This window comes from Neovison vison, chromosome 10, assembly GCF_020171115.1.
Source record: "Neovison vison isolate M4711 chromosome 10, ASM_NN_V1, whole genome shotgun sequence".
Lineage (NCBI taxonomy): Eukaryota > Metazoa > Chordata > Mammalia > Carnivora > Mustelidae > Neogale > Neogale vison.
In genome coordinates, this window is record NC_058100.1 from 65,747,613 (window position 1) to 65,819,701 (window position 72,089).

The 72,089-nt window shown below is 40.3% G+C and overlaps 1 protein-coding gene across 7 annotated transcripts; it reads right to left on the reverse strand.

Moving 5' to 3' along the window:
* Positions 1-311: 311 nt before the first annotated feature.
* On the reverse strand, positions 312-28,853 carry CD55 (CD55 molecule (Cromer blood group)). 7 transcript variants are annotated; one of them, XM_044267511.1, is made up of 11 exons: positions 28,754-28,853; positions 27,789-27,971; positions 26,136-26,327; positions 25,627-25,726; positions 24,454-24,539; positions 20,900-21,088; positions 13,752-13,964; positions 12,636-12,701; positions 9,434-9,454; positions 3,698-3,764; positions 312-1,370 (listed from the first exon to the last, which is right to left on the reverse strand). In XM_044267511.1, the coding sequence occupies exons 1-11, from the start codon at positions 28,836-28,838 to the stop codon at positions 1,247-1,249; spliced, it is 1,326 nt and encodes a 441-aa protein (XP_044123446.1). In that variant the 5' UTR covers positions 28,839-28,853; the 3' UTR covers positions 312-1,246. The 7 variants fall into 7 exon arrangements, with proteins under 7 accessions (XP_044123446.1, XP_044123451.1, XP_044123448.1 ...); XM_044267512.1 differs by lacking the exon at positions 312-1,370 and adding an exon at positions 1,930-2,326; XM_044267516.1 differs by lacking the exon at positions 3,698-3,764 and having other exon boundaries at positions 312-407.
* Between the last annotated feature and the right edge of the window lie 43,236 nt (positions 28,854-72,089).

Consider the following 72,089-nt stretch of genomic DNA (forward strand, 5'->3'; position numbering starts at 1 on the left):
TGTGTATTCTAGTCTATTCCAACACTTAAATATAACTGGTAAGATGATAAGAATGTATAATAATCTAGAAATTAATATGATTATCCTTAGGTAAATCAGTAATAAGGGACACAGCTCTACTATGAGACTATGACATGCTTGACAAAGTACAATATGGTATAATTTCAAAGTAAATGAAAATGTTTCACCCCAGGAGAAGCAAAGGACAGCATTCTAAAATACTTACAGGAGGCAGGAGAAAAATCTATAATTTAGAAATAAATTATTTATATCCAAGAAAATAAATTTCAAATACTACACGAGACAAAAAATGTGATCAATTATTTATTTCTATTTAGGGAAAATAAATTTTTCTTTACAGATCTTCTTGAACTTGTCTTGCTATACATGTAAAACCAATGCATTCACTGAAATAAATAAATATAAATAAATTAATCTCAGTATTACAAAAGAATAAGATTTACAATTTGGCTATGAACATCTCACTTCAGAAATATACTCTTTTCTTATGTTAATATAATATTGCTGGATACTTTTAGAGATATTAAGTTAGTGGAGACACCTTTCACCCTTTCATAGGGTTTCTTCTCCAAGAGAAAAAAAAAATTGTCCTTAAACAAAATTATAGCCAATCCATCTTACTTACAAGTGAGAGGCTAAGTCCTGACTGGATACCTGTACTTGTGGGACAAAGAAAGAGTTATTCCTTCATTCTGTATTCCTCCTTTGCCACCAACGAACCCAAGAAAATCAACATTCTCACATCATAAGCATGTTTTCCCTTTAAAATATTTGCTAACCCATTCAAACTCATTTTAATGAAATGAGAAAAGAAGAAAATGCCTTACAATCAAGAGTTATTTTATAATACAGTTCATCTCTCTTCAGCAGTTTTACTCAGAAGAGGCTAGGTTTTTTGTTTCTTTCCAATATCTAATTACTGTTTTTAGTTTCTAATTTTCTTTGTAAACAAAAATAACACTACATATCTAGTGGGGAAAAAAATGACGCATTTCCTTTTCTTCATGCTCATGTTCTAAAACAAACCTCTACAGTTTCCTAAACTTTGAGGAAAGTAATCACTCTAAATCTTGCAAGTTCTTCTATTTTCAAGAGGTTTGGGAGTGTCCCAGGACAGATTCGCTTCTCCTTGCTTTGTTGGTTTTCCTATGCACCTTAAGGACAATGATAACATGCGAAACGAAGAGCACTATTACATTTATTTTGTCCGCTCCTCCAGAAAGGTCTAAGAAACTAGAAATACTCTGCATACTGGTGTGCATTTTCTTCTTAATTCTTCTTCGGCTAAATCAGCTAGCCAATGGTTACTAGCATCATAAACAAGACTGTCAGTATTATACATGTGTGTCCTGAAAGTTAAAAAAGAGAGTTAACATCAAAATAATTTTATTGACTGATGATACACATTAATCTTTTGGTTATGATGTGATAGACAATGAAAATTAATCCATAATAGGGCATGCAAGACACATGCAAAGTTAGTAAATTATCCAACCTCAGCCAGTTTAGCTATAGCAACACCAACTAAAATAGGTCACATGAGTTTTTTAGTTTCTTGAAATTAAGTAGCCAAGTTAGAATCACTTAAGGTACTTCCAGTTAAGAGTCAATGAAAACCCCTGACACATGCATTAGAGAAAAGTTTCACCAAAAGACACTTCGAGGAAGACACCTAGAACGTTTCATAGATTCGTTTACATTAAGTTACTGTTGTGTCATAGTTTTGTATAACATAAAGGAGATAAAAGATCTATAAGCATGACTTACAAAAGATACCATAAAACAAATCTTAATTCCTACACACTGGAAACTCTTAAAACTCACCAAGCAAAAAGGAGAAACAGTACAAGTCAATCATCTCATGATGCAAACACTCATAAAAAAGGCATTCCTATTTGTAAGCCCTAAAGTATCCACTTCTCAATTTTCCCCCCCAAATATTTGTGGCATCACTAGTATCCAATCATTTCAGTAAACTGAGTGCGAAATACAAGATGAGATGGTGAGTGGAGCATGGATGACATCATGCTAATGACAGATCTAAAATGTTAGTCAGTCGCTCAACGAAGAAAAACCAGTCTGACAAGATAATAGAGGTCTGAGCCCCTATTATCCTTGAACAGTCATGGATAAAACCTGCCCTGGCTGTACTGATGGACATTTTGCAAGACAGAGAAGTATGACTTCATAAAACCATATACCTTTTATGATTTACCAGATCTTAACTTCTGAGGCATCATCAGTTACACTTAAATTATGAAACGTAACTTTGCTTGGTTTGCTGTTTTTCATGAATGTGTAAGAGCTGAACAGTAGAGAAGGAAAACACTAGTTGAATTATATAATTTCCATTTCAGCTGAAAAGCAGTATCAGCATTTCCTTACAATCACATCCCTTTTAATTAAACGTATGGGAACCCTCTATTTCTAAAAGAGGTAAGGAAATCCTTGTTCCTTTCCACAGTAGTTTTGCTCAAGCATCTGTACCAACTTAACCCACTTTATAGGACTTCAAATTCTGTTCATTTTTGGTGGACTCTAAACTACATTCTTAAAAAGTCCCTGAAAAATCTGAAGTTCTAGTTTACTACATCTGCTATTAAGCTTCTAGAACACTCGATTGGCAGTAAACAAGTATCGACTTAAAAGCCCACAAAGCCCAGGACCCAGTGCTCACATTATTTTAGTAAAGGACTGAACCATTTAATGACTTAACGAACATTTACACATTTTTTTTACATTTACACATTTTAGCTTATAATAGGCTTCAATAATATTGTTAATTTAAGGAGAAATAAGAGTTACAGAGGGTAAAAAGTAGTTAGCTCACATTACCCCCAAAATTAAAACAGGCCATTTAGTGATAGCATTAGAGTTGCTTTTAATTAATGGGGAAAAAATAGGCATTAGGACAGTTTAGAAAAAATTCTAGTTTATATAAACTCCATGGTAAATTTTCTGAACAGTAAAATCTATAAAACAGAGGAAGGTCAATTTAAATAATCCTCTGTCTACAGCATAGGTCAGAGCCCACTATGACATTATACTTAACACATGCACATTCAATGCAGATCAGATGTTTCAAGTAATACTAATTGCTTTTCTATGTGCTGCTGTTTCTTTTCTATGTGCTGCTGTTCAACCACCTGAGGGCTTACCACGTGTAAACTTCAACCCCTGGGAGGATTCACATCAAGCAGTCAGGCTCCTGGACGCACCCTCTGAACCAAGGGGTTGTTTTTAGCTGTTTTGGCATGTTTTCATAAATATAACTCAGAAAAAAGCTTGATCACAGGCAACCTCCCGAATGTGATAGAGACTGATTTTTCCCTAGGTTTTTGCTTCTGTGTAACACACAGATACCATCAGCAATTATACTGAGTAGGGGAAAAAGGTGAGTTGGCTAATAGATTGCGAAGTGAGAATGGGGCTTTTCAAATCACTTTCCTTTGAAATGTTAATGTCCTTGAGTCTATTGAAAAATTAAAGAAAGAGAAAAAGACACAACGTCTGTTCACCCAAGGCTGTAATGACCGAGAAGAGGAATAAAGAGAGAGCATGTTAAAAAAAAAAAAACAATTAATCAAAGAGGTTACCTTCTGATATAGTGTGAAGGTTCACTGGAAAAGAAGCTAAGAACAGTTTTTTTTTTTTAATTATCAGAATTTCTGCTCACCCTGATTTTCCACGGTGCCAGAAAATTTTGACTAGAATTAGGGTACCAGTTACAGTACCAGCAAGTCCTTGAGGAGGAAAAAATGTGGTAACACAGTTAATAGAAACACGAGCAGGTACAGACATAATGCAGTGTCACAATGACAAACACACCGGTTATGCGTCAAGTTAAAGAAAAACAGGAGACACAAGTTACATTTTGTATGTGGCTTTCTTACGTCACAAGTTTGACAGCAAAAATTGCATGCTACTTATCCTGCTTTCATTCAAAGAAAAAAGAAATAAAATATTTAAAGTATCACCATGCTCAAATAGGATGTGTTTAACCTCCTGGAGAGGGTTCCAAAGTGTTTCATCCCCACCATGCTCCATTGTAAATGCTTTGATCATTGGTTGGTCAAACATGATGACTGTGTTCCGTAATTTTAGCACTAGACAGTGTCTTGGAGTTCACTCACATTGTGTAGATGAGAAAACTGAGTCTCAGAGAGGGAAGGGCTATCTATGTGGTGAATGGGAAGGCCATTTACTTTGTTCCTAGTAAAGGTAAGAGCTGTAGGCATTTCCCCATCCCAGGAAAGGTAATATCACCTGTGCATGGAGGCTAAAACACATTTATGTCGCTTACAGGATATGCTATTCAGTGTTTAGCCTGTTGTAGATACAACTTCATTTAAGAAAGCTAATACTTCCTTTTGAGATTAAATGCACTATTTTGAGTTTCATGACAGAAAAATAATAGTCAAATAAGTTGGTCAACAGTAATTTTTATAGTTTGATTTCTACACACAATCTTTCTTCTCCAAACCACCTGTGTGCCCTTTCTCCATACCATTCTTGGTCTCCCTTTGCCTCCCTACTCCACCCTGCAATGTCCTTGAGCTCTATTCTTTTGATCTGTATCGCAAAGGAAATTAGAGAGGACACTAGGAAAGCAACTGAAACTAATGTGACCAAATCAGCAAAATTGGTTCCAAATCAGCAAAACGCTCAAGTCACACAACTGCACTGTCATATGGATACGTGATTCAACAAAACACCTATTTCTACGACAGGTAAGATTTTACAGTATTTTACCCAATCAATTTCTTTAATGGATCCCCTAGCACCATGTTATTATTTTGGAAGACTTCATTCATAAAATAAATCATGGCTCCTCAAGACTTTGGGGTTTCTTTTCCCTTTAGGACTTCGATGAACTCCACCATTTTCAATGGTTGTAAAACCATCCCATTTTCAAGTTGAATGATAAATGAAGATAGAAAATTTTAAAGTGATCCAGAATATACAGATGGTAGAACCAAAATCCTATTCTTAAAACACCGACAAGCACATACATGTAATTCTAGAAGAATGTGTGCAGAGACCGACGTTTTCACAGGAAACTAGATCAAAATACAGAAATATGAAAAACTGGATTCTACATAAATGGCTCCTCAGTAAACTAATAGGAGTATTACTTCCCAAATTATAAATAAAGAAGACTTTAAAGTATAGAGGCAATAGTTATGATCTCAAAATTCTCTTGGTACCTATGGAAAATGAACCCAAGTGTATATTGGTACCAATTTAAGACTTACAACTCAGAATAAATGACACAATGAAATTATGACTATGATATCAATGTTCTTGTTAACTAATGAGCTTTCAGGTAGGAAAATTATGTGATTTTAGAAAATGGGTTTCTCTAAATAAAAGGATTATTTTAGCAATATTTCTCATTATATTTACAGTATTTAAGACACGGTAAAACAGTTTGTCACCCTGTATCTCATTACTCCAATAACTAGCACAGTGCCTGGCAAATAGTAGGATGTGTTTAGAAAATATTTATTAAATTGCATCAAATGATCTTCTTTTTGCAGATGAAAAAACTGAGATCAAAAAAAGGATACATCGAATAGTTTATCAACTGACCAAAACTGATTTCTAATCCCAGGTTCTGGTCAGAATTTTAATTCATAGTATGCTTAAGAAAAATACCTGAGGTTATTCGAATATGATTTATATTAGATGGGATTTACATTAATATATGCAGTATCATCTCCATTCCTGAAGAAACTGAGTCAGGATTCCACATATAAGATCTAGTATTAATTTAAGGATTCTATTTTTGAAAAAATGTGGGTTTGTCCAGTCAATTCAAAAGGTATCACTTACATACCTAATAAAGTGGAAATGCTGTTCATATACAAAATTAAAGACACTGTTAATAGGTTGTTCTTCCTTATAATACTATTTAACATAACAGAATAAAGGAACTGAGGTCTACGCACTGGTGAAGTCACACCGGAAAGAGACTTTTATAGAAGGAAAAAGAATGTGCTTCAGTAAGCCTTACATTGTCAGATTTACAATTCAGAATTAAACACCACTTTCTTGGCAACATCCATAGGACCCTTGAAGGGTTTTGTTATTATCACTGGATTTTCTTTGCCTCTGTATCTTATGCTTCTCTTGCCAGCCTTATGAAAAACAGGATGATTATGTTGTCTGATTTCTTAACTTTGAATAACTTGTAGATAATTGAAGTCACTTTACAGCGGGATTTAAGTTCATCCTACAGAGAGACAGGTAGTAAGAAACAGTGATGGCCTGGTATCATAGCATCTGATGCATTTCAAATTACAACTGATGATTCTAGATTCTTGAAAGTACACCTCCACTTGGGCTGGTCTGCACCATATGCCAGATGCCGGTGGATGGATGTATAAAGCCAAAGTCAATCAGCATGTGATATTTGAAGGATACAGAAAGAACATTTTAGATATGTCACTGAGCAGTCCCTAATTTTTTCTTAAATAGTCCTTCAACTGACCTATTAATCCCCATAAGAGATTTATGAATATCATGATATAGGATTTCAGCAATGGTGGGGGGGGGTGAAGAATCAGGACTACATCAATTGTCAAATTTAAGTTGTGCAGATTTCCGCATAGGACAAGAGTCTTTCTATCCTTTCAAGTACCTTGTGCTGGAGAAATGAGTCATCTACTTCTGTTGAAGCACCTAACAGATGTGTGACCTTGGGCAAGGTACAAATCTTGCAAAAATCATTCTTTCAGATAAAAAAAATGGGATATAGAGGGGCGCCTGGGTGGCTCCATCAGTTAAGTGTCAACCTTTTGCTCAGTTCATAATCCCAGGGTCCTCGGATGGAGTCCATAGTCAGGCTCTCAACCTGCTTCTCCCTCTGCTGGCTGCTCCCCCACCTTGCGTGTGCTCTCTCTGACAAATAAAATCTTTTTAAAAAAATTGAAAAATTGAAAAAACTAAAAATGGGACACAGATATATATATATATATATATATATATATATATATATATACCCACACACACACACTATAAGATGTTTTGAGAAGTAAAATAAAAATACAAAAATTTCAGTAGAGTACTTGCTACACAGCAAAAATGCAACTCTTAGCTTAATAAAGGACAATTCTTACTCTTTGGTGTGGCCAGAGGGAATGATAAAACTATCAGAAACCCATTCTAGGAAAATATCAGTGATAGCACCGCACAACTGCATTAAGCTAATATTTATTCAATGGTTAACATTGTGCTGGAGTTTTCGTATCTATTATCTCATTAAGCTTCAAAGACTTTAAATAGGGATCATAAATGAGAAAACTGGGACTCAGAAAGATTAAGTTCAATCACTTGGGTTGAAAAGTTACTAATTTAAGAAAGAAAAAAGAACCAACAGGATTCAAACCAAAGATCTGACTGACTCCAGAACACAAGCCTGTCTTCTTGACAATGTTGGCATAAAAAAACAAAAACAGAAAACAAATGCAAAAATAAAATACAACTACATAGAGCATGTATTCTCAATGGGGGTGTTATTATCCTAAAAGGGTGAAAAAAATCTTACTTTTTTATGTATAAAGTATAGATATACAGAATATAAATAGATTTACAGTATATCTGTGGTAGTAAAATTTCACGGGGGTGGGGGGGTGATTAGGGAAAATAAAAGTCCAAAAATTTCCCTGAGGGGGAGAGAGCAATAATGAAAAAAAAAGATTTTTGAGAAGCATGGATATGGAGCCAGCAGAAGAATAGCTTTAGACCTCAGAATGAAGTCTTCATTTACATGGCAAATAAGGAAGTTCTGAGATTAGTCAGTCTCTCTTTCGTAGCAGAATTAAATGGGAAAACATTCAAATACTTCCAAAGTTCTAGTGTCATCTATATTGCTCACTAACATTGCAGTGTAATCCAGAAAAGCAATTTCCTCGTCAGTAGAGGTTGCTTATCTTTAAAAATAAGAAAAGTGGCGGGAATAAAAGGCACAGTGTAAGGAACATAATAGCCTTGTACAGTGAGAGATGGCAGCTACTTTTGGGGTGGGCACATTGTTTATCCAATCACTGTGTTGTACACCTGAAACTAATGTAACATTGTGTATCAACCACAACCAAATTTTTTTAAAAATTGATGAAATAAAAACAAAATGAGAAAGCACCCAACGCACAGAATTGAAGAAATAAGGATAATTTTTAGGTTTATACTATACAAGTGAATGTTCCCAAAGAAAAAAAACTGCCATATGTCTGATTTAAGAGGGAAAGAGCTCCTCTTTTTTTGAGCACAAGTTGGAATAACAACTAACCCTAAGGAAAAGTTTCTGGGGAATCACATAGTACATACTCCAAGAATTCCAGAGAAAATAAGCACCTCGAACCTTCATTAGATGCCACTGAGCAGAGAAAAAGCCCATCCTCTAAACTCATCTCTGTTAACATTAAATGATGAAATCATGAAGTTTTCATTTAGAATGCATTTATTTCTATTGAAAATATCAAACAAACAAAGTGAATCCAACTGTTCAAATCTTTCAAGATAACTATTTTAGCTAAGGAGAGGTTCATTCAAAATATAAAAGAACTATAAAAGAACTATAAATAATAATAATAATTAAAAAACACCTTTTCAGCTTCAGTCCCTTGTTTCACTCATGCATGCATAAATAGGAGACCTCAGCTTATAAGGACATAATTTTAAAATATTCACTTTTTAATGTGCATATTTTCTACTGGGCATTCCTTTTTAATATGCCAACTTAGCTGTATTGCTTCTTAAACATTTCTTTTGCCATCTTCTTTAGGAGTTATTAATCTTCTTGGTAAAATGTATAACATCAAATAATATATTTATGAACAACAAAAAAGGACTGGAACAAAGAAGAAATTGCAACATAGATATGTCCTTAAGTCTATAGCAACAGAATAATTTTAAAGCTATCTTTGCTTTAAATCACTGACAGGGAAGGGAAAAGGAACAGGATGTAATCAAAGGTAGCATTCTGGTTTATCTGGAACAGACGTCTAGAAACAACCAAGGAGTAGTTTGTGAGTACTTGTAAAACACTTGAGGCTTAAAAACTGTATTGATAATAGCTTCCTTATTGTTGTTTTTGGCCCCTAGAATGATAATGCATTGAGACAATAGGCGTTCAGGGATACTTGATTGACTGGCCAAATGATGTGAAGTTGCCCTAAAATTACCTTGGAACAAGAACACGGTTGGGAAGACTTAGGAACGTACCGAGTACCTAACGGGGTCCACCAAACACGTCGATAAAATGCATTTACCCGTCTTCTCCCTGACCTTAAACATTTCATCTTAATAGTATTCCTAAGGCAGTAAAAAGACAATATTCTCCTCCAGGAATAAGGATTGTACATCCCACAGTGATGACAATTTTTTTTAACTGCCGAAGAACCAAACTTACCAACTGCAATGATGGCAGCATCTGAAGAAAAAAAAAATGAATTACAAAAATAAAGAAAAATACATAAAGCCACAGCAATTTAACATATGTATCCGCAGAATGTACTAGAGAGTTCAAAAGTAACACAGATTTTCATAACTAAAAGAAATAATTATAAATAAATTTAAGGAAACAGTTATACATTAACTTAATCAAGCAACATACACCCTAATAGATACAATGCCTGTATCTATTCCACAGTGAACCCCATAACCATGAAACACGATAAAGATTTAGTGAATACTACAACAAACACCATATTCAGTTATATGACTTGATGGCAAGAAATAAGTTTAAAAGCTTACATAGTAAATAACTGAGATCTAATCTTATGACCAAGAAACTATTTACCCCAAAGATACAGATGTAGTGAACAGAAGGGCCATTTGTATCTTAATGTTCGTAGCAGCAATGGCCACAGTCACCAAACTGTGGAAAGGGCCAAGATGCCCTTCAACAGACGAAAGGATAAAGAAGATGTGGTCCGTATATATGATGGAATATTAGGCCTCCATCAGAAAGAATGAATACCCAACTTTTGTATCAACATGGATGGGACTGGGGGAGATTATGCTGAGTGAAATAAGTCAAGCAGAGAGAGTCAGTTACCATATAGTTTCACTTACTTGTGGAACATAAGGAATAACATGGAGGACATTAGGAGAAGGAAAGGAAAAGTGAATTGGGGGAAATCAGAGGGGAAGTTGAAGCATGAGAGACTGTGGACTCTGAGAAACAAACTGAGGGTTTTGGAAGGGAGGGAGTGGGGGGTTGGGTGAGCCTGGTGGTGGGTATAAGAGGGCACATACTGCATGGAGCACTAGGTGTGGTGCATAAACAATGAATTTTGGAACACTGAAAAAAATTAAATTAAAAAAAAAAAAGAAACTGAAGCCTCTCTCAGCAGACTTCTGATTAATTCTGAGTAATTACTCAAATTACTATAGCACCTTAACTTTTACACCTTTCAAGGACTGCAAAAGTGGCACAGCAAAACTTTTCAATAAATATATTTATAATAATACACTGCTCTCCTAAGTGGCAAACAGATGTACTCAAAGTACTACTGAGAACAGGTGACATTACGTGTCAGAAGAAAGCACAGGATCTGGAGTCAGCAAATAGGTGTGTTGAACTCCCAACGTTCTCCCTATTAACTGCGCACTATATGAATCACACAAATTAATCTCTAAGCTTCTAATTCATCATCTACGAAATGAAGCTAAAAAGGCTTATGTTGCAAGGCTGCCGCAAGGATGCGTGTCCAGAGAGGGGAAGGGCACAGTACATACGATTATGGTGCAGACCCTGCAAGTGGCAATGACTACTTTCTTTTTCAATGTGAGTAAAAAATGGTCTATGATATTTGAAGAATAAATTAATTGCATAAAAGAGAGAAATCTGACCCAAATAGTAGTTGTATTTTCATGACAATTATTGACTCATGTTTAGTTTTTTTTTTTTTCAGGTTTGTTTAAGTTTGTTAAATTGTCTTGATTTTTTTTTCCAAGAAGGAACTATTTCAACAAAGTTGGAAATAGTTGGAAAATTTGCTCTAACAAATTTATACAAGGTGAGACATTTTTCTCATTGCCGTCTTCTATGAAAAATCAGGTGTATTCAACCTAAAATTTTTAGGCCCAGAGAGGTCATGAAAATTGAAGAAGTCAGTAACCTCCTACCAGTTTAAAAGTAATGAGGTAGGAGAGAAATGGAAGTGGACCAGCACACAAAATCTGTAATGTTTAAATTCTTTAAAAAAGTCAGGTAAGGGCAAAAAAGGCTTCAAGATAACAACTGTGAAATATATGAAATCATTATGAAAATATGGTCACAAGTGTTGAACTATTTAAAAAAATACCCATGATTATGTGATGCCATCGAAGAATGACCAAAAGGGGCAGGAATGGGTAAAGATTTTGTGTATATGCATGTATTTGGCTTTTTACCTAAGGGAATCATGAAATACACAAAGGAAAGATCAACAAGGGTATCTGTAATGTTTCAAGCTCTTAAAAAAAACTGTCTGAGTGATGATGGCAAAACATATTCCATCAAAGCAGTAACGAAATATGGACAAAATATGGAAAAGCAATCCTAACAATGATTTGAAGGCACTGGTGGGCAAACTAAGACAGGCAGAAATGGGTCAAAGGCAGAAGAGGGAGAATGATATGGAATGAGGTTTGCAGATTTGCAATGAGGGGAGCACCGAGGCCGTGTGGGGCACTGGTTAGGTAAGAGGGGTTAAGTCAGATGGAGTTCAGGATCATCGACGGAGCATCTGGAAAGTGAGGGGGCAAACGTGAGGGCTGCTAATATTTTACTTCTTAAAGTTGGTAGTGGTTCCACAAATACTTGCTTTAGAAAAGTTATTGAGCCATACATGGGTGTTTCATGCAGTGTGTGTGTGTGTGTGTGTGGGTGTGTGGGTGTGTGGGTGTGTATTTTAATGAAAAAGTTCAAACAATTTAAAAAAATTATCTCCTGGCCCACAGTCCTGTTGAGATTTTCCAAGAAACTGGGAAAAAAATAGGTATCTCTAATAGAGAATAAGAGTGTCTATAAAAATTCTGGCTATGCATTAAGGTAAGTTAATAGACAAGGGGACATCCTTGGTAGCCTGAAGCAGCAGTAACTAGTAAGAAGGGTTTCATTCATTCACTCAACACCTATTTTTGAAGTCTACAATGTATTTTACTCCACTTTGATAAAAATTGACATTTAAAGACCCTTGTGTAAATATAGACTATTTCAAAGAATTCTATCTTTTCAGTTACTTAGAAGACACTGCTAGATGCTTTACCAAATTGGCAGCTCTAGAGAATCCGGAGAAATCTTTCAGCATGCTTAAGAGATGGGTCTCTATCAATAAACCAGAACCAGAAAATGGCCATAAGGATGGTATATATTTGGTTCTCTGAAGGGTCTGGAAGATTTCAATGACCCCCTAAAACTCATATAAAAAAAATTTCTTTGCCAAGCTTAATTTAGCATTGTTTTCATGGAGCCAAAATCTTTTTCTATATTACTGCAAAATGTTTCACCCCTAGCACACTCCCCATCTGCCTCTGAAGATAGTCAAGAGCATTAGTATGAAAAACTCTTCCCACCATGGCTCCTTAGATCCCTACTCAGGAAAACCTGAGCAGGGCCAACTAACCTGAAGAGAGGGTCCCTCTTCCATGAGGTGCGCTGGTTGTCCTGGGAGTAGCTGAACTCTGTTTTGCTGTAATACGAGCAGAGGTCAATCTTTTTGTTGTATGGAGACCCTTAGTCACTGGGGCATGTATAGCAGTGGACTTTCGTGTTGCTGGAAGACTCTGTGTAAATGAAGCTTTTGCTGTGGAGGATCTATGGGTTGCTGGCATGGCCTGTGTAGCAGACGCATTTGCCGTGATGGGATTCTGGACTGCTGACGGGGTCTCTGTAGATAGAGCATTTGATATGGGGGGGTTTTTGGCTGTGGCTGAATCTTTTGCTGTGGTGGGTTTCTGAGGAGTTGAGGGGGTCTTTGTAGCTGAAACATGTACTGTGTTGGGATTCTGAGGAGTTGGTAGGGTTTCTGCAGCTGAAGAATTTATTGTGTCAGGTTTCTGAGGAGCTGATGGGGCCTTTGTAGCTGAAACATGTACTGTGTTGGGTTTCTGAGGAGTTGATGGGGCCTTTGTAGCTGATGCATTTACTGTGATGGGTTTCTGAGTTGGTAGGGCTTCTGCAGGTGAAGAAGTTATTGTGTTGGGTTTCTGAGGAGTTGGTAGGGATTCTGTAGCCGAAGAATTTATTGAGTCAGGTTTCTGAGGAGTTGATGGGGCCTTTGTAGCTGAAACATTTACTGTGTTGGGTTTCTGAGGAGTGGATGGGGCCTTTGTAGCTGAAATGTTTACTGGATTGGGTTTCTGAGGAATTGGTAGAGCTTCTGCAGCTGAAGAATTTATTGTGTCAGGTTTCTGAGGAGTTGAGGGGGCCTTTGTAGCTGAAACATTTACTGTGTTCGGTTTCTGAGAAGTTGATGGGGTCTTTGTAGCTGAAACATTTATTGTGTTGGGTTTCTGAGGAGTTGATGGGGCTTCTGTAGCTGAAACATGTACTGTGCTGTGTTTCTGAGGAGTTGGTAGGGCTTCTGTAGCTGAAGAACTTATTGTGTCAGGTTTCTGAGTTGATGGGACTTCTGTAACTGGAACATTTACTGTGTTGGATTTCTGAAGAGTTGATGGGGACTTTGTAGTTGGAGCATTTATGGTGGTGGGTTTCTGAGGAGCTGATGGGAGTTTGGTACCTGAAACATCCGCTGTAGTGGGTTTCTGAGGAGTTGATGTAGCTTCGGTACCTGGAACATTCCCTGTGGTGGGTTTCTGAGGAGCTGATGTAACTTTGGTACCTGTAACATTTGCAGTGGTGGGTTTCTGAGGAGCTGATGTGGGCTTTGTAGCTGAAGCACTTACTGTGGTGGGTGTCTCTGTTGCTGGTATGACTGTAGAAATCTGAGAACCTTATAAGGAAGAAAAATGTTAAAAAATACTAGCTAAATAATGCTGTCAAGTTAAGACAAAACAAATTGCTTCCTCTATGAATCCTCTCTTTCTCCCCTGCAAACACGTAAATAGACTTTTAGGAAATCAAGTCTAATTCTGATTTTCCCAAGGAACTGAAACACTGCATTGCCTTTGCTTTGATATAAATTGACCTTTAGTCAACTGAAGAGGGTTTATAACAAAGTAGTACTGAGGTTCTTTTTTTTTTTTTTAATTTATTTTTTATTTTATTTTATTTTTTTGACACCTAAATACTTTATTACCAAAGAATGTGGGAAAATCCACCACTGCTGGTGGTTATATAAACTGAAGCAATATCTTCTCATATGTTGCATTTATTTTATTTTTTTTTTCAATTTATTTATTTTCAGAAAAACAGTATTCATTATTTTTTCACCACACCCAGTGCTCCATGCAAGCCGTGCCCTCTATAATACCCACCACCTGGTACCCCAACCTCCCACCCCCCCGCCACTTCAAACCCCTCAGATTGTTTTTCAGAGTCCATAGTCTCTCATGATTCATCTCCCCTTCCAATTTACCCAAAAGCACATACCCTCCCCAATGTCCATAACCCTACCCCCCTTCTCCCAACCCCCCTCCCCCCAGCAACCCACAGTTTGTTTCGTGAGATTAAGAGTCACTTATGGTTTGTCTCCCTCCCTATCCCATCTTGTTTCATGGATTCTTCTCCTACCCACTTAAGCCCCCATGTTCTGTTTTCTGTGTAAATAAAAGAAACCAAAGTCAGAGTTGGTAGTGATCTCATTCTGTAACACACCCCAATTTAAGGTATTTTCTCTCAGAAAATGTTTTCCTTTCTCATGCCAAGACCAAAGAACCAGAAAGAACCACTGGACAGACAGAGGTAGTCACAACATAGTTCCTTTTCCCAATGCTTTCGGGACATGTGAGTGACCCTGGGAAACTTGTTCTGTTTTAGTCCTTTTTTTAAGTAATACATTCAGTCTGGAAAAAAAAAAAAAAACAACTTTTTTTTTTTTCTTCTCTTATGCTGGTTACCAATATTACACAAATTAGATCAGTCTCTCTCTGGATTGCAGATCAGGTCACAATTATCTGAAGTGCAACCTTGATTAAATCCTATTCTGAGGGGTGCCTGGGTGGCCTCTGCCGTCGGCTTGGGTCATGATCCCAGGGTTCTGGGATCGAGCCCTGCATGGGGCTCTCTGCTCACCGGGGAGCCTACTTCCCACCCCCCGGCCCCCATCTGCCTCTTTGCCTACTTATGATCTCTGCCTGTCAAATAAATGAGTAAAACCTTAAAAAAAAAAAAAAAAAAAAAACCCTACTAAAAAAAAAGAATGCTAAAAAAATAAAAATAATTAAAAAAAAATCCTATTCTGAGAATTGCAACGCTAACAATTTAGTACAATTTTAAGTCTTCCTTCAGTGCCTGTCGGATTTTGGGCTGCTTCCACACCCCCTCTTGCCAGCTTCCCCACACACTGGAGACCGCTGTCCATTTCCCTAATCCTGCTAAGCTGCCATTTCTTCAACTGAACAACAAGAATAAAAACAAAGCAGATTTGAAAAAACAAAAACAAAAACAAAGCAGATTTGAGAACATTATTGTAAGGAATGAGAGAAATAATTCAGGTAAGTTATTTCACACAGTGCCCATCCCTAAAGGAACACACTTGACCATTCTGGTGTGCAAGTGCCTGCACCAGCACACACATCCTGGCCTGTGCCCTCAGACACCATGTATCATGTACTTCCGCTTCCTTGTATCTACCTCGGAGGCTGGGGGGGATGGGACAACTCACAGAAAATACCCAGCCAGTACCACAGGACTGAGGCACTCAGAAAATAGTAGATGGTATTTTAGGATAAGATTTTATATGGCCCTTTCGTCTAAGGTACTCATATATAAAACTTACTCTTTGTTCCACCAAGCTAGTTCTGGTTTTTGATCCAGAAGACCTATGTGCTAATATAGGGTAAGTTTCCTGGAAATTGCTTTCCTTGTTGTCCTTTTGTTATTTTGTGTCTTGTTGACTCACATCTGCCATCAGCATGCTCCAAATTATTTCAGCCTTCTGAACTGCACTGTGATACAGAGCCCAGCCTATGGGCAATGTTCCAGCGCACTTGGAAAAAAAAACTTTCTCCACCTGTCCTTATAGGGTTCAATGCCCTTAATATGTCAATTTCTTTTTAAAAAAAAGTTTAACTGTTGCTTCTATATTCTTTTTTTTTTATTTTTTTATTTTTATTTTTATTTTTTTTAAAAAAGATTTTATTTATTCATTTGACAGAGAGAGGGACCACAAGTAGGCAGAGAGACAGGCAGAGAGAGAGAGGAGGAAGCAGGCTCCCTGCTGAGCAGAGAGCCCGATGCAGGACTCGATCCCAGGACCCTGAGATCATGACCCGAGCCGAAGGCAGCGGCCTAACCCAATGAGCCACCCAGGCGCCCCGCTTCTATATTCTTATTGATTTTTGGTTGCTTATTCTAACAGCTCTTGAAATAGGTATGTAGAATTCTCAAACTATAATAATGGATTTATCTATTTTTCTTTCTGCCTGTTTTCTGTGGATTGAAGCTTTTTTTCCACAGTGCTCATAGATCACAGATTGTGATAGATTCCTGCTGAATGGACCCCCTTTATCATTATGAACCATTGTATCTTAAAGTATTCTTTGATATTAATGGAACTGCACCTGCTTTTTCCTTTTTTGGTAATTGCAAAGTATATTTTTCCATCCTTTCTTTGGACCATTCAGTGTTCTTCTCATTAAGTTTTGTCTCTTGTAAACAGCAAATAGGTTTGTTTTTTTTTTTAAGTTCTTTTTTAAAAAATTTTATTTATTTATTTATCTGAGAGAGAGAGAGATCACAAGTAGGCAGAGAGGCAGGCAGAGGGGGGGGAGGCAGGCTCCTGCTGAGCAGAAAGCCCAATGAGGGGCTCGATCCCAGGACCCTGAGATCATGACCTGAGCTAAAGGCAGAGGCTTAACGCGCTGAGCCACCCAGGCGTCCCAGGTTTTCTTTTTTTAATTCAGTCTGACAATCTGACTTAAATTACACTCTGGGTAATTACTGATACAGTTGGGTTTATAGCAAATATCTCACTATAAGTTTGCTCTTCCACCCATCTATTTTATGTTTCTCTTCCTCTCGTTTCCTTTTGGATAAAGTGCTCATTTATCATTCCTTTGTTGGGTTATGATTAGATTGGATTAGATTTTGAGAAGATAGAATTAGTGACCTGGAAGACAAACAGATAGAGAGAAAGGATCAGGAGGAAGCCTTTGTTGGGTTATGATTCATAGTTTCTTTCACTATTATTTTCATGGCGACCCTAGAGATTACAGTATATATTAGACTATAAACCAATTATGCAAATTAACATTTTACAACTTTTGGGTATTGCCAGAACCTTGTAACTTTTAAATTCAATTTACCTTTTTTTGCCTTTGGCTCTGTTGTTATTACACACTTGCATTCAACATACCAAACCCCAGTGGATAATGCATTTATCATTATGTACAGTCCCTATTCATGTACCTGTTCTAATGTTCATTTTGTCTTGCATTTTCATGTTTTACTTGAGATTATTTTCATTCTACTTGGAGGAATGCCTTTATTTTGTTGTTCTGTGCAGGTCTGGTCTGCTGGGGTAAGTTCTCTCAGTTTTTGTGTGAGAACATTTTCATTTGCCAATTTTAAAGGATATACCCATTGGCTAAAGAATCCTAGGTGAGCACTCATTTTCTTATCCTTAACTTGAAGGCTTTCTTCTCATTGGTCTTTGGCTTCTATAATTTTTGTCGAGATGCCTGTGGTCAGTTTTTGTGTTGCTCCTTTGAAGATAATGTGTCTTTTGTCTCTTGGTGCTTTTATCATTGTTTTGAGTTGCTAAAATTTTTGCCACAAAATGCCGGGAACTGGTTTTATTCAGCTTAGAGTCCTGAGAACCTTTGGAATGTATCGATGTATTTCATCATTTTTGGAGCATTCTGTCATCTCTTTGAATATTTCTGCTCCTCTTTCTCTCTTTTTCCATCTGCTTCTCCTCTTAGCTAACCTATGTTAGAACAGTTTCACATGTCTCAAATACCTCCTAATTTTTGTCTGTACTTTACATTCCCCCCTCTCTTTGTGCTTCTGGGCATTATTTTTTTTTTAATTTTTTTTTTTAAGATTTTATTTATTTATTTGACAGAGAGAAATCACAAGTAGGCAGAGAGGCAGGCAGAGAGAGAGAGAGGGAAGCAGGCTCCCTGCTGAGCAGAGAGCCCGATGTGGGACTCGATCCCAGGACCCTGAGATCATGACCTGAGCCGAAGGCAGCGGCTTAACCCACTGAGCCACCCAGGCGCCCGCTTCTGGGCATTATTAATGAATTTTCCTTCCTGTTCCTAATACTGGGTCCAAATCACTGTTAAACCTATCGTGATCTTCATTTCAGATTTTTCATTTTTCAGTTGCAGAACGTCTCCTTGACTCTACTTTTATAGGTTCCATTTCTTTGCTGAAATTTTTTATTTCTCTCTTCCTTGAAAACCTTAAACATATTAAGTGCTCTTTTAAAGTCATCTGCTAACTCAGTTATCTGGATCTCCTTTATCTGGATTTATTTTCCCCTGATTTGGTTATAATTTCTTGCTTCTCTCCATGTCTAATAACTCTTTTACTGTATTACAGATGTTATATATAAAACATTCAGATGGTATGATCTTCCAAGAGAGGTCTTCTTTTCTGATAAGCAGACTGGTTGGAGGTGATCACATCCTCAGCCCATGAGGGACTGAGCTCAGCCTTAGTAAGACTTAGTAAGACTCAGTCTACTTCTACCCTTGCCTCTGCTCCTTGGGACTTGTCCCCCTGGGCTTTTCATCAACAGTCCAGGAATCTTTATTTCCTCAACTCTGAGAAACTGTGGGAGATCCAGGTCTGTCCTTCAGGGGTCCCCAGCCCAGCAATCTAGTCTCCTTCCCCCACCCAGCTTCAAAATGGGCACAACTGTGTTAAGGGGCACAAGAGTGTGTGTTTGATCCAAGCTTCTTCCTATTAAATTTGTTGCCCAAATACCATAAGGGTCTGAGAGATTTCATTTTGTACTTTGGAAGCTCTGGGTCAAAGTCCTCAGCCTCCCCTGCAGCCCCAGAAATCAGCAATAGCCCTTGGGGAAAAACTCGCTCTGCACTCAATTTTCAGTATGTTTTTCTAGTCCACCACAACCACTTTGCCAGTTTCTCTCTTTCCTGGCAGTGGTCTTCCTGTGGGTCACGATGGATCCTAGGCCCAGGTGCACTTCAGAGTGGCTTGCCTTCCCTGTCCACTCCCCCAGGAATTCTAGTTCCTTCAGTCCTGGTTGTGCCCACCCTTGTATCTCATGCCTTTCAAAATGGGACTTAAAAAAAAAAAATCTATCCAGATTTTGTGGTTATTTGTAAAGAAAATATTGGCCTACCATGGTCTACTGGGGCACCACCCTAGACTTGTAAACTCTGAATAACAGTTAATTTAATAAAATAGGGGGAAATAAATATGAGTGTGTCACATAGCCAGATTAAGAAGTGAACCCATATCAAACTTCTCCCATAATTAAATTAAGTCAAATAATATAATGAAATTTTCCCCTTGCAGTTGTCACATCTCCACATCATAATAAGCATTATCATTAGGGGAGCAGAGAGCCAGCACAGTGATCCACTATTGCTGGGAGAGTAAACTGCTACAGTTTCTTTGGAAACAATGTTGGTAACATCCGTTAAAAGTTTAATGCACAGGGGCGCCTGGGTGGCTCAGTGGGTTAAAGCCTCTGCCTTCGGCTCAGGTCATGATCCCAGTGTTCTGGGATCGAGCCCCACGTGGGGCTCTCTGCTCAGCAGGGAGCCTGCTTCCCCCTCTCTCTCTGCCTGCCTCTCTGCCTACTTGTGATCTCCGTCTATGAAATAAATAAAATCTTTAAAAAAAAAAAAAGTTTAACGCCCATACATTTGCTCTAGTAACTATGCTACAAGGAATTTATTATATGAAATATACTTGCACACCTGTGCAATTCCAGATGCCCAGTATTTTTTGCAGTATCTTTTGTAATAATAATTAAAAAAAAAAAACCAACCTGTAATCAAAAACTAAATTTCCCTCAATAGGTTAAATAAATGATATATCCATACAACTGCTACAACTGAAAAAAATAAATACATGTATGTATGTTTATTTTCCAGAACCAAATGGAAACATTTGTGAACAATGGTTACTTCGGAGAGAAGGACTAGGGACAGAGAGATTTCTACTTTACCTCTTATACCTGTCTGCATGGTTTGAACATTACTGTACTGCTGACATATACTATTTGTGACAAACAACTGTTTTTAACAAGCACTGATATTTAAAAATTCATGCTAGCATAATTCCAAGTATAATTACAAAAGGCGCTCGAGTCACACTGGCACTTAAATGTCACGTTGCTTAAACAAATCCCGCCAATAGGATCACTAGCGAGATCCCTCGGTTTAGTCTAAGATTCCCTCCTAACCAAATAAAATCAACCATTTTATATGCCTTTTGTATTAACTTATTGAAAGTGATATGGTAAGAAACAGCAAATGTAAGCGAACTCACTAAAAACATGAGATATGTCACATGCACGTTTGTGTGCGTGTTATGTACCATGGGTATTTATTTTATTCATATGTTACCACATATTCTCCAGTATCAGTGCTTCCTCCTTCTTGGAAAGTCACAGACCCCTCTGAGAATCTGACGAAAAACTGTGCCCTCCTACAAAGATACAAATAGGTGTATATACCACATTCTCCATTCATTTCTCAGGGAGTTCACAGAATCTCCGTAGTCCAAATAGAGACCCACCGGTAAAAAGAAAACAAAAATACAACACTGCAAACTCATTACCTTTGCATTCAGGCGGCGGGCCACTCCATTCTCCTTGGTCACCCTTAACAGTACAATAAATAGAGTTCTCTCCGATCAGGGTGAAGCCTTTTATACACTCATATTTTACAGCCTGTTGATACACATAAGTGTTCTGTTGATCTAGAATGACTCCATTGCTAATTTTTGGTGGTTCCGGACAAAAAATTTCTTTAAAAAAATTCCAAAATAATTAACATTAATAGAACTGCCAATTACTTACTTTACTAAGTAAGATTAAAGCATGTTAATAAATAACATTTTAAAAAAGTGAAAATCGACCGTTTTTTCTAAGTTCAGCATTATCAACCAGGGAGTTTAGAAATGCCTATTAAGTCATGAGTAGAGTATTTGGAGCTTTGGATACAAATGGTGTAAAACATGAATGCTAACTTTGAGACCAACGTATAGAAGTAAGATTTAGAACATATATGTGAAGCAAGAATTACAATAAAGTCCTCACACATTACGTATCACAGTTGTGCCGGGGAAAGCAAATACTGCCGGAGTTCAGAGGTAAAAGCAGGGCATTTTAGGAGGATATGGAACTTGAGCTTAATACTAAGATATACCCTTCTGCTAAGAGAGCAGAGAAGAGGGCATAGCTCTGCATTCCAGGGGAAAGAATGCCAGATGAAAGGAGCCTGGAAATCAAGTGGCATACTTTGGAAGCAGGAATAGATCGTTTTGATGTGTCAATATTAAACTTTGACTCTTAGGATAAAAATTTTTTTAAGCATATGTTGACACATTGCCTTTTAGTTCAAGTAAATGTACTGAGCAGCTGCATTTGGAAAACAGATACAAGCAGAGTTATTCTGGTCATATTATAAAAAGCGGCCCCTCCCTGGCAGTAGCTCTGATAAAAAAAAATGCAGTGGCTCCACCTTGTCTAGAGCGAGGGAAGCAGGGGGATCACGTGTGTATGTCAACTATGTTGCATCAAGTGGCCTTAGGTAACCAGAGAATATTAGCAAACCTGTAAGTAACTTTTAGACCCCTGGCCCCAATCAAAGCCAGGAACCAGAGCAGGCCCATCTGCTTCACACGGGGCTAAGGTGCATGACTGCACATCGCCATCAGTGCCATCCAGACACTTTCTGAGCACCTAACACATACCGGGCACTGTTCTATAAATGCAGTTGCAAAACTAAATAAAATATTCAGTTGTAGTTCTTAAAATATAGCGACAGGGGTGCCTGGGTGGGTCAGTCAGTCAAGCATCTGCCTTCAGCTCAGGGTGCTGGGATCAAGCCCTCCCCTGGGCTCCCTGATTAGCGGAGAGCCTGCTTCTCCCTCTCCTGCTCCCCCTTCTTGTGTTCTGTCAAATAAATAAATAAAATCTTTAAGATGAAATAAAATACAGTGACAAAAAAGATTCAAAGATTTTCATTTTAATGCAAAGTAGCGAGGCTTATCACATAAGTGTGCACCATGGTGTGAAAAGCAAGAACAGTTAACCAGCAGGGAGGTCCCGGAAAGCTTCTAGAATGTCTATCAGAGCAAACCCGTAATAAGGAAAAAAAAAAGGAAAGAAAGAAAAAGGAAAAGAAACAAAGGAAAACAAAAAGCTAAGCAAAGAAGGAGCTGAAGGGCATTCCAAGCAGGGGCAGTAGCAGAGGGAAAAATAGGGAGGTTTGTGTGGATAGAGACTAAAGTATGAGGGCAAGACGTGAGCATGAAGTGGGCATACCATGGTGACACTTGTACGCTTTACTAAGGAGTCTGGACTTTGTAAGTGATGAGGAGACATGTACAAGCTTTAGGATCCATGTTTCAGATGGATCACTTTGGGTAGAATGTGGATCAAACATCAATGGAGTCCAAGAATGGGGGCCACTGTCTTCAGTGTCACCTCTGAACTCAGGCAAGCGGGACTTCTGCACCAGCTCCCACACTTTAAGAGGCTGTGGCCCTCTTCTGACTATGCTTCTCCCCACCAGTGGGGTATCTGCAGGGCTGAAGGTATGCTCCCTGAGAGCTGCTCCCCTACCCCACTGTAAATCATGCTCTAGGAAGTGGCCCTTGGAATTCCCTCTTTTTTTTTTCTTTTAATATGGAACACTATAAATTTGTATGTTATCCTTGAAGGGCCATGCTAATCTTCTATCATTCCAATTTTAGTATCTATGTCACATGGTCCCAATTGTTGAGAACAGTCTATACTTCTGATATGTACACCTGTAGTCCAAAGTTCAGAGACACGGATGGGGGGAAAGGTCTCAGGGTACATGTCTTGGAGCGTGTGGGCCAAGCTGTGTAAGTACATGCATTAGAGGCTTATCACAGTGCCAGAGCGGATACATATTCGAGTAAGTTTGCTGTCCAAACGCACTTTAGTATCACTTACAACATCTCTTACTAGACGGTGGAAATGGTAAAGGTGGGTAGTGGGTAGTAATGCTGAAAATTTTGAAGTACTAATAATGGGAAAAAGGGAAGTAGCAGACATAGGAGGGTAGAGCTCAAGATGGTGTGCCAAGGGTGTCCCTGGGTGCGACCAGCTCACCCCTGCAAGCTCTTTGTTGACCAGACTTCCTTTTGTACGTCTCCCTATCAGCGGACCCCATACCTTCCCCACCACAGTGTGCACCACAGTGTGTCAATCAAGACTCACCTGTCAATTCCCTTAAGCCTAGTCTAGTTTTCTGCTCCTAATAATAACAAAAACTTGAACTTAGTGATAATTTTTTTTAAAGATTTTATTTATTTATTTGACAGAGAGAGAGAGATCACAAGTAGGCAGAGAGGCAGGCAGAGAGAGAGAGAGAGAGAGGAGGAAGCAGGCTCCCTGCTGAGCAGAGAGCCCCATGTGGGGCTTGATCCCAGGACCCTAGGATCATGACCTGAGCTGAAGGCAGAGGCTTCAACCCACTGAACCACCCAGGTGCCCCGAACTTAGTGATAATTTTAGTAAAGTTGGGAGAAGTAATAAAGCCTACATTTTTAAGCATTGCATTTTTTCTTAAGAGAAAAAAAGAAATATGTTGCACATATTTTACTCTTCTCAATTTTCAGGAGACATATGTCTTTAGTGGATATAAATTTGACTGGATATATGCATTTTTAAAAAAATATTTATTTATTTATTTGGGATTTTATTTATTTATTTGAGAGAGAGAGTGAGAGAGAGAAAGAGAGAGCCTGAGAGGGGAGAGGGTCAGAGGGAGAAGCAGACCTCCTGCTGAGCAGGAAGTCTGATGCAGGACTTGATCCTGGGGCTCTAGGATCATGACCCAAGCCAAAGGCAGTCACTTAACCAACTGAGCCACCCAGGCACCCCTGGATACATGCATTTATGATACTATTTCTATACCCTATCTCCCTCAGAAAATAAGATTCCTAAGGGCAGAAATCATATTTCTTCTTTATTATATAACTTATTTCTCTAATCATGAAAAAATCAGTCCCATTTCAAAACATTTATAGGCAATTAGCTCAGTTCATAATCGTAAAAGAGGCAATACGGAATCCTAGAAAAATGATGAGTTTGATGTCCAACTAACTAGAGAGTTTAGGTTTTTTTTCAGTCTTACCTTGGCATTCAGGCAATGGATCACTCCAGCCAACATCGTCATTTACAATGGAACAGTAACTAGAAGCTGCACCGACTAACCTGTACCTAAACCAATGAGGGGAGGAAAAAAGTTAGGTCCCATCCACACATTTGGCTTCCCTTAAATTCTCCAAAATGTCATCTTAAAATATTTACTACACCAGTAGAGGGAGACAAAACAACAGCTGATCAAAATTCACATGGCCATTTAAAGGAAAAGAAAAAATTAAATTAGAAAAGGTGATATCCAAAGGGTAAAAAAGTGTAAGACACAAAAAGTTTTTTATCTGGGTGGGGTCCTTGTGAGAAAACAGGAAAGTGTTCTGAAACATTTAAAGTGATACAGATGCTTGAATATTTTATATTTCTTGAATTCTAAAGATCAACAGAGGCTTCACAGAATAATAGAATATACTTATATGTTAGGGGCTCCAGGTACTCCCCAGATTGGATATTAATCCTATCAACGATCCAAGCATCTCTGTTTCGTACAGGAGACACATGATGTTGATATTTTTAATTTTATAAAGAGCAGGAACACCCACATACACACAAAGTAAAATAACATAATTCAATTCGCAGATATTTAATGAGAAAATGAACATTAAAAGTTTCCAGCTGTCTCTGAGACACTAAGGAGACCTTTTTTTTTAAGAGTGAGCTCCTTTTTCCTACATAGAGAACTCAGAGAAGACCTCAGGTCAGCATGACATTTTTACACTAGGAGTAAATGTTTTTAACACATAATATTTTGTAACAGGCAGTTTGCATACAGGAAAAAATATGCAAATTCATTATTTAGGTAAAGTAAGGATTGGTTTCATTTGAACATTTGAAGGATTTAATTTCTGCAAGCGCCAACCTATTACAAGATTTTTCCTTTACTACTTACATTTAAATTTTATAACGAATCATATACGTACTAAAAATCTAACAGTAGAGAAAATTTGGTGTTATAGGAAATTGTCCTTTCTTGCCTCCATTTTATTAAACTTAACCATGACGGCCTCATGATGAAAGATCTTTGAGCACAGGAGCTGGTTGACTAGCTTGTAAACACTGACCACGAATCTAAAAACTTCCACCTTAAGTCCTAATTGGTTTTTGCATTTGTTAAATATAGAGTATAAAGATGTAGTATGCCAAAACTTACCCCTTGTTACACGAGAAGTGGATAACTGCAGCATACAATATGTCAGTTGGAATGTTGACATGACCATGTCTTAAATCTCCAGGATTAGGACATGATTTTCCTAGAAGAGAGTGCAAATTGAGTTTTTTTTTTTTCATTAAATTATCAGGTACTTCTAAGCAGATCCATCATCTGAACTACCAACATTTCTTATCCTTAAATTTCTAAAATCCTGCCTTCATTTTGTAAGTTTCAAATAATACACCAGATTTTGAATATACACTTATTACATTTTAGGTAACCTTAAACTAATTAAGTGGGAAATCTGTGAGTAAATGAATACTCCCACCTCACAAGTATTTAGTTGGCCTAATTTAAGACAAAATTATAAAATTACTTGAATGGTTCTTTTCAGAATCATACTCAAAATAATAATATGGACACAAAGACTTCCAGCATGAATGAAGGAAGAAATATTATTTCCCCAAATAACCCTACGATTACGAATACTCTGTAAAAATTATACTCACTTTTACAAAATTCATCGGGTTTGGACCATGTAAAATTCAGAAGGCAAGTTAGTTTTCCTGAGAGAAGATGGTCCCTTTGGTAGCCAGGTCGGCATTCATATTCCACAACGGAACCCACTGGGAAATAATTCTGTTTGGTGAAAGACTTTTTGAGAGATGCAAATTGTAGCCTGGTTGGAACATCACAGCTACCTAAAAGTATTAACAAAAGCAACAATGTAACTAAAACCACCTTCTTTGACAATCTAGGTATAACGATCCAGAATTATCCGGACCTTACATCACCCCCTTTTCTGTACTTCTTCATACACATTTGATATTTAATCAAATATTAATATCACTATGACACTATATTGATATATGACACTATATTAATATCACTATGACACTTACAGCGCATCAAGCATACTCACATATATACTTCTATTTCCTAAGTAGTTAATTTGGCACCTAGCTATCACCATGCCCGCAGTTCAGGAAATATAACCCATTATAGTTGCCTGGCACAATTCTGCCCGTGACCCCTGCCTGCCCAAAGGAGGACAGGGGTGAGAGCAGAACAGTGTTTCCTTCAGACCCCCTGGGGCTAAGTATGAACAACAACAATAACTAACAATGATAGCTAATATTTATTGGATACTTCTCCATGTTTTATACACATAAACTCATTTCATTCTCACAACAACTCAGAAGTCCATGAATCAGGTGAGCAGTGGTGTACAAAGAAGTACTTATAAATGGTAACATCTGGGCAAATATTAATGTGTAGAGACATGGTAGAGGGGACGGGACATTGGATTTATAACCCAAAGACTGAAGTTGGTACCCTGGCTCTCCTGAGTAAGAACTGCTGATTTCAAGAAGTTACTTAACTTCTGGGGGTCTGCCTCCCCAGACTACTTCCTGACTGAAGAATGGGAATAAGGGTCCCTACTCCATGCATGGGGTCATCTACCCATGGAGACGTCAATGGAGTCAGCTATGCAGAAGCATTGTAAACTCTAAAACATAATACATGTGCAAAGGCTTAAGTACTTCAACCACTGCCTTCTGACTTGCACACACAAAACCCAAAGGTTCAAGCTGATGTCACACCTGGTTTCATAAAATACTTGAGGCAGTTTCTAGAATTCCCATACATTCTAGGACTCCAGATGGTCCAAAGCTAGGTCCTTACCTTTACTCGTCTCTGTCAAAGTTACCATAGGACTATGAATCTAGTGATAGATTTCGAGGGAAATACAGGGAGCTTTTTAAAAGGCTACCACAGACTTGTGCTTGATGAGTCCTACTTTACAAAATGAAACTTAAGAACATAGAAGACTATGTTACATGTCACGGGGTGATTGCCAAACATATTCATATATAATATACTCCCTAAATTGTACCTATTGTTTATTTTCTCTATTAGTTCAGGATTTCAGGAGTTATTTTCTCTATTAGTTCAAAGCCCAAACTTGTTAATGAAGAAGCAGAATCTATTCTGGGGAGGAATGTCAATTAGCTGCAGCGGGAAATGCCAGGTATACATACCCTGGGATTTCATAATGCTTGAAAACTATCAATTACCACTCATGCTGAAGAGGGATAAAAGTAAGCTAAGCAGATACATTCCATTCCCATAATGTATATATACAAAAATGAAGAGCTTACGGTTACAAAATTCTGCCACCTCTGACCATTTATTGTTGAGACAGACCACGGAGTCTGCCTTGCCAGGAACCTTTACAAAGCCTTCTTTACATTTGTATGTTACTGTGAATTTTTCAGGAAAACTCTGTTGGTCACCCACACTTTGTATGGCATTAGGTAGCTCTGGGGGAAAGCTGCAGTCACCTAGGGAGGGGAATAAAAGAAAAGAAAAGCAGAACTGAAGGAAATGACACTTTTCAGCTCAGAGCAACATTCTTTTTGCAAGAGGGGGGAGGGAAGGAGCCAAAGGCTTCTGAGGCACAGGTAACAGTTCCATCCAGTGGCTGAACCGACATGCCGACGACTTGCTAGGCGCCTGTCTTGTCAATTAATTCAGTATTAAAATAAGGAATCAACCTTTTTCTTTCAATATTAAAAAAAAAAAGCGGTTTAGAATTGATCCTGTTACTAAGCGCACAATACAGACAGACGCCCCCGGGGAACGTCACACCTGGAAAAGAAGACGGGCTGACGTGCCGCGTCCCCAGCAGCCCACAAGTGGACTCCGTTTAAGAGGCGACAGAGGTCAGCTGTGGCCTCCCACTGCTAAAGAGATGTTGGGGGACTGAGAATTCACTCTTCGAGTCCAGCCCTTTGGCTTCCCCAGGTGTGCCTGCTCCGCCAACTCAGCCCGCGCTTCCTCAACGGTCCCCCCTCACTCCCGAAGTCACGCCCGCTGGAGTCCGGCACAGCAAGACCCCAAACTGCAGGTTAGCAGCGGAGATCCCGTCCCTGTCCCCAAGGGATCGTGCTAGTAGGCGCTCTGAGCCGTAGGGGTGGAGGATTACGGGAACAATTTACCCATGTCCACATTCCTCACCTCCCCAGGTCCCCAGACTTCTCTGTTGTCACGGAGACGGATCCCGCCCCTCCCACCCAGCCTCAGGGTTCCCCCAGCGGGGCTGGACCCCCCAGCCCCCACTCACCCTGCGCCGTAGGCGGACACAGCAGCAGCGGCAGCAGCGGCAGCAGCAGCAGCGGCGGGGCGCTCAGCCCGCCGAGGAGGCACATGGCGCGCGGGGACCGGGACGGGAGTTAAGTGGAAGCTCGCTCCAGCAAGCAGCGGTAAGTAGCAGCAGCGCCTAGCTGTTCCGCCAGGCGGGTTAAATTAGCGCCTGGGCGGGGCTGGGGCTGTGAATCACAAAGGGTGGGGCGAGGAGACGGGCGGAGGAGCGTGTGCCGGCACCAGGTGCCGCGCAGCGCGAGCGCCGGGGAGGGGTGCTCTCGCGGTCGCCTCCCCTAGAGACCCTGGACTGGGGACCGGGGATAATGGGCCGGGAGTGGGGCTCCCCCGCCGGTCGCCTGGACTCTCTTTCTCTCTTTGCTAGGGCGGGGCCTGCGAAGAGCTCCCATCTGGACGTGTAAATATCTGCTTTCCAAGTAAACAGAACGCTGGGGGGAACCGAGGAGAGGGGCGTGGCTCAAGAGGGAAGGGCTTTGCTGCCAGGAAATCTGCATTAGGTTAAGAGGTAATTCAGCGCTCCTGAGTGCTGCCGGGCTGAGCAGAAAGTGCCTGAGCAGAGAGTGCGGTGGGTTCCCAAGTGCCCCTGGAAACATAAAGAGTGCCCACTCAGGGACCTTCAGCTGCCTTCAACTGGAGGTCTGTCAGATGCCAACAAGGGATAGGAAAAAATAACAGTGTTGTCTCCTAGCACACCCGGTAATCTGAAAACAGCAAGTGGGAAATGGCCCAAGAAAACAGGTCAAGCAATACAGCAAGGAGTGACCATTGGGTGGGAATCACTTTCCTCGCCAGGATACTCCTTATTCAGGGAGGACAGCTCATGCATTCCGCTTTGGGACTATTCTGGTCAGACTGCCGGGAGAGACGCACTGTCCTGTGGAGTGTGCCTGTGTGATGGGAGTTGAGAAAAATGCCAAAACAAAAACCAAGCGCCAGAAAACTAAATGATAGGGTGGTGGTTTTAAGAGGAAGGTTTGTTAAGTATATTCCAGTGGTTTGCAAGACTAGCCACACATTAGAGTTACACGGGGGAGCTTTAAAAAAAAAAAAAAAAAAATCCAGAGGCTCAAGCTACACCTCAGACGAGTTAGATTAGAATCTCTGGGGATGGGAAGGGGGCAGCAGGATTATTTAAAGAATTCCAGGTGATTACATTGGGCAGCACAAATCTATATGAGGCTGGTCAGAGTAAAGGTCTCCCTTCCCACCCACCTGGGACTGGCTCTGTCCCTGTCAGAAACATGAAAGGACATTTATGGAGAGTAACCCCAAGAACATTTCCCTTTAGTAATTCACCTGAGTCTGGCTAGCGGAGTCTATCCTCAGTTTCCTATCCACTGGAATACCTTCCCTGGTTCAATGAAATCCTTGACTTGGAAATGCATCTTGGTCCATGGGTCAGATGTGGGGTATTTGTGGCATCTAGTCTTGATATTCTTTCCTAAATGTTTTTGATCACTCTTTTTCAGTTAGTAAGAGCTTTATAAGAAGGAAAATAACAGTTTTCTCTGTTTCTCTGGCTCATGTTTACTGTAGCAAAATGAATAAACCTTGTATTACTGAGTGCTGGAACCAATTGTACAGGGATTCCAGGAAAGGAACTCTTATAGGTTTTCATGGAAACCTATCAGTATTAACACATTCTAGAGTTTAGAAGTTGAGTAGAGGGACTTTTAAAATGATATAGTCTTGGGGCACCTGGGTGACTCAGTGGCTTAAAGCCTCTGCCTTCATCTCAGGTCGTGATCTCAGGGTCCTGGGATCGAGCCCCATGTCGGGCTCTCTGCTTGGCGGGGAGCCTGCTTCCTCTTCTCTCTCTCTGCCTGCCTCTCAGCCTACTTGTGATCTCTGTCTGTCAAATCTATAAATAAAATCTTTAAAAATAAATAAATAAAATAAAATGATATAGTCTTGGGCCGCCTGCATGGCTCAGTCAGTTAAGCATCTGCCTTCAGCTCAGGTCAGGATCTCAGGGTCCTGGGCTCCTGCATCAGGCTCCCTGCTCAGCGGGGAGTGTGCTTCTCCCTCTCCCTCTTGTGCTCTCTCTCTCACTCTCTCTCAAATAAATAAATAAAATCTTTTAAAAAAATAAAAAATAAAATTATCTAGCATGATCCTCTTATTTTATTTTAAAACACTTTGCTTTTACTTCCATATGTGATATAAAAAAACACAAAGTATATCAGGGCCCAGCAGTGTTTTAGAATTGATACCAGATCTTTGTTTATTCTCCCATGAATTCATCCACCATTCCTTTCTGTTCCACCATTATAGGCCGGCAATCTTTATTCCTGCTTGAGGTCAGAGAATTGGTGTGAAAGGCAAGGTGGCATTATGGAAAAGAGCTGAAGGTCAAGGCCAGTTATGGAGCTGTTGGAAGACTTAACATCAAGGCCCATTATAGCTCTCTGTTTATTAAGTGATTTTAAGTAATACCTTTTTATTCAGGAAAACAATGAGCTCTGGATAGTGTTTTTAAAAAAAGATCTCTAGCACCCAGTTTAGCTACACTAAGTGCTCTACACATTCACCTTCTCAAATATTTTGTTCTTTAAAATTTTTTTAAAAAAAGGAACTTTTCCGAGAATAACTGGGTGGGACTCTTTAGTCATACTATGACCACCACCCCCCCCCACCAAAAAAAATTTCAACATTCTAGGAGTAAAGGGAAAGAAAGAAATCCACTACCATTTACTCAATTTAGAAAAAAGATCTGTGACAAAATTCTATGCATTAAGAAAAAAGAAATATGCAAGTCTGTAACTTGCTGAGAATTATTTTAAATAATGGCTTCAATGTGTGGTGTTCTACTCATTTCATACACATGACACCATGTCACCAACACCATTTCACCAAGTGGAGATAATTGCTCACATTTTACAGATGAGGAAAAAAACTGAAAAGCTAAGTAATTTTCCAAAATCCATGCAGCTAATAAGTGACCCAAGCCCGAATCTATACCAAGTTCGTCTGATTTCAAAATCTGTACTTCTCTATCTCTACACCACTAAGTTCTTTTCATTGGATCCGCTTGGCGAAGGTTTCTTCGCAAGGACACAGAATTCAGTACTTTGGGGGCTGCTTTGGGAACGCAGCTGCTTCTGGTGTCAGCCGTTGACCCAAGTCTTCCATCCTTGATCTTCCAAAAGCGAGCTGTGTGTTCTCATTGAGTTACTCTACCCCTTAAAGCCTCATTCTTACACTGACTAAGCAAGAATATGGGACTGAAAGAGCCTCTATAGAGCCTTCCAATTCCAACACAATAAGTTTATGTAATTAGGTCAAAAATATTTTTTAAGATAGCAGATAAGTGTATGACTTTGGCAGAAGTAAAGGAACATGGCTCCCACCCTGTCTCAGGAACCATACAACGACTAAATCAGAGACTTTGCATGAACTGGGAAGCACACTGTATTCAGAGGCATGTTAAGAATGTGCCAATACTTGTGTCCAAGAATCTATAATCTACTAGGGAGGTTTTATGTGATCACTGAGGTGAGAATGCCATAGCCAATGTAGGGCGGGGGGTCAAAAAGAAAGAGAAGACCATGGTTATTGGGGTGGAGGAGGATAAGGGCCCAGGGATTCAGCTAACTGTGATGAATGAACACCAGTGCAAAGGGAGAAAATATGAAAGGTGATAAGAATGAGCACATACTTGCAGTCAGGAAAAGATTAGTTGATGCCAAGAATAGTTAGAGGCTTAAGGAAGAACGTCGGGGAGCTCACTAGAGCAGTGGAAGAGGCTGAGAGGAAGTCTGCCAAGAGGTGTAAGAGCTTTAAACGTGAGGCTTCGTCCTTTTCTGCGCCCGGAAGCACAGAGGGACTGTAGACGATGTCAAGCAGGGAAGTCCAAGGTTAGCTGGGAAGTCATGCGCAAGATGGTGCCATGGGAGTGACTGGGTCAGGAAAGACCCAATTTCCCTAACTGTGCGATTGTTCAGGCTATTAAGTTTGGAGAATGGAAATGTCTTTAGTTTTAGTTTTCAAATGAATAAATCTATGTAAAGAAACAGTCTTGTTACGCTACAAAACCCCTGACGTAATTACTATAACCACGTAAGTGTTCCTGTCTGTCCTGATCAAAAATGTTTTGAAGGAAGAACCCACAGAATTTGCTGAGTGATTAGATAAGGAAAAGGGGGGGGGAAAGAGCGTTAAGGATGACTCAGAGGTTTGGTGTCTGTGAGACGAGGGGCCCTTTTTAGAAGAACTACCCATTCCTGAGTCAAGAGAGAATTCGGGGAAGAAATAACCAATTTGGCTGCACAGTGGCTCAATGTCAACTCCCTTGGCAGGGGTCCGTGTGCAGATCGGTGTACAGCACAAGACTGGCATACAGGGAGACTGAGGCAGAGCCTGGATGAGACAGGGCTGTGGGCAAGGCGACCAAGGGAGAGAGTGTGAACTGAAACTCACAAACAGGCAACCGCCCACATCCGAGTAGAGACAACAAAAGCGGAAGGAGAGGGGAGTGGAAAAAGAAAAGGATAGTGCAATTTCCTGAAAGCCCAGAGATACAAAACTGTGAGCCAAATATTATCACTCTAGTTGCAGGTGAGGCAATTGGTATTCAGGGAAGTTAAGTAACCAGTCCCAGACCCTAAGACTGGTGGCGGTAGAGCTTGGCTTAGGTTCTTAGACCCTCTGTTTGGGTCTATTGCTCAGGCAGTGTCTCATCCGGGAAGCCTCCCCTGCTTACAGTGTCAGACCCAGTCCCTTCCTCTACACTACCCAAAGTACTCCATGTGTCTGTCAGTCCTCCCGTCCAAGAGATCCATCTGTTTCATATTCGCATTCTGAACTCGGCCTAGAAACGATTCCCAACTAATTTTAACATGGCCGAGGAAAAACAAAAAACTTCTATTGAGGTATTTTGCCATCAGCTGCAAATGAGGGCAGCTGTACTCTGCAGAGTAAGTGGTGTACTTTTAATTAATTAATATTTAAAATTTTTTATTATGTTCAGGTTGCCACCACATAGTACATCATTCATTTTTGATGTGGTGTTCAGTGATTCATTTATTGCATACGACCCCCAGTGCTCATCACAGCTCGTGCCCTCCTTAATTCCCATCACCCTGTTACTTTATCCCCCCCCCACTCCCCTCTGAAACCCTCAGTTTGGTTCCCAGAGTCCAGAGTGTCTCATGGATCGTCTCTCTCTCTGATTTCTCCGCCTTCAGTCTCCCTTCCCTTCCCTTCCCTTCCCCTGTGGTCCTCCTCCCCACTCCGTTAATTGTCTTTCTCTGTTTGACTTACTTCACTCAGCATAATCCCCTCCAGTTCCATCCATGTGGATGCAAACAGGGGTGTTCATCCTTTCTGGTAGCTCAGTAATTATTCCATTGTCTATATGTAAACGGTATATTTAAGAAAAAAAAAAAAAGTAGCAGACCCCTATTTCTCCTAAGGAAGTTCATTCTCCAGGACTTCGCTAATCAGGTTATCCGCACACTACAGCCCATATCGCGTTTGTTTTTTCTCACTAGGTCAACGTTCAGCAGTCCCCAGTAAAGTGGCCTAATATGCGATGTTTTCATCTGCCCTGCCCTGGGCTTCCCGTTGACCAACGGAAGTGTAATGCACGGAAGTGTAATGCCTGACTCACGTAAGGAAATGTTTCTTTGCCAAGCCCTAATTTTCTGAGGTTGCAATGAATTTTTGCCGAAGTAGAGGAAGTGGTGGCAGGAGCCGGAAAAAATTATGTGAGGTGTATGTGTGTGTGTGTGTGCATGCACGCACTATATGTATGTGTATTTGTGTGTGTGTGGTGTATGTATGTGTAAATGTGAGTGTGTGGAGTGTGTGTGTGTGTACCATGTGTATGTGTATTTGTGTGTGTAAGTATGTGTGTAAATGTGAGTGTGTGGAGTGTGTGTGTACCATATGTATGTGTATTTGTGTGTGTGGTGTATGTATGTGAGTGTGTGGAGTGTGTGTGTGTGTACCATATGTATGTGTATTTGTGTGGTGTGGTGTATGTATGTGTGTAAATGTGAGTGTGTGGGGTGTGTGTGTGTGTGTGTGCACGAAGGGTGACAATACAGCACAGGGACAGAGTGGGTGGCTTTGGGAGTCCAACTGACTTCATCGGCATTAGTCAGGCATTACTGACTTTCTGTGTGGTCTGGTTTTCAGACCGCTCTGTACCACACATTCCTCATTCATAAAACAGGTGTGATAGTATGACCTACATCCTAGAGTTTCTGTGAAGGATAAATGAGATAACATATGTAAGCTTTTGGTGTGTGGCTTTGGCATACAGTAAATACTCAACAAATATTAGCAATAATTGATGGCAATGACTGACGTGAATGAACATTTCATATACCAGAACCTGCCCCACTTCTCATCTAATCTAGAAAAAGGGACATGTCATGGCACAGAATCTGAAAAATCTATAAGAGAAGGAGAAAATATGCAGATGCTGGTTGTGATGAGATCATTCATTCTCCTTATGCTCTCCCCACCCAGTAGAATTTGTTCTTTGGCAAAGATTAGGTCATTTGCAAAGGTTCAGATTTGTTTACGCATTGTCCTCTTTCCCTCCCTCCACTGTAGTCCATCTATATTTTGTTTGCCTTGATTTATAATCTTTCAAATTAAGAAGGAGAACTACACTCATGAGAATCGCGCAAGGATGAGGAGAGAAGAAAGAAATTTGCATTTAAGGATCATGTACTATGTGCTCCTAGTTTGAGACCTAACCTCCCTGCTTACCCATTACCTCAATGCCATGAGGAATCTATCATGACATCCACTTTGACTTGAAGAAACAGTAGTTCAGAGGGAAAATGACTAGACCAAAGGATGTAGACAGCTAAGTCAAGATTCGAACCCAGGTCTAAGTAGCTCTGAAATTATGTTCCTCCCACCACTTGTGTCCCCTTATAGTTGTCGGTGCATAATTAAGGCTAAATGTTTCCTTGATGTGTCTCAGGAGTATTCATTAGTGCGTAAATATTTTCCTACCACTTTTCTGTCAGTTGTCAAATAAAAGTTATTTGCCCAAATGATGAGCACTTCCCTGGGATAAATTGTTCTTTCTTTCCTTTTTTTTTTTTAAGATTTTATTTATTTATTTGACAGACAAGTAGGCAGAGAGGCAGGCAGAGAGAGAGGAAGAAGCAGGCTCCCTGCTGAGCAGAGAGCCCGATGCGGGACTCGATCCCAGGACCCCACGATCATGACCTGAGCCGAAAGCAGAAGCTTCAACCCACTGAGGCACCCAGGCGCCCCTAAATTGTTCTTTCTTATACAAAGCCAAACAGATTGCGATAAAGAAGACCGTTCACTTCGAGCAAACAATAATTGCAATTAGTCTTGGAAATGGTACTCTTTTCCTCAAGAGGAGGAAAAGACCACGTCCACCTCTGAGAATTCTGTGATACTCCTTCTTTCTCCCTCCTGTACATCAATACTCACGTTTCAGAGCCCTCAGATTCTCCTTGCTGGTACTTTCTTTGTTTATTCTGCCACATATAGGCTAACTGAGGTTCAAGTCTATATCCCAGGGAGATTTGTACTTATTGAGGGCAAGTATAATGTCTAATTTATCTTTCTATCTTTTATTTTCTAGTGTAATACCATGAACAGTGTAGGCACTGAATAAATGTTTGGTAAATTATAGTTATTAATCTGTCTTCTTTACGACTTTAGAAATTACGGACTCATTCAATAAAATATTAACATCATCCCTAAAGACATTATTTCAACCTCTGGCCATTTTTCTTTCTTACTTCATAGTTAGGTAAGCTTTCCCTACCAGATCAGAATTTTAATATGTAGAAAAGAAAGAATTTCCTGGGAGTAAAGGGCCTATATACAGTGATTCTGAGCTTATATAGGAAATATATGGAAGTGAGCTCATTGTCATATTCATTACCTGCCTCTCTAATTCAAACCTGCTTTACCTCAAAGAATGGTACCATTATCCACCTGCCCCTCGGTGCCTGCACATCTGTTGCTTGAAGACATTTTACAGAAGAAGATATTAGAATGGCTCAAATAAGCACAAGGAAAGAAAAAAGTTCAACATGGTCATTCATCAGGGAAATGCAAATCAAAAGCACAGTGAGTTACTACTAAACACCCACTAGAATAATGAAAATTTTAAAAGGCTGAAAAAAATCTAGGTATTGGGAAGGATACAGAACAACTAAAATGACTCCCATTCCTTGCTGATGAGAATATAAAATGATACAACTATTTTGGAAGATACTTTGGGGACTTCTTATAAAGTGAAACAGATACCTTATGACCCAATGGTTACATTTCTGAGTGTTGACCCAGGGAGTAAGAACATGCCTCCAAAAGACTTGCACATAAATGTTTATAGCAATTTTATTCATAATAGCCACAAGTGAAAACAATTCACATGTCCATCAACAGCTGGAAAGATAAACCAGTTGTTGTACTTCCATACTCTGGAACTTCTGTACAATGACTCAGCATTGAAAAGAAACATATTAGAGATCTACAAAATTTGGACAGATCTCAAAACTTCCTGAGCAAGAGATGCTAGACACATGAGAATATATACCATATGATTCTATTTACGTGATCTTCTAGAACATACAAGACTAATGAACAGTGGCAGAAATCAAATTAGTGACTGTTTGGAATAAGGAGTGTAAAAGGGTAGGAGGACTGACTACAAAAGGGTGAGAAGAAACTTTGGGGGCGCAACGAAAATATTCTTTCTATATATTGGTTGGGGTTGGGTTACATTATATTTCTAAACATTTATCAACTAAACATTTATCTAAACATTTATCAACTAATCAAACTGAATAAATGTCCATCCATATGAGACTGGATAAAGAAGATGGGGTACCTATGTACAATGGAATAGTATGCAGCCACAAAAAAGGATGAGATTCTGCCACTTGTGACAATGTAGATGGACCTAGAGCATATAATGTTAAGTGAAGTCAGACTGATAAATACGAATACCATATGATTTCACTTATATGTGGAATCTAAAAAAAGCATAAACAAAAAGCAGAATCAGAATGATAAATACAGAGAACAAACTGATGGTTGCCAGAGGGGTGGGGGTGGGAGGACGGGCAAAATGGGTGAAGGAGAGTGGGAGATACAGGCTTCTAGTTGTGGAAGGAGTGAGTCATGGGAATAAATTAATAAGAAATATAGTCAGTGATATTGTAATAGTGCTATATGGTGACAGTTGGTAGCTACACTTGTGGTGAACATAACATAATGTATTAATTTGTTGAATCACTACATTGCACCCCTAAAACTAATGTTACATTGTATGCAGACCATATTCAAGTAAAAAAAAAATAATGTTTCCATTTGTAATTTGTAATTCCAGTCTGTAATTCCATTTATGTAAATTACACCTCAAAAAAGTTGATTTAAAAAAACCACAAAATGGGGGCACCTGGGTGGCTCAGTGGGTTAAGCCTCTGCCTTCAGCTCGGGTCATGATCTCAGGGTCCTGGGATCGAGCCCCGCATCGGGCTCTCTGCTGAGTGGGGAGTCTGCTTCCCACCCCCCTGCCTGCCTCTCTACCTACTTGTGATCTCTCTCTCTCTCTCTCTTTCTGTCAAATAAATAAATAAAATCTTTTTTTTTTTTTAAAAAAAAGACAAAATGAATTCCAAGACTTCGGTTATGGAATTTGTGGGCTTTAGCCAGAAAGCACCAAGTAAGCAAGTAAGTTATTATGCCAAAGACAACACAATCCAACATACTTTTCCCCTTTTTGCCCCCTAATTTAGTAAATCAGTTTTAAGTAATGTTAACCTTGCTTATGAAATAGTCTTAGTCTATGTAGGACAAGATTAGTTGGTTTTGCTGACTCCCAAAAAACTGAATTATTACATACATACAAGGAAACTGATAGGACAAAAAAAAATTTTAAGCATGTTAGATCAACATTTTGATTTGGATGGTATAACCCTGGTTGTTTACTATATTCTGAGAAGCACAGGATCAGATCAGAGGGCCCACCATTACCAGGACAACCATGGAACCTTCCAGGATGACTTTGCAGCAAACGAGAACCAAGGAGATTCCATTATCCGTATGGTTTCCACCCCAGTCTTCTTTGTCCACTCCATCTGAGGGGCTGGTGATGTTTTCAGAGCAAGTGAGGAGAGTTTCTGGCTCTTTTGCAAATGGCCTCTCCCTTGTTCCCTGAATCACCACTAAATCGTGTGCCTGGTTAATGTGGAGGACGGAAGTGATGACAGCAACAATTAAGATATGTATGAGACACTTAATGGCCTCTGGGGAATTTTTCATTGACATCCCAGTTAATCCGCAGATGCAGTCTGTGAGGTAGTTGTTAGGACCATCTCCCAGCAAATTTCAAGCATTGCCTAACTAGTCCAAAGTCATACATCTGGTAATGATCAGGGCAAAACTTAAACCCAAATCATCTGACCTCAGATTTGGTGCTTTGTGCATCAGGCCCTCACACTTCACAACACACTACAAAATGAAAAGCTGACCCCTGTAGGCACCAGGGCTCACTTGCCACCAGAATTTTCACTGCTGTTGCCAGGGCTACTAACTGGCTTAGATCTCTCTTCTTAATAATGTCTACCATTTCTATTAATTCAGAATTTTCAAACAACAATATGATGAATTAAGAATAATTGCACCTATACTTCAGAATGTACTATGTGCACACTCCTAGTGAACTTAAATGTAGATACATATAAATAAGTTTAAATGCAACATAAAAACACACAAATATAGGTATAACTATAGTGTGCTTTTGATGTTAATTACCAACCCTAGTTTGCTTCCTTAGATGTTTTCTATGCTCTGGTTAATTTCCCCAGAGTCATTATCAGTCCTCCTTCAGGTGCAGCAGTGTGGTTAAAAAACGGTCATTTTGTTGCCTCACTAAAGTTTTGCTATTTAACTGTTTCATCCCCATGTAAATAGAAGTTATGTTTAACCTGGTCATTTTTTTTCATTGTCCATTGTTTCTCACAGAGATTTTTATCTACGAAACAAGCCTAAGGAGGTAATTCACAATATAGAAAAAAGATCTTAAGCAGATAGATAACACTATGTAAAAAGAAAATTTAGAATGTACTTAAATGCCATTATATTTAGGGGAGTAGTTGGGTGGCTCAGATGATTAAGCCTCCAATTCTTGATTTCGGTTCAGGTTATGATCTCAGGGTTCTGGGATCGAGCCCCAGGTCGGGTCCACGTTCAGCATGGATGGAAACTGCTTGACTTTCTCTCCCTCTGTCCCTCCTCCCCCCTTAATAAATAAATAAACCTTTTTAAAAAAATAACATTATGCTTGGTTAAATACTTTTAGGACACATGCTCACATTATTGAATGCTATATAATTATTTAGAGTTATGTATACAAGTAAATTTGTAACAGATTATGAAATGTTTTCTTTTTCTTCTTTTTTTTCTATTTCCCATATTGAGCATATATTACTATTCATTCTAGAAATCTTTATTTTCATTTTAAAAGAAATCCTAGGGGCACCTGGGTGGCTCAGTGGGTTAAAGCCTCTGCCTTTGGCTCAGGTCATGATCTCAGGGTCCTGGGATTGAGCCCCACGTTGGGGTCTCTGCTCGGTGGGGAGCCTGCTTCCTCCTCTCTCTCTGCCTCCCTCTCTGCCTACTTGTGATCTCTCTCTGTCGAATAAATAAATAAAATCTTTAAAAAAAGAAAAGAAAAGAATTCCTATCAGCTGACTCAAGATAACAATTGTGAAGTATTTGATTATTCTGGGGTATAAATTGTTTGAATCTAGTAATGTGAACTTGTTTTTTAAAAAGCAGATTATGCTACCTAAATTGCTTACAATTTAGCTGCATTTTAATAATATCTTGTTCCATAATTTCTAGTTTGAAAATCTTTCTCCTTGGTATCCTAGAGTTGAGAATTACTCTGATCTGATTTTTTCATTTAATACCTCTATCTCCGACGGAGTAGTCACCTGGATGCACTGTGTTTCAGAAGGGTCCTTGAGGTCCAACTGCTTTACATAGCTTTTCAACCTGTTCTCCCATTTTCAGTCCAAACCCTCACCCCCATCTTCAGAGGTTCTTGGTGCCTCCAACTTATCAGCTTTTCTGAAGTTCTTCAGCATGAAAGACAGGCTTCTCCCTACATAGGCAGTTAGGCTTCTCCTCCCTGCTAAATCAGTAACCATTCAAACACCTTCCTGTATCTCCTTACCCATTGTCATTCTCTCGTGTTCCTAAGCCTTTGAAAAATTACTGTCATTTTAGTGGAATTTGGGGGAAAAGTAGAAATAAACATGAATATTTATTTTTCACCATTTTAAACCAGAAATCCCTGTCAATACACGGATAGATGACAGACAGATAGATAGATAGATAGATGATAGAGTCACAGCTTAACCATCTCATGTGATGCTATTACCACCTAAAGAACAGAGACCAATTTATCAGCCAATATTTATTTAGCATCTGGCTAGGAACTTTGAAAAAAACTGGATGTCAATTTAAAATGCAGAACAGAAGTGTAAATCAAAAAATTGTTTTTGAAGATTTTATTTATTTATTTGACAGAGATCACAAGCAAGCAGAGAGGAAGGCAGAGAGAGTAAGGGAAGCAGGCTCCCCGCTGATGCGGGGCTGAATCCCAGGACCCCAGGATCATGACCTGAGCTGAAGCCAGAGGCCTCAACCCACTGAGCCACCCAGGCGCCCCCCAAAATTTTTATTCCTAGGGGAAAAAAACCACATCTGTCTAGTAAGGCTAACTGTAAATTAGCTCTTCTCTTTTAAATGGCTTGGGAAGTGGGCTGTTCTTATCCCCAGTATTACCTAAAATGCAAACCAGAGAGGGAGACAAACCATAAGAGACTCTAAACTCTAGGAAACAAACAGAGGGTTGCTGGAGGGGAGGTGGGTAGGGGGATGGGGTAACTGGGTGATGGGCATCAAGGAGGGCATGTGATGTGATGAGCACTGGGTTTTCTATGCAACTGATGAATCATGAAACTAATAATACACTATGTTAATTACTTGATTTTAAATTAAAAAATAAAAGTAATAAAAATAAGTAAAATTCGGGGCGCCTGGGTGGTTCAGTGGTTTAATCCTCTGCCTTTGGCTCAGGTCATGATCTCAGGGTCCTGGGATCGAGCCCCACATCGGGCTCTGTGCTCAGCGGGGAGCCTGCTTCCCCCTCTCTCTCTGCCTGCCTTCTGCCTACTTGTGATCTCTGTCTATCAAATAAATAAATTAAAATCTTAAAAAAAAATAAGTAAAATTCAACAAGTTGCATCAGTATTTGTCCTCTGAAAAGCCCACTAACTCATGAGTTATAAAAGAAAACCACAATGGGCACAGGGTGGCATACGGAAGTGTCAGATCACTACATTGCGCACCTGAAACTAATATAGTTCTGTGTGTGAATTAACTGGAATCAAAATGAAAACTTTAATTAAGTAAAAAGAAAGAAAATCTTGGCGGTCTGGCCCTGTTTTCTCAGTAAAATCACACACAAAAATGCTAATTCAAAGTCCAGGGTCTCATGGATCTAACAGTACTTCAGGGAGTCGACAGGACTAGTTTTTATGCATTAATTTAGCAACCATTCGTGGTACCCCCACTTTGTGCCAGGAACTGGGCTGGCTGGCCCTTTGATGGGAATATTTCCTGTGGGTAAAGTAGGGCTCCATGGGGGGCCTTCTTTCTCTAAAGCAGCCAATCCAGAAGGGTCGCTGGGGATCACAGGTGCTCCCTCTGGGCACAGAGCACGAAAGTTTATACCTCTGTTGAAATTTCCACCATTCCAAATATGTGATGAGTCTGAGCTTCCAAAAGGGAGTTCCAAATTAAGAATTTTTCTGGGATGATAACAGCATGTACTTAATACACAAATCAAGTTCTTCGAGAAGTGCTAGTAGTTGTTATCTAGTAGCTCAATAGAATAGCTGTCTATTCCTCATGGACCAAGACCGGAATGTTTAAAAGAAATGTGAGTTCTAGTGAGGATGATGCAATCTGAAGTCAATTTCATCCTTATTTCTTCGAGCCAAAATCCAACTGACCATTTCTAGGGCAGGAGTCCCTCCAGGTCCCACCGACTGTGGGTGGCAACATCAGTTTGGCCATGTTTGGATTGAAGAAAATCTGAATATGGATCGTATTTCCAGAGGAAGTCTTTTCTGCTGTGAAGGATCCATAATGTCTACTGTATTTTCAGGAGGAGCAGATAAAATAGGAAGACGTGGCAAACTGGCGGCCTGCAGGCTGGACCCAATGCTTCGTGTCCACTCTTGCCTCCCCTCGGGTCCCGGATCCCATCCTACTTCTCCTGCTCTAGGACATTCTTCCAGCAATTGTCTCCCCCTCCCACCTGCATTCTTAGCTTTTTCTCTCAGTTGGATCTTTCTAGTAGCAGGTTCTGTTGTCTCTACCTCCAAACACATCACAAATCTCACTCAGTGTCCCCCCTACCAGTCTTGTCATTTCTAGCTAGCGTTACTACAGTAGCGTGGTCGTGGGTCGCCTCACTCCTTCCCTGACTCTGTAGAAATGTGCTTTCAACATGGCGAGCACAGAGTCCCTCCTCAGCCTCAATGTACCAGTGGTTCCTCATCTCACCCAGGAAAATGGCCCAGACCCTCACTGGGGCCAATAAAGACCCAGGAGCATCCTGTCCTCCTTTACTTCTCCACTCATCTTTCCAGACTCTTCCTGGAGGTCTCACTGCATCTGCTGCCCTGGCTTCTTTAAATTCACTGGGCTTTGCCAACCTCAGAGACAATTGTTGTTCTTTTTCATGTGAATATGAAAGTAATTATCCAAGTGGCTGGCTCCTTCACTTCCCTAAGCCTTTTACTCAGACCTTCCTTTCTCAGGAAGGCTTTTCTCTGCTATCCTATTTAATATTGCTGTCCACTCCAACATCATGGATCCTGCACTCCTGCTTTCTGCGTCTTCAGTGCTTACGTCCCCAACTAACAGACTAGATATTTTCCTCATTTCCTTGTCCCTTTTCTTGAACTGTAAACTTCATCCAAACATTCACAAACAAAAAGGGATTTTTGTCTCCTCTACTCACTGCAAAGTCTGCAGATCCTAGAACAGTGCCTGGTGCAGAGTAGGTGCTCAACACACAGGGTTTTTTGAATCTGGAAATTTCCCATTAAACACCATGTTTATAATCTTTTCGGCCTTGTCAGAAAATTGGGCAACAGGGAGACCGCCTGGAGTGGCTCCTGGCTGTTTCCTCTGGTTGGTACTTTCTCTCCACCACTCCCATTGTCTTTCATCAGCTGCGGACAGTGTCTTATCTGATTCTGCAGCAACACCCCACTTCCATCCTACTCCTGTTGCTAAGGGAACAATACTTTCTCTTTTTCTTTCTTTCTTTTCAACAAAGACTAATTTTCTAAGTAGCAAGAAGGAAATGACAGAGAAAATATAGTTCCATTGGTGTCTGTTTCATGGATGCTCTCAAGTTCATCTCGGGTCTCTCAGGCTAAGCATTTCTGTGCTCCTAAGTTCTGTTCAGGATCTTCTTATGGGACCTCTGTCCCTGCTTTCCTGGAACTCACTTCTGAGTTTCAGACTCACAGAACCCCTACTTAATAGAGACCACGGCTGGGAATTTTCAGAATCATCTCAAATCTATCCTGTGAAAGTATTATTTGCATCTCCCTCCCTAACCAGCAACTCTCACACCGTCTTCTTAATCTTGCAACCAAAATTGTGTCGCCTCCAGGGTTTCTCAGATAATTAATGGCCCCCACCCAACACCAAGTAAACATGGGCCAGACTCCTGCAGTCACCGTGGAATTCCTATACTTTTCTCTCATATTTTCAATGTACATTTCCACCAACAAATCCTAAGAGTTCTACCTTCTAAATGTCTTCTAGTCTCCTCTCTCCCTTTTCCTTTACCACACAAGTGTGGGTTTTTTTTCCCCCTTTTGGAATCATTTCTTTACTGATCTTCTGGCCTTGAGTTCTCCCAACCCTCATCCCTGCTCTTCTCAATCCATGTTATCAGCGTTGCCGTCTGAAAAAAAAACGACGTAAAATCCTACGTAGCCTTGACTTTCTATAGATTAGAATCCAAACTCCTTAGCATGGCATTCAAGGCCCTTCAGGATGAATTCCCTCCATACCTTCACCTTGAGACAAGCTGCTTCTTCCCTCCACACACTCGATGCTAAAGCCCAGGTACAATCCTGGTTCTTTGTCGCATGCTGTGCTCTCTTCCATCTCAACTACTGGGCCCTCACCTAACGTTTTCTTACTTCAGGATGCAGGCTAACTGTTGTCAGGTTCAGGAAATTTCCCACGGCCTTCCCATGGAGACATATAACACTTTGTATGATATCCTATCACAGCCCTTAACAAAGATCTGTAATTATTTCTAAGAGACCATGGCCTCTTAAGGAGAAAGATCGGAAGTTAGTTACCTTTATGTCCCTAGCAACTAACTTTATCTAGCCATGCATGATGTATAAGATATACTCAGTAAACATACAAATGGGTGAATCTGTCAAGGACAGAGATTTGCTTCAGTTCTCTCTCCTTTCTTTAGAACTTTGTTCCAAGGCTTGTGTACATAATAGCCATCAGCTCATAGGCTTATAATCATACCATATCAGATTATTGAGCCATAAATTAATGCTTAATGTCTCAGTCTTTCCTAAGAATCGTGAGTCACAAGGACCTGGGTATAGTACATTATATATGTGTTGTAATATATTCCAGGGCTGCACAAACAAGTGAACCGGTCTATCCGGCACGGAGCAGAACGAGGGAGAATCTCAAATTAGTGTGAACTCAACAGGCAGGAAACATGACCTCAAGAAAATATGCAAGCAAGGGAACAAAATGTATGCCATTTACAAGATATGAAATCATTTTCAATTTAAATTTTTCTTTTTAAAGAAAAAGTTAACAGTATCAACCCAACCTCACCAAGTCCCTGGTTTCTATAGTAAATAACATGTTTGTTATGCATGTTAGTTTCAGATAATTTCTCTTCCACCCACATTCTCCCCGACGGAGATTGTTCCATTTAGCAACGCTGTCCCCGGCCTTCTGCTCGATGTCAGCGGCAGACTTCTCTTCACCACAGCCCTTGATCTGTTGAAGACTGGCATATTCACAGGCTTCTTCTCCATCCAACATCCACCCATTTTTCTGGATGATATCATATCCATATTTGCCATTCTGGGCATTTATTTCCTTGACATATTCCTTTCCAACGACTTCTATTGCAGCCACCCCTTCCCATAGAAACACCCTGGGACTTGTCACCACCCAGAATTGCTCCAGCTGCAAAAAACATTTTTCAGACATCAGACTCTGAACGTAACCTTGAATCAATCTCTCTCAATCTACAGTTTTTGTCCTCACTGAGACCTCCAACTCACTGATCCCGTTGCTTTCTACGCCGCCCCCTCGGCTTCTGTCTGTCTTCATTCTTTCCTTTCCTGTTGGATAGTCTCTGGCCGATGACTTCTCCATTTTACTTTCCAACACCCTTCACTTTGGTACCCTGTCGTTCTTTCATTGGACCTGCCTGGCCAAGTACCAAAGCTCCACGGACCCCCTTGTTGCCTGTATCCACCTCTTCAGACGATCTGCTGGAGAAAATAAGACACCCAGCGCACATCAAGCCATCCAAACTGAAGCACTAGGGCTGTGTTTCTTCATCAGCTCCCTGCAGTCCTCAACCTCGCCCATTTCCTACTTTTAGCACTTTTCTCAAACAGCTATCCTTCTCCCCAACAGGCGGCACCCTCACTTTCAGTAGAGGATTTTCCCTTCTAATTAGCAGCTGTAAGGCTGGCATCAGCCTCCCCCAACAAGCACACCCTCCACAGTTCACTTTGCCAGTGTTTTAGAAGAGCCAAGACTCCGACTCTGGAGGCCCTGGAGGCAGCTTCACTGCATTGCCCCTGCCTCTCCTCTCTCCCAGCTCCACCCAGAGAAAGCATCTCTTAGCTGACAGTCACCGCCTGGATCATGAAAGTGTGCTTGCTGTTGGATCTATCAGAGAACACATACAATGGCATATCTTGAATCAAGGAGTTTCTTGGGCCAGCATGTGAGATCTTATATGACGTTTTACAGTCCCTCAGCTTCCGTCTGAACAAATGGTTTCCAACCCAGGCTGCAACTCTTTTTGAATGTCAGAATCTAGATCCTTGTATCATTGTGGTTTTACTTTTTAAAATCTTTTTTTTTTTTTAAAGAATCTTTTGATTTAAAAAAAAAATGATTTAAAAAGCTATCATGAGGGGCACCTGGGTGGCTCAGTGGGTTAAGCCTCTGCCTTTGGCTCAGGTCATGATCTCAGGGTCCTGGGATCGAGCCTCGCATGGGGTTCTCTGCTCAGCCTCTCTGCCTACTTGTGATCCCTCTCTCTCTCTCTCTCTCTGTCAAATAAATAAATAAAATATTTTTAAAAAGCTACCATCAATTCAGAAATATGAAGATTCATTTATGTTTATTAATTGCTAGCATTTCTATGCTTTTATAAATATCATTTTATTAATTTGTCAGAAAATAGCTTCACCAAGCACAAAGATCCAAAGATATCTTTACCATATCCACAGCCTATCATCTGGACCCACTTTTTCCTCCTATCCTGCTGGACCTTTTCTTTTCTTCTTTTTACTGGCCTATGTTATCTCTGAGATCCATCCCCGCATTACTAAACTACATTCTTATTTCTTTTCATTGTGCCCATCCTTCAGTATGTTCTTTGAAATTCTGTTAGTTCCGATTTAACAATCCTTACCGAGCATTTATTATGTGCCAGGTACTTTTAGGCACATCCATGCCTTAATTACAAGTAACCTTCACGTACGCCTTCTCAATAGTACTTTGAAGATGCTATTATTACCACCACTTTATATAGAAGGATATTGATGGCTTGGTCAGGATGCAAAGATTTTAGTTAGAAGATGCCAAATGCATGTCTAAGGACTCTAGTTTTTGCACTGCATCGTATCTGCTATGACATCTATGTCCTGTGGCTCTTAGCGTGTATGCGGATCACACGTGGCTGGTTGAGGGCAGTAAGAACAAGTTACACACATCATCGAATAAGTAAAAGTAATGGTTTTTTAAACATGACTAAGCACACCCAAAAGTAATATTTTTACCTTCAATACAAATGTAACTTCTCCACTTAAAAAGGTTTGTCAAGTATATTTCCCCTTCTCCACCTAATAAGGATTTACTACATACATCCTTATTAACGGATCCATTGAATCAAAGCAGTCGAAACCAAATTACAGAGATCTAATAGTTACTTCAAATTCAGTGCCTGCTAAACCTTGCCAGGAATATGCTGGCCTCTGTGGAAGTCTTTGTAACCAGGCAAACATGACATTGCTATGGCATTGTCTCTTGGAACAAAATAAGGCCCTAAGGTCTTTGGGGAGCTGAGGCCACTTTGGACTTCAGATCAAATTGGAGTCTAAAGAAGCCAACCATAAAGTACACCACAGGAAGAGTGTACAGTCACATTTGCACTGACGCACCCACAAGTATAAATGCCTGGTCTCTTCGGTGACCCTTCAAAGTGTGTGACAGACTCTTCTGTTGGCTTGCCTCTTTTGTCTTTTGAGAGAATAAATAAATAAATAGAATAAACAACTAAAAAGAAAGGAAATAAGACCAAGAGGTAAACAGATTTGTTTCTTCTGGCATGGAGGGAAGCCTGAGTGGAGAAGTCTGACAGAGAACTGAACAAACCCCAGGAGCACGTAAGAACTGGGTGTAGTTACGACACAGTGAAAGGACTTTGACATCTGAAGTTGGAATTCATCACTGAGGCATGAGCACATTTGGAGACACATTGTTAGGGCCGTGATACTGACAATTCTTAAGCCTGTGTGAAAATGGTGCCAGGAGAAAAGAAAGGGGGATATTTCTGCACAGCTGAAATTTTCATTTTCCTCTGAAGCAAGATTCTCCTAGTTCCCAAGCACTTCTGGCCTCGGCACAAAGTCTTGGGCTGAGAATCAAGAAATGTGAGTTCTAGTATCAAGTCTCGTAGTAACAAGTAGGCTTACTTTGGGAAAGTCAAAGAATAATGGAATTACAGCCTAGAAAGAAACTTCAGAATTTTCTTAATACATGACTTTATTTTCTAGCTGTGGAAGTGGAGCTGGGACCTTTCTGCACTTGGTTTTTCCACCCTGTCAAATGCTTTCATCATTCTCATACCTCCATCACGGAATTGTGGTGAGGGTCCGATGAGCTAGGTATGAGAGTGACTCATCCCTGTGATCTCTTTCTTCCCTGGATTCCTGGATTAGTTACTGTGATGCCCATGCTCCCATTCTCCCTCCCTCCCACCCTCCCTTTCCTCCTTCCCTCCTTCCTTTCTCTCCTTCCTTCCTTTTTCTAATGGCCTCATCTTATTCCTTATACTGCATTTATCTATCTTTGATCTTACCTTGATTCTGAAGGTGAGGAGTTATATATTAAATAGAGAGCATGAAACAGATTTGTTGAGCATATACTAACAACGGAAATCTACTATGTACTTACAATGCACCAGGCTCTGGGCTACTATACACAACAAATCCTTAGAAGTGGGTAGCATTGATCTTCCTTTTCCATGCAAGGAGACTAAGAACCAGAGAGGTTAAGTGGCTTCCCAAGAACACACAATTAGGAAGTAGTGGAGGAGGGACCAGATTCAATCTCTCTGGCTCTAAGCCTTTATGTCTGTCCATGCAAATAGGCTTGATTAAATTAAACATGATTTTGAAATGTTAGGCATAATTATGACAACCCTTGAATTTCCCTCAGGACCAAGGAGATAAAGGCAGGAAAAATCAGGGGAGGAAGTAAAGAAAAAAAAAAAAGATCCTTTTGATATTATTGAAACCAAAAGTCAGAGAACTGGAAAACTATTCATCCATCTCATACCCACAAGGATACTGAACAAGAAATTTCATTCAACCTTATCTTCTACCCCTTCGTTCAGCCTAGCTGGCTCCTTTTTTGCATACCCAAATGAAGGATGACTTAAAAATTTTTATATCCCTTAAATTTAATCACTGTCCAAATGTCTTCCATTTCAGATTCTTCAAATCTTCTTACCTCTTCTCTCTCTCTGGTGGGACAATGCAATGGGCTCAGTAGGGGCACCGGTTCTCAAGGCTGGATTCCATAATGAGTGGAAAGCTACAAGCCATGCCCTCAGGGAGCACTTGAACCCTGTTCTCTGCAGCTTCTATGCTTTCATGAGGCACTGGCCACCAAGGATACCTAGCATTAAAAACAGCTGCAGTTTTAAATGGCAAATCCTCCAGGAAAAGACTGTGTTTATACCTTTCTCAGATTTTTCCACAATTTTTAACTCTTTTTTAGCCCCTACTCTATAATATACACCTTGTTAGAAAAGGACAAATTTCACCAGAAGAAAACTCTAAAGAACTAGTGGTCCAAATAGGTGAAATATGAACTCACATGTGAAAAAAAAATTTTTTTTTTTTTTTTTTTTACTATGCTATGTTAGTCACCACCCAGTACATCATTAGTTTTTGATGTGGTGTTCCATGATTCATTGTTTGTGTACAACACTCAGTGCTCCGTGCCATACATGCCCTCCTTAATACCCACCACCAGGCCCACCCATCCCTCCACTCCCATCCTCTTTAAAACCTTCAGTTTCTTTCTCAGAGCCCATTGTCTCTCATAATTCAACTCCCCCTTCATTTTTCATTCCTTCTCCTAATGTCCTCCAGGCTATTCCTTATGTTCCACAAATAAGTGAAACCATATGATAATTGACTTTCTCTGCTTGACTTATTTCATTTAGCATAATCTCCTCCAGTCCCATCCATGTTGATGCAAAAGTTAATTATTCATACTTCCTGATGGCTGAGTAATTTTCAATTGTATATATGGACCACATCTTTATCCATTAATCTGTTGAAGAGTAGTATCTCAGCTCTTTCCACAGTTTAGCTATTGTGGACATTGCTGCTATGAACATTGGGGTGCAGATGGCCCTTCTTTCCACTACATCTATATCTTTGGGGTAAATACCGAGTAGTGCAATTGCTGAGTCATAGGAGAGCTCTATTTTTAATTTTTTGAGGACTCTCCACACTGTTTTCCAAAGTGGCTGCACCAACTTGCATTCCCACTAACAGTGTAGGAGGGTTCCCCTTTCTCCACAACCTCTCCATCATTTGTTGTTTCCTGCCTTGTCAATTTTTGCCATTCTAACGGGTGTAAGGTGGTATCTCAATGTGGTTTTGATTTGGTTTCCCTGATGGCTGATGATGATGAACATTTTTTCATGTATCTGTTAGCCATTTGTATGTCTTCTCTGGAGAATTATCTGTTCATGTCTTCTGCCCATTTTTTGACTTATTTGTTTTTTGGGGGCTGAGTTTGAGGAGTTCTTTATAGATCTTGGATATCAGCCCGTTGTCTGTAGTGTCATTTGCAAATATCTTCTCCCATTCTGTGGGTTGCCTCTTTGTTTTGTTAATTGCTTCCTTTGCTGTGCAGAAGCTTTTTATCTTGATGCAGTCCCAAAAGTTCATTTTCGCTTTTGTTTCCTTTGCCTTTGGAGATGTGTCTTGAAAGAAGGTGCTGTGGCTGTTATCCAAAAGGTTACTGCCTATGTTCTCCTCTAGGATTTTGATGGATTCCTGTCTCATATTGATATCTTCCATCCATTTTGAGTTTATCTTTGTGTATGGTGTAAGAGAATGGTTGAGTTTTATTCTTCTGTATATAGCTGTCCAAATTTCCCAGCACCATTTATTGAAAAGACTGTCTTTTTTCCATTGGATATATTTTCCTGCTTTGTTGAAGATTATTTGACCATAGAGTTGGGAGTAGATATCTGGGCTTTCCATTCTGTTCCATTGGTATATGTGTCTGTTTTTGTGCCAGTACCATGCTGTCTTGGTGATCACATCTTTGTAATATAACTTGAAATCAAGTAACATGGTGCCCCCAACTTTGTTTTTTCTTTTTCAATATTTCCTCAGGAATTCAGGGTCTTTTCTGGTTCCATACACATTTTAGGATTGTTTGTTCTACCACTTTGAAAACGCCAGTGGTATTTAGATCAGAATGACATTGAAAGTATAGATTGCTCTGGGCAGCATAGACATTTTAACAATGTTTATTCTTCCAATCCATGAGCATGGAATGTCTTTCCATCTTTTTGTGTCTTCTTCAATTTCTTTCATGAGTGTTCTGTAGTTCCTTAAGTATAGATCCTTTACCTATATAGTTAGGTTTATTCCAAGCTATCTTATATTTTTTGGTGCTATTGTAAATGGAATCGATTCTCTAATTTCTCTTTCTACAGCTACATTGTTAGTGTATACGAAAGCAACTTATTTCTGTGCATTGATTTTGTATCTTGCCACATTGCTGAATTGCTGTATAAGTTCTAATAATTTGTGGGTGGAGTCTTTTGAGTTTTCCACATAACATATCATGTTATTTGTGAAAAGAGAGAGTTTGATTTCTTCTTTTTAAATTTGAGTACCTTTTATTTCTTTGCTAGGACTTCTAGTACTATGTTGAACAATAGTGGTGAGAGTGGGCGTCCTTGTCATGTTCCTAATCTCAATTTCTCTCAGCTCTCAGCTTCTCCCCATTGAGAATGATATTTGCTGTGGGTTTTTCATAGGTGGATTTTATGAAATTGTGAGATGTTCCTTCTATCCCTATACTCTAAAGAGTTTTAGTCAGGAAAGGAGGCTGTATTTCGTCAAATACTTCTTCTGCGTCAGTTGAGAGGACCAGGTGGTTCTTGCTCCTCTTATTTATGTGTTCTTTCACATTTTGATTTGCAAATGTTGATCCACCCTTGCATCTCAGGGATAAATCCCACCTGGTCCTGGTGGATAATCCTTTTAATGTATCATTGGATCCTATTAGCTAAGATCTTGATGAAAATTTTGGCCTGCTTAGTGGTCTAAAATTCTCCTTTTTGATGGGGAAGGTAATGCTGGCCTCATAAAATGAGTCTGTAAGTTTTCCTTCTGTTTCTACTTTTTGAAACAGCTTCAGAAGAATTGGTATTATTTCTTCTTTGAATGTTTGGTAGAATTCCCCAGGGAATCCATTAGATCCTGGACTTTTACTTTTTGGGAAGTTTTTTTTTTTTTTTTTTAAAGATTTTATTTATTTATTTGACAGAGAGAAATCACAAGTAGATGGAGAGGCAGGCAGAGAGAGAGAGGGAAGCAGGCTCCCTGCCAAACAGAGAGCCCGATGCGGGACTCGATCCCAGGACCCTGAGATCATGACCTGAGCCGAAGGCAGCGGCTTAAGTTTTTGATCACTGCTTCAATCTCTTTACTGGTTATTGGTCTATTCCGTTGTTAATTTCTTCCTGTTTCAATCTTGGTGGTTTCTAGATTTCTAGGAATGCATTAATTTCTTCTAGGTTGTTTAATTTATTGGAATAATGTTGTTGATAATAATTTCTGATATTTTATTTATTTCCTTGGAGTTAGTCGTAATCTCTCCCCATTCCTTCATAATTTTATTCGTTTGCATCCTTTTTCTTTTCTTTTGGATAAGTCTATCCAGTGGTTTATCGATCTTATTTTTTCAAAGAACCAACTTCTAGTTTCATTGATGTTTTCTACTATATTTCTGGTTTCTAATTCATTGATCTCTGCTCTTATCTTAATTATTCCCTTAATTATTTCCCTTCTTGTGTTGTTGTTGATTCTCCAGATCCTTAAGATGTAAAGATAGTTTGTGTATTCAGGATTTTTCTATTTTTTTGAGTAAAGCTTGGATGGCTATGTATTTTCCCCCTTAGGACTGCATTTGCCCAATCCTATAGGTTTTGGACCCAATGTGTCTTTGTTCTCATTGGTTTCCATGAATTGTTTAAGTCTTTTTTGATTTCATGGTTGACCTAAACATTCTTGAGCAGAATGGTCTTTGGCTTCCAAGTGTTTGAATTTCTTCTAAACTTATTCTTGTGATTGAGCTCCAGTTTCAGATCATTGTGGTCTGAGAATATGCAGGGAATAATCTCAGTCTTTTGGTACTGGTTGAGACCTGATTTGTGACCCAGTATGTGATCTATTTTGGAGAAAGTTCCATGTGCACTTGAGAAGAATGAGTATTCTGTTGTTTTAGGGTGGAATGTTCTGTATATATCTATGAGGTCCATATGGTCCAGTGTATTATTCAAAGCTCTTGTTTTTTGTTGATTTTCTACTTAGATGATTTGTCTATTGCTAAGAGTGGAGTGTTGAGGTCTCCTACTATTACTGTGTTATTATCAATATGTCTCTTTATTTTGGTTAACAGATGGCTTAGAGTTGGCTGCTCCCATGTTGGGGGCATAGATTTTTACAATTGTTAAATCCTCTTGTTGGATATACCCATTAAGAATGATATAGTATCCTTCTGTATCTCTAACAGTCTTTAACAATCTACAGTCTTTAGATTAAAATCTTATTTGTCTTATATGAAAGTTGCTACCCCAGCTTTCTTTTGAGGTCCATTGGCATGAACAATGGATCTCTATCACTTCACTTTCAGTCTGTATGTATCTTTAGGTTCAAAATGAGTCTCTTGTAGACAGCATATAGATGGGTCCTATCTTTTTATCCAATCCGCAACCCTATGCCATTTCATGGGGAACTTATGCCATTCACACAGAGAGTGATTATTGAAAGATATGATTTTATTGTCATCATGTTGTCTGTGAAGTCCTTGTTTCTATAGATTGTCTCCATATATTTCTGTTCTATATCACTCTTGGGGTCTTTCTTCTTTTTTAAAGTCCCCCTTTAATATTTCTTGCAGGCCGGCTTAGTGGTCACATATGCTTTTGATTTCTGCCAGTTCTGGAAGCTCCTTATCTCTCCATTCATTCTGGATGACAGCCTTGCCAGATAAAGAATTCTTGGCTGCATGTTATTCTCATTTAGTACTCTGAATATGTCTCGCCAGCCCTTTCTGGCTTGCCAGGTCTCTGTGGACAGGTCTGACATTATTCTGATGTTCCTCCCCTGTATGTAAGGAATCTCTTCCCCCTAACTACCCTTAAAATGTTTTCCTTGGTTCTAAGATTTGCAGGTTTTACTATTACCTGCTGGGATGTTGGTTTGTTCTCCTTGATCTTGAGAGGGGTCCTCTCTGCCTCTAGGACATGAATGCTTGTTTTATTCCCCAGATTGGGGGAGTTCTTGGCTACGACTTGCTCAAATATATCTTCTAACCCCTCTCTCTATCCACCACCTCAGAGATCTCAATAATTCTGACATTGGAACATTTCATAGTTTCATTTATTTCTCTAAGTCTGTTTTCATGGATTTTAAGCTGTTTGTTCCAGGCCTCCTCCTGTTCCTTCTTTCCTATCAGTTTGTCTTCTAGATCACTAGTTCCTTCTTCTGCCTCATTTACCCTAACTGTTAGAGTATCTAGATTAGATTAGATCTCACCGACAGCATTTTTATGTTCTGCCAGACCAGCTCTCATTTCTGCCCTTAGATAATCTATGCAGCCATTAATAGTCTTCTCTGGCCTAGCTATTATTTTCAAAACTGTTATCCTGAAGTGTCTTTCTAACATCTTTCTTGTAGCCATATCCATTAGGTCTGTGGAATAGGCCATTGTTTTTGGGTCTTTTCTTTGTTGGAAGTTCCTCCTCCTAATCATTCTGTTGAGTTGTGGTTGAGGGGATATACAGCCCAAAATACCAACCACAATCCAGGCAAGGCACACTGGGAAAGTTCAGATAACTGGAAACCACCACCACCAAAAAAAACCACAAAAAAAACAAAAACAAAAACTAAACAAAAAACAGACAAAATGAAACCCAAGAATAAGACTTTTAAAGTACAAAAGCAAATATAAACAAACAAAAATACCCACAACCCACCCCCCCCAAAAAAAAGAAAATGAAAGAGAGGGTGATGGGAAAGTGGCTAGAATCCCTCAATGTGGGAGAAGTATGGTATTTCAAGTCTTCCTGTATTTTGTTCTCTTTGTTAGAGAACATTACTTTCCAGAGATACAGGGAAATTAAAACTGGTATATATGTAAAGGTAGTATTGAATATGGAAAAACGGTCTACATTGGAGCTTATATCTATCTATCTATCTATCAAGAAAAAGAAAAAAGCAGACGTGTGAAAAAAGTTCAAGTTAAAAAGTAACTCTGGAATATGTTGTATTAAACATGTAGTTGAAATGATAAATAGGTTAAAAAAATAGAAGAAACAAAAGAAAGAATTTAAAGAGAGAGAGAGAGAGGGAGAGAGAGAAGTTGTATCATAGGCTGTATTATGGGCTGTCAGGCAACACCAGGAGCTTAATATACTATTTTCCCCGATGTTGGTGTTTTATAGTTTTATGGGGACCTGGGGTTGTTGTCCTCTTTTTCTTTCAGCTTATCTTCTGGGGGAGAGGTATACCACATTGTTTTCTAGTCAATCCTGCGTTGGAGGATTTGCCCTGCCCCCTATCAAGGGGCTGGGCTTCTTGGAAACTGGTTTTCTGGGCTTTCATTCTCTGGCAGTTTTTTGCACCTTTTAGGAGGGTCAGAGCAAAGGAAAATATCTGCACCCAGACCTCCACCTCAGAGGAGAGAAGCCACAGTCTGCTCCTCTCTGAATCCTCTGGAACACACAGTCTCCCCCTCTCTAAGTACCACTGAAAACAGCAGCCTCCCACAGGTGGTGTGTGCCTCCAGTGATCCTCTCAGTGGTGGACCCTGGCCCCCACTTGTCCCTGCACCCTGCACCCCATGCCACCAAAACCACCAGCAATCCAGGTCTAGGCCTGCCAGGGCCCCAGAAGCAGCTGGCCCTGGGTCCGTGGCTCAGGTCCATGCCTGCAGCCACCAGGTCCCAACATTTGCCCCTTAAGCCCCTGTGTTTTGTTTGAGCACTGTTACCAGTCCCTTCCCATCATGCTGCCACTGGTCTCCAAGCTATCGCTTATTCCCAGGTGCAGGATGCTTTTACACTGGGGCATTACTTTCCAGTGGCTACCTTCTGGTGATCCCCTCCCCCTTCTGTTTATCCTCAGACATTTGTCCACTCATTCACAACTCTGTCCTTCATAGCTCTCACTGATGATCCTCTGTTGATATTTCTGAGAATCTCTGAGATCCCTATTGAGATTCAGACATAAAATCTTACATCTCAGACTGATTTTGTGGGTGTTCATAGTAGCTTGGTAGACATCTAGGTAAATTCAGGGGAACAGTCGAAACACAGTTCCCCACACTTCCCCCCCATTTTTAATTCATTTATTACGTATTAATTGCCTACTCTCTGCAAAGCTTCGTGCAGTGAACTTTCAACTGATGGGCATTCAGGGTCCCAAAGAGATTGCTAGATCTACCACATCACCTGCAATATTACATCTGGACTTCCCCAAACTTTCCTCTCCCATTTGCCATTGTTTTTTCTTTTCGGCTATGTCCTACACAAATACTGACCATTTAGAGGATTTTTTTTTAAAGATTTTATTTATTAATTTATTTGACAGAGAGAGAGAGAGAGAGATCACAAGTAGGCAGAGAGGCAGGCAGAGAGAGAGAGGGGGAAGCAGGCTCTCCGCTGAGCAGAGAGCCCGATGCGGGGCTCGATCCCAGGACCCTGAGATCATGACCTGAGCCGAAGGCAGCGGCTTAACCCACTGAGCCACCTAGGTGCCCCACAAATACTGACCATTTAAAAAAAAAAAAATCTGCTGGTCAGAAAGCAGCCCAAGATTCTTCACAGGGAGTAACGAAGGTTTAAGACTTACACTGGAAGATGAGGTGTTACATTATGATAAAAATATACCCATCATATATTCCCATTGTTTATACTGGTTTTTCCTAAGAGGGCTGTTCTTTTATTTATTATTTTACAAAACCTATTTTTTTTTTTTAAGAGAGAGAAAGCTTGTGAGCAGGAGAGGTGGGGGGAAGGGAAGGACAGAGGGAGAGGGAGAGAGAGAATCAGGCAAGCTTCATACCCAGCGCAGAGCCTGATGCAAGGCTTGATCCCACAACCATGAGATCATGACATGAGCCAAAATCAAGAATCAGACACTAACCGACTGAGTCACCCAGGCACCCATACAAAACCCATTTTTTAAAAATCAGTTTGTATTAAAATTGAGATACATTTTTGTGTTAATATTTTTGTCACTATTCAGTTTGGAACTCATTACTGACCATTTCTCACTTATCTGGCCACAAAAATATTAAGCATTTAAGTCTACTTTTCAAAATCAAGATGCTGGATTAAAATCCAGCAAGCCATCTACCTTCCTCTCTCCGCAAAAAAGAAACAAATAAAACATATGATTTTTGAGTACTTGGCTTTCTGTAAGTTTCTTATCCTAAGTCTCTGTTAGTCAGAATTATCTCTAAAAAAGAGGAAATACTTAATGTCAAATCACATATTACACATTCCTACATATTTAATATCATTGACATTAAGTAAAATATATAGAATTAAAGGGGGTAAACATCTAAGTGAACCCATAATAAGTGATTACTCAGTATCTTGGTGAATCCCCCTCCTTTTTTTCTTATATTATTTTTACTTAATATTATATTGTGACCATTCCAGTGCCAATGACAACTTCTAAAATAGTTTCACACTGGCACATTTGTAACTAGTTGGTAATTTATTAATCACTTTCCTATTGTTGAATGCTTAGGTGATTTTTAGTCTTTCACCATTACAAATAAGGCAGAAATGAGCATCCTATATAAACATTTTCTCAGTATTTAAATTATTTCATTATGGACCCTTATACCATACGCAAAAATCAACTCAAAATGGATTAAAGACTTAAACTAAGTCCTAAAACCATAAAACTACTGGAAGAAAACACAGGGAAAAACCTCTTGGCATTGGCCTTGGCAATGATTTTTCTGTTTATGCCACCAAAAGCAAAGGCAAGACAAGCAAAAATAGACAATTGGGATTACATCAAACTAAAAACCTTCTGCAAAGTAAAGGAAACAAAGAATGAAAAGGCAAGATATGAAATGGAAGGACATATTTGTATACTGTAATCTGATAAAGGATTCATACCCAAAATATATAAAGAACTCCTACAACTCAATAGCAAAAAAGACAAATAAATCAAATTTTAAAATGAACAAAGACCCGAATGGAAATCCCTCTAAAGAAGACATACAAATGGCCAACATGTATATGAAAAGATGGTCCACATTAGTAGTGGTCAGAGAAATGCAAATCAAAACCATAATGAGATATCACCCTGTCCCTGTTAGAATGACTATTCTCAACAAAACGAAAGATAACATGTTGGTGAGGGTGGTGAGAAAAGGGAGACATTGTGCTCTGCTGGGAATGTAAATTTGTATGGTCACCATGGAAAACAGTATGGAAGTTCCTCAAGTATTAAAAATATATCTACTGGGGGCACCTGAGTGGCTCAGGGGGTTGGGCCTCTGCCTTCAGCTCAGGTCATGATCTCAGGGTCCTGGGATTAAGCCCCACATCAGGCTCTCTGCTTGGTGGGAAGTCTGTTTCTCCCTCTTTGCTCTCCTTCCCCCTCATCAAATAAATAGATTTTTAAAATCTTGTAAAAAATTGTTTTAAAATACAGCTACCATAAGATCCAGCAATTCTGCTTCTGGGTTTATACACAAAGGAAATGAAATCATAATCTTGGGGGCGCCTGGGTGGCTCACTGGGTTAAAGCCTCTGCCTTCGGCTCAGGTCATGATCCCAGGGTCCTGGGATCAAGCCCCGCATTGGGCTCTCTGCTCAGCAGGGAGCCTGCTTCCTCCTCTCTCTCTGCCTGCCTCTCTGCCTACTTCTGATTTCTGTCAAATAAATTAATAAAATCTGTAAAAAAAAAAAATCTTGAAGCAATCTGATCTCCATGTTCATTGCAGCGTATTTCACAACATCCAAGACATGGAAGCAACCTAAAGGTTACTTTGATAGATGAATGGATAAAGAAGTATATACATACAATAGAATATTATTCGATCTTAAAAAAATAAGGAAATCCTGCCATTTGCAACAATAAGGATGAAACTTAAGGACATTATAAGTGAGATAAGCCAATGCAGAAGACAAATAATGCACTTTTTTGAGGGGTCTAAAAATAATCAAACTCATAGAAATAGAGAGTAGAATGGTGATTGCCCAGGCCTGGGAGGAGAGGAAAACAGGGAGGTAGTAATCAAAGGGAGCAAAGTTTTAGTGATGCATGATGAATGAGTCTTAGAGAGCTACTACACAGCATAGTAAATAATAATACTGTGTTGCATGGTTGAACATTTGGTAAGGTGGTGGATCTTATGATGGGTGATTTGATTATACACGCGAACTAATAGTAAGCAAAAAAGATGGGAGGAGATGTTTAGTAATGATGGAGGTGTTTATGGCATAGATTGGGTGATAATTTCATGGATGTATACTTATCTTCAAACTGAGCAAGTTGCATATATTAGGTATGTATAGCTTTGGTATAACAATCATACTTCAGTAAAGTGATTTAAAAATTATTTCATTGAGAATGAATCTGTTTAAGAAACAAAACAAATAAACAAATAAAAAAAGATACAAACAAAAAATCTGACTCTTAAAATACAGTGAACAAACTCGCAATTGCCAGAGCAGAAGAGGGAGATGGGTGAAATAGACAAAGGAAACCAAGAGCACATTTATCATGATGAACACTGAATAATGAATAGAATTGTTGAATCATTACACTGTACACCTGCAACTAATATAATTACTGTATGTTAATTATACTTCAATTTTTAAAGAGATGCTAAATTCTTGATGTAAGATAAATAAGAAAAAAAGAGAATGAGCCTCAAATACAAAATTATTATATCAAAGGCTTTTGGTAGAAATTTCCATATTGCTTTTCAAAAGACCGATACCAGCTTATTATTTTAAGAGAAAAACATCAGTCCCAGGGCACCTGGGTAGCTCAGTCAGTGAAGTGACCAACTCTTGATTTTGGCTGGATCATGATATCAGAGTCACGAGATCAAGGCCTGTGTTGGGCTCGGTACTGAGCATGCAGTGTGCTTGGGGTTGTCTCTCCCTCTGCCCATCCCCAACCCCCCAGGTCATATGCTCTCTCTCTCTCAAAAAATAAAATAAAATAAAATAAAATAAAATAAAATAAAATAAAATAAAATAAATGAGAAACACATCAGTCTACCACACTCTAAAATTTATATTCAATTATGATATCCACATTACTGATCTAGAGGCTCTGCAATTGGGACTCATGAGTTCCAATGACTCTCTGACAATAGGCTTGCTGTCAAAGTCAAGAACTTACCTTATCCCATTTCATTCCAGAAACTTCGTTTTTACAAAATGTGAGTTATCTACAAAGAAAAAAATTCTAAATGAACAAAGAAATATTTCGTAACAAACTTACTATGCATGAAGAACAATACCTAATGCTGTGGCATATACAGTGCTTGCCCTCAAGTGCTTACTCAAGTGGGAGAGGTAGTATGATGAACCTGCACTTTGCAGTGTTTTAGTTACACTTTGTTCACTTTGCAGTTGTATTAGTTATGCAGTCAACACAAAACAGAAATTAGTAAGAGCCATTGAAGAGATTCAAAGCGCTTAAGAGGACAGAAGAGAGGAATACATTTGATGAGATTGGGAAATCTTACTTATATCAATTGCTTTAAAACTTGTCCTCTTTTATGAAGAACAAAATGGCAGAAGGAGGGCTTTGGAGCCTTAAGATACTGTTATAGAAAGCTCTGGTAGAAATTGGGTTTTCTTGAGAAATTTTGCATTTCTTTAATACATTGTATAGGATGGGATGAGGAAGTTCTTGTTCATGTTCACCGTCTTTTCCATGAGTATAAAATCTTTCCACAGTGTTTCAATTAGAATGGATCTACAAATAAGTTCTCTGTTCCACAAATACTCTTGATATCTATATATTTTAAGGTCTTTCCTTTTCTTATATTTAGTAGAGATGAAATTGATTCTCAGACAAAAGAAAAGGCTGAGAGTTTGGCCTCTTAAGATCCTGGGTGGTGTGGTGTGAACACCGGACAAGAAAACGAAAAATGTTTTGTTTTTATCATATTACGATACACATGTCATCCTTTTTACTCCCAGTAGCCTAGAGAAGCATTATGTAATATGGTAGCTGCTAGCCACATTAGTTGTTTGAATTCACTTTTCAATTAATGACAATTAAAATTTAAAACAAAGTTCCTCCATCATACTAGCCATGTGGTTAGTAACCACACTAGTGGTAACTAGTGGTAACCACACTAGTCCGTGTGGTTAGTGGCTACTCTACTGGAAAGTGTACATAGAAAACATTCCATTATTGCAGAAAATTCTATCAGGCAATGCTGATCTAGAGTGTTAGGTATTTCTGGAGGCTCACTGTTTGGTAAAAATTCTGTTTTCCTCTACTCATACTGTAAAGGTCTGCCCCTCCCAGAGGAACTTGCTTGTGGACCCTGAATGTAAGGGTGGGGCAGACTGAGTGGAGACATCCAATCAGTGAGGCGTATGTATATCCACTAAGGAAATTGGAATTCAATTGGCCGCCTGTGTAGGGGCGGGGCTCAACCACCCTCATAAAGGTTACTCTGCCGGGCTGTCAGGGGGCTGCTGCAGGAGAGTCCGCGGAGAGCGGTGGAGTCCATGGAGAGTAGGGGAGTCAACGGTGAATAGAAGAGCTGTAACAGCTCTTGTAAGAGCCATAACCACCTCTGGCAGTCTAGCCTCCTGCGGCCCCGAGCCCCCGCGCCCGCAGCTTCAAGCCTCCGGCGACCCCAAGACCCCGCCCGCATCTTCCAGCTTCCAGTGGTCCTGCCTCCGGCAGCCCCGAGCCGCCGCCTGCAGCCTCCGGCGGCCCTGCCTTAAGCAGCCCCGTGAGCTGCCGAGACACCAGCGGGCCGGCGGTCAGCGATCCCAACGCCTATAGCCCCTGGATGCCAGTGGTCCAGCGGTCGGCGGTCCTGACACCTGCAACCCCTGGACACCAGCGGTCCAGCGGTCAGTGGTCCCAACGCCTACAGCCCCTAGACGCCAGCGGTCCCGAGGCGCAAGCAGCCCTGAGATGCCAACGGCCCCTAGACGCCAGCAGCCTCGCCGCAAAATGCCTCGCCTCCCCGAACCACAAGTGGCCTTGTCCGCAGTGGTGGCTTCCTCCGGGTGGAAGCCCAGAGTAGCATCGTGGGGAGCAGAGTCTGTGTCATCCGGGTTGTCCTCCTTGTCATTGTTGCTGTCATCGTTGCTTCTTCGTCGTTGGGAGTGGCCTCGTCCGGGAAGTGGTCTTGTCCAGAACGGCCTCTTCTTGGGAGCGGTCTTGTCCTGGGAGCAACTTCACTGAGCAGTGGCCTTGTCTTGGGAGTGGCCTCATCCAGGAAGCGGTCTTGTCCAGAACAGCCTCTTCTTGGGAGTGGCCTTGTCCGGGGAGCAACGTCATTGAGCAGTGGCCTTGTCTTGGGAGTGGCCTCTTCTTGGGAGCGGCTCCAATCATGGAGCAGCCTCATCTGCGGAGCAGCGTCATCTAGAGCGGCCTCGTCCGGAGTGGCCTTCTTGGAAGTGACCTTGTTGGGATCATCATCACGGCCTTTTCGTAAGAGGTAGCTCTGACCAGTCGTTTGATTCCTGATGCTTGGCGCGAAATAAAGTTTTGCTTGACCTTTGCTTTGTATCAGTCTCGTTCCTTTGATCACCGACCCTAACAATACAACACTTCTGATGCTAGATGTGTATGTTTTCCACACCAAGCTATTCTGATGCTGTGTGGAGTTAATACAGTCTCCACAGGTGAAGGGCAATCATACCAGACTGCCCCCCACTTTAGACACCCATTGTAAGTAATGGTTCCCCTGGTTACTCATATCTTCTATCTGACTTGGCTACAAATCTGAGGTTCTTATAACCTTCTCCTCAAGTTTGGTAATTTACTAGGGGGGATCCACAGAACCCAAGAAAACAATTTACTTACGATTGCCGATTTATTACAGAAGATATTTTAAAGGATACAAATGAAGAGCCAGATGAAGAGATACATAAGGCAAGCTTTGTTAGGCTCCTAAGCACAGGAACTTCTATCCTGTGGGCCTGGGATACACCACTCTCCCTGCATGCGGATGTAATCACCAATCTGGAAGCTCCCCAAACCCCATACTTCAGGCATTTTTATGGAAGCTACATCATGTAGGCATGATCTACTAGTAACTTAATTTCTAGCCCCCTCCCTTCTCTGGAGAATGAAGGGTTAAGTGGGGATAAAGTTTCAAGCTTCTAATCATGGCTTGGTCTTTCTGGTGACCAGCCTCCATTCAAAAGTCAACCAAGAGTTGCCTCATTAGAACACAAGACACTCCTATCACCTGGGAAATTGCAAGGGGTTGAGGAGCCCTGTGTCAGATGTTCCCATTGCTTGGGAAATTACAAGGGTTTTGGGGGCTCTGTGAGATAGGAATTGGAGTCAAAGACCAGCCATTGGCAGGAATTGGGAAGAGATCAATATATATACTGCTTATTGTTTCAAACTCATGAACATTGACGACGCAGTGGGGCAATTTTCAGAGATTTTGTAATTAGAGATGAAAGACCCAATTTACCATGGATGAGGGAAGGGGGTGTGATTCTCCTGTTTTCTAGGATATAGTTAAGAAAAGAACATTCTTTAAACATCAACTATTTTCAGAGTGTCTCTGTAAAGTGTGGTCTAGACTAAAGGCAAGGAGAAAGAAACCATGCTCATGAAGATTTCTAAATCTGGGAATTTTTTATTTATAGATAGAATGATTATATGTCCTAGTTTATGTGGGTGGTCCCAGTTTGCCCCTGTTTTCTTGACACATAGTTGTTCCGTGTTCTCCATTTGACTCCAAAGGTGTTTATCATCCCAGTTGGGATGATAAATTAAATGGTCTTGTCTATTTATAGTTCCATTTCCTCTTTCCCTGTTGAAACTTTGTAGATCCACAGAACAAAAACCCTGTAGATGTTGGTTTCCTGAAACCAACTTTGCCAGGTCACATTCAGGTCGATGTGCTCACAGACTGTAAAAATGTTTCCCATGTATTCACTTTCTTACTTCTAAGTACTTACTTGCCAACTTACTTGTTGCAAGCTATTCTCTTACTTTAAGGGTGAATCATCAGAGTGAACACTCTTTAACCAGAAGGTAGAATGGCTTAAGGCGCCATCAGCTTCATCAAATGCTTGCATATATTTATTTTCTGCATCAATAGATTTCCATGAGGGTGCTGATGGAAAAGAGCCTTGGTTTCTAAACAAATGCAGAAATATAAATATTTAAAGGAGAGAGAACTGATCTGGGAGGTGGAATTTCTTGCTAGCTCAGTCATCTATATGAACCGAGCTTTCTCCTTTTTATGCCTTGCTCCTGTCGGTTTCCGTTTTCTACAGAGAAACGTATGATGTAAATTTCACACATTCTCTATCTGAGGCAATTTGAACTTTTAAACTTCTTTCTCCGTGTCTTAAATATCCCTCTCTCTCTCACTTCCTGTTCTCTGCATATACGTTTCCTTCATTCCTTAAGCCTCACCATGCATGTCGCTCCCTCAGGTAAGTCTCCTTTGGTCCCCTGAATCGGGTCAAGTAATCTCATGGTCTCTGTATTACAACAAAGCACTGAGCTTTAATTTTCTCTTTATGTGTCAAAATTCCGCTTGAGACTTTAAGCTCTGTGAGACATGTCTGTTATATGCACTTTATCCCTCCAGCCCTAGAACAGAATCCATACAGTTGCTCCTCAGTTATATTCACGGAAGGAAGGAATGAGTAAGTCAATGAGCAAGTCTGCGCACGTGTTCATATCCAAGGATATTGGGCCAAGGAAGACATTGATTGCTTCTATCCCAAAGAAGAACAGTTAAGGCCAAACTGGAATGGCTATATTACAAGGCAAAATAAGCTTTACGGAAGAGGTAAAGGAATTCTGTACCAACTCAGAGAGAAATGAGAACACACTGGAGATAAGAGGAGGGTTCTTCCAAGAGGGAGCCGTTGAGATGGGCCTTAAAGGAAGGTTGGAACATTATAGGCAAAAATAATTAATACATAACATTCAATATATTGTAAACTCTTACGTATAGGAAGATACTGTTTGGGGCCCTAAGTCAGTAAGACAAAAAAGGACATGCACCCTGCTTTAAAGGGGCCCGTGATCTAATTGGAAAACCCATAGACCACTTTAAAAGGGATGGCATCAAGGCAAAATGTATTCTGTGCTAAAATAAACAATGTGAACAGAGTGCTGTGGGAGATGAGGGTGTGGGGGTGCGGAGATGGAGAGAAGAGGGATCAGTTCTGTCTGGAAATGTCTCTTCCACTAGGGTGGAGAACAGTGAACCAAAGCCCTGCAGCTGTGAGGATTAATGAACTTCTTGAAACTTGCCTTTGTTTCTCTTGTTGCTTGGTAACCCTCATTCTGGCTCAGGAGATGGCCACCGCTGGGAACAATTTTTTTAAAAACTGAACTGTAAATCCCCCACTTACACATAGACCACACCTGCAAACCCCCCCCCCCCGATAATTGCATATTTGGGCAACGACCTTGGCCAGGTTAAGAGCGTTTCACCCAAATTTTGCCTTCCCTTGGCATCTGCCTATCTTTATGGGGTTATCGCTGGACTATTCTAACTTCAGTAACTCCTAGGGACATTTTGAGCTGATTTCTTCCAAAGGGAGTTGTGACTGGTTAGAATTTACTTCGGGTGAGATCTATTTATTTCCCCTTTCCCTCTTGGACTCTCACTTTGGGAATTATAGGCTCTGCTGCTCTACAGAGTCCCTGTGGTTTATGTGCCAAATGGCGTGCCTAACCCAGCTGGCTGCTTCTGCCCCTGGGATGCTCCAAGGTTGCTCAGCAGCAGCCTGAGGGGGAGAGAAGCGGTTTTTTTTTTTTTTTTTTTTTTTTTTTGTCTTCAGTTAACATTAAACCTATATGTGGATTCTAACTCCTGCCATCGACTCAAATGTACTGTGTCTGTGTGAGTGTCCAGAGGGCCTGGAGCCCAAATGTCAGTTGCAAATGGTGATACACTTGAGCATCCCCTGAGTCACAGCACTATGCATTTATCTAATGACCTCTAATATAGACAACTGGAAAATATAATTCCAGTACTAACTAACGTCTTCTAAAAAGTCTTTGAATAAATCAAGGCCTATAAACTTCTGTAGTTTATCAAATTCCCTCCGTCCCCAAATATTCCTGGAAAGACAGGAAAGTTGGCCGCGAACTTATTTTTTCTTGGGAGGGGGTGTCATTGGGACAGAAGGAACACTGTTAAATGACTCATTGATCTAGGACTACAGAATGGTACAATGTGATGATGAAATCATCGCTAATTGTGCAAATACATCTAGTCCTAATCAAGGAGAGAGATGTAATTTATACAAACAGCAGGTGATGGCCATCTACCCATGCTATTGGCCCAAATGACTTTGCAACCTCTCCCCCATTCCACAACTGAGTCTCTGCTTTGCAAATGAATTTTGTTACAAAATCTGGAAGCAGGGGCGCCTGGGTGGCTCAGGGGATTAAGCCACTGCCTTCGGCTCAGGTCATGATCCCAGGGTCCTGGGATCGAGCCCCGCATCGGGCTCTCTGCTCAGCAGGGAGCCTGCTTCCCCCTCTGTCTCTGCCTGCCTCTCTGCCTACTTGTGATTTCTCTCTCTGTCAAATAAAATAAATAAAGTCTAAAAAAAAAAATCTGGAAGCATTATTAGTTTAAAGCAGGGAAGAAACTGCAGGCCCTAAAGACAGTAAAACATTCATTTTCTTATGAATTTAAGCATAGCTGATGCAGGGTCTAAATACAGACTTAAACCCATGATTGTATGGTCAATTAAACTTTGACAAAGGAAGTAAGAATATGCAATGGGAAAAAGAAAATCTCTTCAACAAATGGTGTTGGGAAAACTGGACAGCTACACACACATAAGAATGAAACGGGACTGCTTTCCTACACCATATACAAATATTAACCCAAAATGGATGAAAGACCTAAATGTGAGACCTGAAATCAGAAATATCCTTGAAGAGAGCACAGGTGATAATTTCTCCAGCATCAGCCGGAGCGACATTTTTGTAGATCTGTCTCCTGAGGAAAGGGAAACAAAAGCAAAAAAGAACCTTTGGGACTACATCAAAATAAAAAGCTTGTGCACAACAGAGGAAACGATCAACGAAACTAAAAGACAACCTACAGAATGGGAGAAGATACTTGTAAATGACATATCCGAGAAAGGGTTAGTATCCAAACTATGTAAAGAACTTACACAAACTGACACCAACAAAATAAATAATCCAATTTAAAATGGAGAGAAGACATATACAGACATTTCTCCAAGGACTACATAGATGGCCAACAGACACCTGAAAAGATGTTCAACATCACTCATATCAGAGAAATGCAAATCAGAATGATGATGAGAGATCATCTCACACCTGTCAGAATGGCTAAAATCAACAACACAAGAAACAAGGGTTCATGAGAATGTGGGGAAAAAGAAATCCTCGTGCACTGTTGGTGGGAATGTAGCATGTTTGTGGAAATTCCACAAAATGTTTGTGGAAAACAGTATTACATTTCCTCAAAAAATTAAAAATAGAGCTACATTATGATCCAGGAATTCCACAATTGGGTATTTGTGAAAGAATACTAAAACATGAATTTGAAAAGATATATGGATCCTTCTGTTTAAGCAGCATTATTTACAATAGCCGAACAGGGTGAGTGAAATAGGTGAAGGAGACTAAAAGTACACTTGCCATGCTGAGCGCTAAATAATGAATAAAATTATTGCAGCCTTCCGTTGTGCCCCTGAAACTAATATAAAACTCCATGTTAATTACACCAGAATTAAATTTGTTAAAAAATGGAAAAAAATACAAAATATTTCAGAGCAGAAATAATATCTTCGTCTCTGGCATCCCTGACTGTGACCAGCCTACCCAAAGATAATTATGCTGAGAAAGTCCTTTGTCATTTGTAAATGAGACAAAAGTCTCTGGGAAAAAAACATCTTTCCCAAGAAAAAAAAAGAAAAAAGAAAAAAAATTCTGACTTTTATGGGGAGGATTTGGTTTTTTATTTATAGTTCTTTAAACAGATACAGCAGTATCCAGAAGAGGGTGAGTAAGGAAAAACTAGCTCTCTGTAGGAGGAAATTTAAAGAAAGACACACACACACCCATATGGTGTCTGTTAGAAATGCTTTATGAAGCTATTCTTTGGAATCAGCAGTCTTAGAGCCAAAGAAAGCAGAGAATCTGGTCGCTATTGACTCTGAGCCACAAAGAAACTGCTGACCAACGGCCACATTCTTCTATTGTACCGATGCAGTTAACACTTTCCTGCGGTGGAACCATCTCACTGTGTGTCCGGAGAAATCTCTTACCATGATGTTTAAAGGGCAGAAATCTGGGGAGGCCAGATTCTAGGCAGAAACAGCCACGCCCTTTGAAACCAGGGGTCTCACAGTGGCTCGTTGGATGCTAAACCTAGTGCATTCTGGACTCACTCGTGCCTATGGGGCTTTGCCAATAATCTTCCAGGGAAAATATGAGATGCCGGGGAAGGTGAGCAGGGAGGATGAGAGCTCCCCATTGCTTCTGGGAAAGTGCTCACGGAGTGTACCAGGCAGGATGCATATGACCCTCTTTTGGATACCCCAAACCTCTCTCTGTTTTTTCTTGTCTGTTTGTTTTTAATTAGAGCTGAGAGAGAAACAAAAGGGAAAGATAGAAGACTCCTGCATAGATAAGAACTAAGACACCACTGAAATCATGCTCTAGATGCTCTAGGAGTAAGAGAGAATTCTCAGGCATCCCCAGTGGGACATGCCATCATTCCGTGTTTTCAGGTTCCTTCTGTGCTCAACATCCTTAGAATTCCCATTCCCTGTGCTTATGACATGTTGAAATCTCACACAGTTGGAATGTTTCTTTTCTGTTTCTTTCTTTCCAGTGGCCAAAGAGCATGGCTTTGGGCGGGCTTGTGTCTGTGACAGCTTCCCATGGGGACAGGCTCCCGTGAAGAATGGAGAGAAACGTCTGATCTGAATCCCCAGCTACGGAGTGAGACACTGCTGGGTGTTAGTACGAAGCCTTTGGCTGAGCTCCAGGCAGAGAGCTGCATGAAGCAGAGCTGGAAAGCTCCAGCGGTCCATAAATATGTTCCCAGAGTCGCAAAGACGGGTTTTTGCTTTGTTCTGGAAAAAGCTGTTTTTATTCTGGGGTTGGAGTATCAGCAGAACTCTGTAAATGTAAGCTAATCCTGTCTGCTACGGTTAATCCTGTTCCCACCAATCCCGTGGACCCAGAGGAATATCCTGTCACTTCTATTCCATCCTTAACCGGCTCCCAAGTGTGTTGAAAAATTACATTATTTGAAATTCTCAGGCATGCTCAATGGAAAGAGACAACTGTTAAGTGTCAACTTCGAGACCAAAATCCCACCTCCTGTACATGCCTTCCAGCTACAACGCCCACTCTTGGCCCCGAATTCCTGTACGTGGCCCTGAGGTCTCATGAAAACAGCTCTGACCTTCCACTCACTTCTTTTGCTCCAGACATTTTGTGTCCCCACATGGACTTTTGGGTTGTTAGAGGGAGGGTGCCTTGTTTTAGTTTTGCTTTTATTTCCTAGCAACACCTGCTTCAGTAAGCCTGTATCAAGCGCTTGTGAGATACTTGCTTAAGTAATGAATGATTCTTCCTCCCTTCTCTGCCATCAGGCCCATCACCCTAACCTGATGCCCTCAACACTTGACACTCTACAGTCCGACTGGTAAACTGCTTTTGTGGTTCTGCTGTTCATCTCCACAGTCCTCCTGACTGCGGCAAAATCAGACAGGCATCACCTGGGAAGAGCCGCCCAGTGATCATCTCAACGTGAGACCCTCGATTTGCCCTTGCAGGTCTCACTCTTCTCCCTGGCAACAACCTCCAGAGGAAGGGAGGGGACAGGTCACATTTCCCAATGACACTGTCATTGACAGCAAAGTAAAACAGATAATATGGTAAAGTCACCTAAATTATGATTGATGTGGGGAATGGCCAGCCTTGTTAAATGATGCTCTTCCTGTGTCATTTGAATTGTGATCCTAAGGCTCATTGCCGTTGAGAAACTGAAAAGAAACAGCTATCACCAACTCTAAGCAGGCCGGATGTAGGGAAGGTTGGTCCTATGCGTGCCCCCTACCCGCTGTTCCATATCCTGCCTCCAAGCCAACGGCTTTCTCAGTCACAAATTGTTCTGTTCTCTACTGTTGTTTCTGTCTTCAAAAAAAAAAAATCTGTTACAGGTCACCTGGGTGGCTCAGTTGGTTAAGCATCTGCCTTCAACTCCGGTCATGATCCCAGAGTCCTGGGATCCAGCCCAGTATTGGGCTTCCTGTTCAGCGGGGAGTCTGCTTCTCCCTCTGATCCTGTTCCTCTCTCCACTCCTGCTCTGTCTTTCTCTCAAATAAATAAATAAATAAAATCCTTTTAAAAAAATCTGTTACAGGGGCACCTGGGTGGCTCAGTGGGTTAAAGCTTCTGCCTTCGGCTCAGGTCATGATCCCAGGGTCCTGGGATCGAGTCCCGCATCGGGCTCTCTGCTCAGCAGGGAGCCTGCTTCCCCCTCTCTCTCTGCCTGTCTCTCTGCCTACTTGTGATCTCTGTCAAATAAAATAAATAAAATCTTTTAAAAAAATCTGTTACAAACATACAGAACTTGCTAACTTCTCCCTTGTGAGAAAAAAAATGCTTTAAAAAAGATGCAGCGAAGCAGCAATCATTAACACAAATAATGATAGAAATTCAAGCATTAGTCCACTCCAGATTAAAGAAATATGTGTTGTTGTTTTTAATTTAAGAGTAAGAAACTACTCACAACGAGTATTAATGAGGCTGGTTGTAACTGTAATAAACATCTCTTGCAGAAATAAATTGTCAGATATCATTGCACAAATCACTTAATGTTATTTTATTTTCAAAGGGAGAGTTCATCTCACCCAGCTGTTTGGTGATCCGGTATCCTGGAATAAAAACAACTAAAGGTCAGCGATGATTCTTTCCTGAGACAGTGAAGATATTTTCACTTTAGAGGTCTGGGTTTGCCCAGAAAAAACAGCCAAATCTATTAGCAAAAGGAAAGAAATCGCGTCCAGGCTTTTATTTTCTATGAGAATCTTCAAAACGGGCCCAACTGCGAGCTGGTGGCTCTTCTCCCAGCCAACCTGCTCTCACAGTTTGGTTGTTTCTACCACCTGACATTGACGTGTATTTGAATTCGGTGCCCTTTAATTTTGGCCCAAGCGCAGACACAGACTC

What these genes read in the sequence shown, in the direction of transcription:
- CD55 (XM_044267510.1), bottom strand. Translation starts at nt 28,838, where the DNA reads ATGTGCCTCCTCGGCGGGCTGAGCGCCCCGCCGCTGCTGCTGCTGCCG. An exon ending in GGTGGCAGAATTTTGTAACC is followed by an intron (nt 26,328 to 27,788) that starts GTAAGCTCTTCA and finishes TAATACTTTTAG; the next exon opens with GTAGCTGTGATGTTCCAACC. An exon ending in ACCCGATGAATTTTGTAAAA is followed by an intron (nt 25,727 to 26,135) that starts GTGAGTATAATT and finishes ACTCTCTTCTAG; the next exon opens with GAAAATCATGTCCTAATCCT.